Genomic DNA, 71,430 nt, shown 5'->3' with positions numbered 1-71,430 from the left:
ACCTCTCTGCTGCCCAAGGCTCCCCACACAGTTGCTCCTACCATGGCAGACACCTGTTTTTCTGGACCCTGTATTCCCACAGCTTCGGATGTCTCTGTCTGCTCCAGTGACAGGAGTTGTGGCAGCAATGTCTGCTTGCCCAGTTCTTGCACAGGCTCCTCCTGGCAGCTGGATGACTGCCCAGAGAGCTGCTGTGAGCCCAGCTGCTGCCCAGCCCCATGCTGCCCACCAGCCTGCCCCCTGACCTTGCTGTGCCGCCCAGTCTGCTGCATGCCTGCCACCTGCCAGCCAGCCTGTGAACCCAGCCCCTGCCAACCCATCTGCACCTCTTCCTGTTCACCATCCTCCTGCCAGACATCCAGTTGCCAGGCCCCAAGCTGTGGTGCACCTCCCTGCATGGTGCACTCCTGTTGCTGCATCCCTGTGTGCTACAAGGCCAGCTGCTGTGTGACCACACCCTGTTGTACAACCTCCTCCTGTTGTCAGCCCAGCTGCTGCCGCCCTGTGTACCGTGTGTCCCTCCTCTGTCAGCCCGTGTGCAGCCCACCCAACTGCTGTGTGCCTCTCTCCTGCACACCCTCCTGCTGCACCACCACATCCTCCTCCTCTTGCTGCTGTGCACCCTCCTGCTGTCCAGCCCCCACCTGCTGCCGCCCATCCTCCTCTGTGTCCCTCATCTGCCGGCCGACCTGCTGCAAACCTGCCTGCTGCCCTACTACCTGTGGCCAAAACCCTTGCTGTTGACCACAGGGTGCTCTCTCTCCCTCTCTCTCTCTTTCTGATGCTGACACTCCACCCCTGACCAACTTCTGCAGGCCTCCTGGATCCATTTCCAAACATCAGCCTGAACAAGTGGGCAGCATCACCCCCAAAGGCACTGAGATCACCAGACCACACACAACCAGCTGCACCAAGTACCTGACCAACACCAGGACCATGACAGGCCCCCTCCAAACCATGGCTGACCCCAGCCATGGCTCCTGCTTTGCCATGTACCTAACACAGTGTTTATCAATCTGTCACTGTCTGCAGCTCTCAGGCTATCTCTAGGCTCAAAGTGTGAGGGGATGGCTCTATCCATGGGCTCTTCTGGCAATAAACCACATCAACTCACCTTGTGACCTCTTACTTGTCTTTTGTCTTTATACTTGGTTAATACAGTACAGCCTACAGAGCCAACCAGGCCACAGCAGACAGTACACAGACAAACCAGCATGCCAAGCACATACCTTCCCGAGGTCTTGCAGAGCCGTGCCCTAACACATCCTCTCCAACCCACACTGTGTCCTGTGCTCTTATCCACCCACCCTGCCCACCACAACACTATCCTCTTGGCTTCAACCCTTCCCCTGCATTCACCAACACAACACTTGGCAAGAGGCCAGCTCTGACCCAGAAGTCATTTCCATGTGCTCATAGAAAGGCTATTATCCAACTGGATGGACACATTTCTTTTGCCTGTCCCAGGGATATAGCAGGTGTTGGGCTGCAGGGACCAGCCTGGCATCAGGTGGACTGGTAGGGGCTGTCTCCATAGCAAGAGGGGGAGAAACTGCCGGCTCCACAGACTACCTGGCAGCTGGTCACCACAGGGCATGCTGAGAGGCACAGCAGGCCACACAGGAGGCTGGGGTGAAGCAAGGACAGATACAGCCCACAGGCTTGCAGCAGATGGGCACAGAGCAGTTTGTGGCACAGCTGGTGTGACCCACAACGTCTGGAATGGGCAGGACTTTTAGGAGCAGAGCCAAGGAAGGACTTCCATTTGGACAACTCCATCCATTCTGAGGCTTCTATAAGCCTTGACACATGGATAAAAGCAACATACAAATACTTCAGCCATCTTTCTGTTGTTTTCATTTTTGTCATCAATTCTCCTTCTAGAGCCTTGCTATATAGGCTTTTTTCAGTAACACTTTCTTGTAATGTTTTCTCTCATCAGTTGATTACAAACAGTTCGTGATTTCAAGTTAATTTTGTACCTTTCTGTGAAGTACATCAGGAAAACCAGATTTTGCATTTAGAGTATAAAGAGATTCTGTTCTTTTCTTCCCCACAGCCACACTTCCCAAGACTTAGATCTAAAGACAATAACACTTCATAAATGCTATGGGTTTGCAAAGGAGGGAAAGATCACTCACTTCAGGAAAGATTTTGGATGGTGGACACTGTGCCACAGCTGCACACCCATGCAGGAAGCCACACCCTCAGGTACCTTAACTTCCACTGCCTAACCTTTACAGCATATTGAGAGCAGATTCTGTCTCACTCCTAGTTTGAGCTGACATCTTATCTCACTTCCAGCTGAAAAGCTCAGTTACTCCTGCATACATCTTGATGGAAGAAGGCAGAACCATTTAATGGAAAGGAGACTGGATTTCAGAAAACCAGGGTTCAAAGTCCAGCTCTGTGAAAAGATGTATGTGTTTTTATGCCCAAAAAACAACCAAATTGTGCATAACCTTTGACCCAGCAATGCCACTACTATATTTGTATCCCAGAGGAACCAAAAAAAAGGGAAAAGGACCTACAGGTGCAATCATATTTATAGTAGCCCTTTTCAGGCTGGCAAAATATTGGAAATTGAGGACATGCCCATCAGTTGGGGAATTACTGAACAAGTTGTGCTATATGTAAGTAATGGAATACTACTGTGCAATAAGAAACGATAAGCAGGAAGACTTCAGAAAAACCTAGAAAGACTTGCACAAACTGATGCAAACTGAAATGAGCAAAGCAGGAAAACACTATCAGGAATATTGTGTGATGAACAGCTATGAATGATTCACTTCTGCTCAGCAGTGCAATGATCCAAGACAGACCTAAAAACTTCATAATGGAAAATGCTATCCACATCCAGAGAAAGAAGTGATGGACTCTGAATGCAGACTGAAGCATACTTTTTTCCACTTATTTTTTAATATTTTTTTCCCTTTTGACGTGTTTCTTCTCTCACAGCTATGACTGATATGGAAATATGTTTTAAATAATTGCACATATACAACCTATATCATATTGTCTACCATTTGTGGAAGAAATGGAGAGGAGGAAGGGAAAACTTTGGAACTCAAAATCTCAAGAAAATGAATGCTAAAAATTGTCTTGGGGGAAAACAGTATAAAAAAGAAAATAGTATAAAAAAGAAATATTTGCACCTCAAAGAGAGGCATATGTGATTTGTTTCTAATACAAAAAATATCCAGGTGATGTGTGGCCTGGAGAATATGATCTGGGATCTATTCCACCTTTGCAAAGTAGGAAGAGGGCCCTTCTACCATGCTGTGAAGACTAGTGAAAGGCAGGGTAGGCACAATCAAGGACTTCTGAAGGCGGGAGATCTCTTCTTTCTCCAGAAGGGCATTAAGCTACACATGTTGATATGCCACACCTCAAATATCTTTAGTTTAGGAAAATCTGTTTTTCCTATTACTGTCCAGGTAGCTCTAAAGAGAAGAAATCCAGATTATCTGTAGCCATACTTTTTTATAAGTTTCTTTATTGATTTTTAGTTTTCAACATTCATTTCCACAATATTTTGAGTTACAAATTTTCTCCCCATCTCTATCCCTCCCCATACCCAAAGACACAATCCATTCTGATTTCCCCTTCCCCCAATCTTCCCTCCCTTCTATCACACCCCTCACTTCCTTTATCCTCATCTTCTCTCTTTTCTTGTAGGGCAAGATTGATTTCTATACCCCATTACCTGTATTTCTTATTACCCAGTGGCAAGCAAAAACAATTCTCAACATTCGTTTCTAAAACTTTGAGTTCCAATTTCTCTCCCTTCCTCTCTCCCCACAGATCCCAACTGTGAAGGCAAGCAATTCAATATAGGTTATATATGTGTAGTTATGCAAGACTTCCATAATAGTCATGTTGTGAAAGAATAAGCATACTTTCCTCCATCCTATCCTGCACTCCATTTATTCTATTCTCTCTTTTGACCTTGTCCCTCCCCAAAAGTGTTTACTTCTAATTAATCCTTCCTCCCATTTGCCCTCCCTTCTATCATCCCCCCACTACTTATCCCCTTCTCCCCTACTTTTCTGTAGTGTAAGATAGGTTTTCATAGCACATTGAGTGTGGATGCTATTCCCTCCTTAAGCCAAATGTGATGAGAGCAAGCTTCACTTTTTCCCTCTTACCTCCCTCCTTTTCCCCTCCACTGAAAGAGCTTTTTCTTGCCTTGTTTATGAGAGATAATTTGCCACATTACATTTTTCAGTTTCACTCATTAATTTTATTTTTAAATAACATCCCTTACTATTCAACTCACCCTGTACCCTCTGTCTACATATATATGTATGTATGTACATAATCCCTCCGACTACCCAAATACTGAGAAAAGTTTCAAGAGTTACAAATATTATCTTTCCATGTAGGAATGTAAACAATTCAACTTTTGGAGGTTTTGGATGCGGAAGCCTTGACTTTTATGTCTTCCTCTGATGGTATGCTTTCTTCATCCTCATCTGAAAGGATGTAAGAAAATACCTATTCAACAAGAAAGCAACTTTGTATAGTCTTATTTTCTCTCCCTTTTTTGGGCATTATCCCAGCCTGTTACTTGACTTTTGAGTCCTTTGTCAAGTAGAGGGTATAATTTAGTGACCTGTAAGTTCTCACTTACTCCAAGGTGAAACAATCAAGAGCAAACTCCTCTTCTGGCCTGAACTCTGGTTTGGAAGTAACCACAAGCTTTCATGCCCAGTATCTGGGAGTAAGGTTAACTCTCTAGTGTCTCTCCCAGCTCCACCACATCAACATTCTTTCTCACCCAGGGCTGCCAATCAGGGCTGAGATCCAGATCAGCTGCTCAATTCCCCAATAGTCTTTAGGTGAAGGGCTCTAAAAATGGAAGGAGCTGTTGCAGCAGTGGCTGCTGCCGCCCTGGACCAGGGGCTAGTGGAGAACCCTACTCCCTTCTCACCCAGGTGAAAGAGCTTTCTCACTGACCTTTGAAGCTGTCTTTGGCATTTGTAGGTTGAGAAATCTGGGAACTGCAGCTGCTACTCATGATTCCACACCCTGAAGCCTGCTCCAATCCTGTCCAAGCCACAGAGCAAGACCAAGGCTGGGTTGTACTTCAGTCTGAGCCTTGTGTGATAGATCTTTCTTGTCAGCCCTGCAGGATGTTCTGGACTGGAAATTTCTTTTACTCTGTCATTTTGTGGCTTCGGCTTCTCTAGAATTTCTTTAGAGTCATTTTTTCAGCGATTTTATGGGCTATGGGAGTAGAGATAGTGTAGCTCCATACGACTACTCCTCCATATTGGCTCTGTCCCTGAAGCCATTTTTAAATGTGCTCCAAATTACTAATTAGTAGAAAATGGATAATGAAAGCAACTCTGAGGTTCCACCTTATATTCATCAGTTTTGATAGAAATGACAAAGAAAAAGAAATTGACAAGTGCTGGTGGGGCTGTGGGGAAATAGGAACACTGATGGCGGGCATGGTGGAACTCTGAATGGATACAAGCAATCTGGGAAGCAATTTAGAACTCTGCTATCAAAGTAACAAACCTATGCCTGCCCCTTGACCTAGTGATATCACTGCTAGGCCTATGCCCCAAAGAGATCAAAGAAAAAGGAAAAGGTCCTGCATGTTAAAAATATGTATACTCGTTCTGTTGTGGCAGAAAAGATTAGGGAATTAAAGGGGCACTTTCACTTGGGGAATGACTGAACTGACTGTACCATATGATGTGGAGGAACACTATTTTGCTGGAAGAAAAAAAGAGAGTTTCAGAGAGACTTGGGCAGACTGCTCTGAAGTGATAGAGAGGAAGGCTAGCCAAACCAGGAGCATAGCTTATCCCACAGCATCAATATTATGAATAAAAACATTTAAGGAAAATGTAAGACTTATTATCAACAACATCAACAAACATCATCCAAGAGGGCTCATGAGGAACAATGAGAGAGAGAATGGATTAGAGCATAGCATGGGGAACACGTTGTCATCCCTGAACACCATGGGAATTTGTTATCTTTGGCTATAAATGTATGACAGAGGGGTTCCTCTTCCTTCCTTCCTTCTTTACTTTCCTGTTCTCATGGACAAGAAGGAGATAGGAGGGAAGGAGAAAAATAAACATTTGGTGACTGAAAAAACAAACAAAATGAAGGAGTTGAATTGTTTGAAAAAAAGAGGACTAGGGGCAGTGTGACAGTGGATAGGGGACATGTTGAAACCATGATCATTCAGTCTGACCAAGGATTGTCTTTGGATTCTTTCAGATAGTGGAGATTTCATTTTAAAAAAGAGAGTTCACCCAGTTCATACCAGCAGTGTACAAACATGTGGGAGGTCCTGAAACCTAGATAAGCTTTCCCCAGGAAATGAAGGCTGAAAATGGAGGCACCAATTATCCTCAAAAGCCCAAGTTGGTGAACTGAGTCAACTTTCATAGGAAGGCATAAGTCAGGTTAATAAGAGGGAACATGGAGAAAACAAAGAAAACAAGAAGAAGGAAGAAAAGCCACTGTGTGGATATGACACTATGTAGAGTATAAAAGCCTGGTCAGGGGGGAAGGAGCTGTCCAAATTCATAGCTCCTCCTCTGCTCCTTTCTCAAGATCCTCCCAAGCCAGACACTATGTGCCACACCAGCTGCTTCTCTGGCTGCCAGCCGACCTGCTCCGTGCCTGTGTGCTGTGTCCATCCCTGCTGCCGCCCACTCTCCTGTGTGGTCCTGTTGTGCCGCCCAGTCTGCCCTGCAGTGACCAGCTGCCAGGCAGTCTGTGGAACTGGCAGCTGCTCCCCCTCATGCTGTGGAGGCAGCCCCTGCCAATCCTCTTGCTGGCAGGCTAGTCCCTGCAGCCTAGCCTGCTATGTGTCCAGTCCCTGTCAGTCTGCCTGCTGCAAACCCTCTGTGTGCGTGCCCATGTGCTGTAAACCTGTGGCCTGTGGGATCCCCTCCTGTCAGACCTCCTGCTGCAAGCCAGCTTCCTACACTACTTTGGTCTGCAGACCGACCTCTGCCCCCTCTTGCTGCTGCTGAACAGGCCATCTACTCAGAGTTTAATGAGTTGAGACAGGAAACATCCTGCCTGGGGTCATGGTAACCACAGCTCTGCTGATCCCCTGGAACACTGGATGCCATCACTGGCTACACAATGCAGAGCCATTGATCAGAGCAAAGACCCTCATGGAGCAAAGACCCTTATGGGCAGCCACTTTGGCTCTGCTCATCATCCACTTCATCTGAGGAAGGTCTCATCTCTGGATGTTTGCTCTTATTCCATATTTACTGTTGGAGTCTGCCTTGGCAAGAAGCAATATCAAGCTAATAAATTAATTTGACCTGCTATATAGACAAGTATTTCTAATTCTTTTGTTTCACATCTACAAGTTTCAAAGCTCTTCCTTTAAGGGCTATAACACCTTCCAGTTTCTTTCTTCACATGCTGGGAACTTCAGGGGTCCCAAAGGGATTAAAAGCCACAGGGCGAGAGTAGGAGGCCCTAGGTATCCTCCAAGAGTCCCATGCTCTCTTTCAGTGTTGAGTAGGGCAGGAGATGAGTGCAAGGTAATGCTGTGTATATACTTCCTCTAAAGTTTAGAGTTGAAACCATCCTTTCTCAGTGCAGAGAGATACTATCCCTGGCCCACTAGATCAGCTTTGCCTATTCAATTCTGAGGCTTTTCTGGACACACAAAAGAGGCACATTGTTCTAGTGGCTCATTTCCATAAATGACTTCCTTGAAACCTATAGAGAGACAACACTCACTGTCAAAAGTTTCAGTCCTCTTAATACTTCCCACTTAAGAACAGCTCCCCTCTCCCACAGAAAGCTTTCCTTTGGCTAAGGCAGGATGCAAAAACTGATATTCACTTCCTAATAAATATATGTGACCTGATGGTTGTAATACATCTCCTCTCATCTTATCTTTCATTGGAATGCATTCTAAATTTCTTTTCATAATAACGTCTATACCCCTCTATGGTGAGGAGGTAATAATGTGGTCAAGAGGTTTATGATCAATCAATACAAAAGCATTGATTAAGCCCCTATGGGGTCAGGTCCTATGCTGAGGACAAGCTTTGCAAAGACCAAAGTGGTTCAACAGGCCCTGTCCTTAGGGAGGTCCCATTTCTTCAAGGGAGATGACACATGTAAGTAGACACAAAATTAATACAAGGCCAAGTCTTGCATTGGGAAGGGGGAGGAGTTAAACTTTACAGGGAATGAAGGGAAGTAGAGCCAAGATGGCAGGGGATAAACAGGAACTGAGGTGAATTCTTTAAAAAATTTATCTCCAACTTTAAAAAAAATCCTAAATCAAATTTTGGAATGGCAAAGTCAACAAAAGTTGAGTTTAACATTTTTCCAGTCCAAAACAACTGAGGACATCAGTAGAAGAGATCTGTGATACCAGGGTTGGGGCTTGTAGATAGTGCAAGCTGAGGCTGCACCAGCAGTAGGCCTCAGAGGACACCAGCGCAGCCCCAGGAGCTCTCAGCCCACAGACAGTGAGTAGGACAATTGATCAGGAAGAGATTACAGGGAACCCTTTACTGGCACTGGGTGTAGCTCACACTGACTGGCAACTCTATTTCCCATACACAGTTCTGGGTGGAAGGAAGAGACAAATGCTGAAGGGGATGAGGGAAAATAGTTACACCAATACGTTACTGGTGGAGTCGTGAACTGAACCAACCATTCTGGAGAGCAATTTGGAACTATGACCAAAGGGTTATAAAACTGTGCATACTCTTTGACCTGGAGCAGCTAGGTGGTATAGTGGATAGAGCACCAGTGCAGGAGTCAGCAGGACCTGAGTTCAAATCTCCCCTCAGATACTTGACACTCCCTGGCTGTGTGACCTTGAGCAAGTCACTTAACCCCAATTGCCTCATCCTGGGGCATCTCCAGTCATTCTGATGAATATCTGGTCACTGGATTCAGATGGCTCTGGAGGAGAAGTGAGGCTGGTGACCTGCACAGCCCTCCCTCACTCAAAACAAAGTCAAGCGCAAGTCATGTCATCATTTCTCTGATGGCATGGTCTTCTTCGGCAACAAAGAACGAACACACACATACCCTTTGACCTAGCAATAATACTTCTAGGTCCATACCCCAAAGAGATTAAGAAAAAGGAAGAAATTAGTAAGAGGGTGAAGCCAGATTTGAACTCAGGGAGAGTTTTTCTGACTCTAAGTCTACCACTCTCTGCACTATGCACTAGCTGCCCAAAGCAAAAATGGACCTAATTAAAAAAGATAATCAGGGAAACAACATTTGTCTAAAAGACACCAGAGACGTATATAAATATGTATTTTATATAAAAATAATATAAAAAATTTACAGCAAGTTTCTCAGATATATACTGAGTATAAAACTGAGTCAAATTTATAAAAAATAAGAACAACTCAACTGGCAAATAGGGAAAGGACAGAAAGAGGCACTCTTCAGAAGGAATTAAAGCTATTTATATTCACATAAAAACGCTCTAAATCACTATTGATTAGAAAAAGGCAAATTAAAGCAATTCTGAGGTACCACCTCACACCTATCAGAAATGACAAATGCTGGAGGAGAGGAGGGGGAAATAGGTACACTAATGAAATGTTGCTGGAGTAGTGACCTGATCCAATGACACTGGAGAACAAGTCGGAACTAGACACAAAGATCTATAGACCTGGGCATAACCTCTGATCCAGTAAGACTACAATTTGGGGGTGGGGAATGGGTGGGAAGGAAGGAGAATTTGGAACTTAATTTTTTAAAAGGATGACAAAAATAAAAAACATAATGAATTCGCAAAATTCTTTTTTAAAAAGGAAATCTGGGTTTCAAAAGCGAGATAAGAGGCCCAGGTGGTCCAGTTCCTGGCATATAGTAGGTGTCTGGTGCATGCTTGCTGACTGATCCAGATTGACATTTGGTGGGACTGCAGAGCAGTGCAAAGGCAAGGTAAGTCTAGAAAGGTATAAGCACACCTGTACCTGCAAGTGTGATGATAGGAGAGGAAACCTGGAGAGAAGGACAGAGGGGGACAGTATGAGAAGCAGGGGAAAGACGGTGAAAGGTAGGGGAGGGAGAGGGGGAGGGGGAGGGGAGAAGGGAAGTGGGGAGAAGGAGGAAAGGGAGAAGAGAAGGGGGAGAAAGAGAGGTAGGGGAAAGAGGAGGGGAGGCCACATGCATCTGTACAATGGGAGGAGGGATGATGTCAGAAGTCCTTTGGGGCTCTGGATGTTGGAAGTTTCATTGGACACTTTGTGATTGCTGTAGACTCAGGTGACTCTTGGAAGGGCCAGGAAAAAGGAGATGGAGATAGAATAAAGCATCCTGATTCAGGAGGAAATGGGCCTCTGGAAGGACTCAGATCCCAGGGACAATTTTGTTGCTCAGAGAAGGAAACTCAAAAGCTTTTGATGAGATGCTAGGAGAGAAAACAAGGGTAGCACCTGCCTTAGTGTTGTGTCACACACACAAACACATACACATACACACAAACAGATACACACACACACACAATGCAGAGGGCTATAAAAGCCTGGTCAGGTGTAAGGGGCTGTCCAAATTCATAACTTCTCCTCTGTTCCTCTCTCAAGATCCCAGACACCATGTGCCACATCAGTTGCTCCCCTGGCTGCCAGCCGACCTGCTCTGTGCCCATCTGCAGCAAGCCTGCCTACTCTGTCCATCCCTGCTGCCCCCCAGCCTCCTATGTGGCCCTGCTGTGCCGCCCAACCTGCCCTGCGGTGACCAGCTACCTGGCAGTCTGTGGAGCTGGCAGCTACTCCCCCTCATGCTGTGGAGGCAACCCCTGCCAATCCCCCTGCTGCCAGGATAATCCCTGCACCCCTGCCTGTAGTGTGCCCAGCCCCTGCCAAGCCACGTGCTGTGTGCCTGGCCCCTGCCAGTCTGTCTGCTGTGTGCCTGTCTGCTACAAACCTGCTCTGTGTGTGCATGTATGCTGCAAGCCTGTGACCTGTGGGGTCCCCTCCTGCCAGGCCTTCTGTTGCCAACCCGCTTCCTGCACCTCCCTGCTCTGTGGACCCTCCTGCACTCCCTCCTGCTCCTGAGCACCTGTTGCCCCAGTTCACTTGAGAGGAGCCTGGAGCATCCACTCCTTAGATCACTGTGGGCACAGTCTTACACATTGTAAGAGGCCTTTCCTGGGCACTCAAAGCTGACCTCTTAACCCAGGATCTTCAGTGTTTCAGTCATTCTCTCCTCCTGACCTCTGGAGCATCAATATCCTCTGAGTCCCACAAATCTGGTCTTCCCCTGTGCGGTCCATCTCTCAGGGGAAAGGCTTTACAATATGCTGTGTCATAAAAGTCAAGTTATCTTCTAATGTCTTAAATCTTACTCCATTTCTTTCATTTCCCTGTCATGAAATACTTTACTTAAGAAAGTTTAAGTAATTGAATATTTCTCAGGAATACGAAAGAATTCACCTAGAATGTGGCCTTGAGGAATGGTGTGTATGTCTGTGTGTGTGTGTGCTTATCTGTATCTGTGAGAAAAAAATGGCCTGAAAGATGATGAAGGCAGCATGAGGGAACAAATATACATGCATAAATACATGCGTATACACACATGGAACTACTTTGTTACCTCTAAGAAAAGTTTATGAGAACGCTATGAATCTGTCATCCTAACAACAATCGCTTTGACGTAAGAAGTAAAATAAGAGGTATCTTCAAGAATGGCTACAAAACCCATGAAAATAATCAAGGCTAACATTTATACAACCCTTGTGTGCCGGGCACATTATCGCCTTTGATCTACCCTGGGAGGTAGGTTCAATATTGTTCCACGATTGAAAATGGAAGAAAGCAGATTAAGGGAAATTTCAAGAATCCCAGAGTTACTGAATGTCTGAAGTGAAATTTAAACAGAAACCTTTGTGACCATGAGCCTCGTGATCTATCTGCTGAAACACTTGCCTACCAAGGACATCAACAAACAAGTCTCTCCTGTTCACAGACATATGGATGACCCCACTTCTATGTTTGATATGATCAGTGGCCATGAAAGAGTTATAAACACGGAGGGAAAATGGGAAGGGGAGTCTTGAGGTGAAGCAACGTCATGTTGACTCTGTGTATTAAACCCTCAGAGTATCGAAATGATCCACAAGAACACAGAAAGTACCAGGAAATGAATGGAGTTATTTCAGGCAACATTTCCAACATTTCTCTGATATAGACTTTCAAGAAAACTAGTGAGGTCGTTGAATGCTGCCTAAGGACCAAACTACACTTTCCTGAAGGAATGGGTACATGGCATCAATGGTCCAAATCATGGACATGCAGCCTCTGGGCATGACCCACCTGAGATCCTAGGGCCAATGCCCCATGTCAACAGAGTCTCACTGGCAGCCATGACCAACACAAAGAATTCAGTCTGACTACTGACTCTCTGAGTCCTATTGTCCCTCCCCTCCCCCATAGGTCCTCTTAGATTCTCAGTGTCAGAAAGTCACCTCAGCCACAATGGAAAGGGACTGAAGTAGGGAGGGCTCAGGGGACCATGGCAGGGAGGGGAATGACTGTCTGAAAAGGGACTCTCCCTGCACCCTGACCAGGGACCACGCTGTCACAGGAGACCCCTGGGAAAGGTCAGGGCCAGAATGCTCCAGACAGCATTCTGCCACAGCCCAAGAGGGCCTGCCAGGCAAGTGACAGGACAGCCTGACTTCCATCCCTCATAGATTACGTTCACCAAAAGGCTCCAGGTATGAACTTTGGCAGGTCCCTCTGTGGCTCCTGGTATCCTCCAGATTGGAACCCAAAACCTGCCATGAAAGCTGACACCCTTCCCCACAAACACACATAAACTGCCCTCTCCATTTTGAATGACAGATTCTCTCCAAGGAGGCATCTGATTATCTGACCCTTACGGGAACAAGCCCCACTTTCCACAGCCTCTCTGGTCCCCAGTTGTCGTCATGGCCACATGAGGACCTCTTGGCAAAATGATTATGAATCAGAACTGTTGGAAGGTTTGCTGCAGAGGACCTCAAGTCACAGAGACAAGCCTGTTCACTTGAAGACGACTCAAAACGTCCTTCCTGTCTGCTCCCTTGGGATCCTCCAAAGAGGTGTGTCCAGGAAAGCACCTTAGGTAGCCCCATTGTCCTTTGCCTAGGACAGAAGGTGCATCTTCTACACCATCCTTGTCTCCCCTGTATTACCTGCCTCCCTGAGGGTATGTCTTCCCCTGACTGAAAAGTGTTGAGCACTCCGTCGATGGTCCCACTACAACCCACATGGCAAAGGCTGGTGTCAAAGCACTCACAGATGTGCCAACATCCATGCAAGAAAGCTCTGAACAGTCCAGACAGGATATCTGAACTCTGGTTCCCTCCCCCATCAATACTGCTTTCTCTACAGGGTTTCTTCTGGGACATGTGCCTTAGAATGCCCATCCCTGAGATGCTCCCACCAGTCCAATGTTGGAGCACACCATGACTCCCTCTATGGGTTCTGAAAACACCCACAGAGACTCACTGCCACAGGAACCAGCTCACTCAGGCAACAGCAGCCAACCACTCCAGAGAGAACACTTTGGCCACTGGTCCTGCAGCCTCATGCCACAGAGCCCAAGCACCTGCCAGTGTACACTTTGTGGTACACTTTCAGGCAAGTGGCACCCTCTGTCATTCATTATGCCTCCTGGCCTCTCCTTCCACTCAAAGGAGGCCAAACCTATTGACTTACTTTCAGCCACAGAGCTGGCTTCAAGGACACTATCACCTCAACGCACTAGCACGCCCAGACACGTGTGTGCTACAAACACACACAGGCACACAGGCACACGCACACGTATGCACACACATACACAGGCATGCCAACATACACACACAAGCACAAGCATGCTGGGAGAGATGCTGATGGGCTGCTGGTCATCTCCTGCACAACGTCACCATCACCTAATGATGGGCTCTGGGGGAAGCAGCCAGCCATAAACAACAACAAGGAAGTAGAATCTGCCCCCTGGGCACATCCTCTTGCAGGAGGGATATAAAAGCCCACCAGGCTACACCACCTTCACACACAGCACCCAGCTGCACCCACACACACAAACACAAGTCCAAGTGAGGCTCCAGCTCCTACTTGCAGCAGCCCCTCCCTCACAGCCCTTTGCCCCTCTCTGCTGCCCAACGCTCCCCCACGCAGCTGCTCCCACCATGGCAAACACCTGCTTTTCTGGGTCCTGTGTTCCCACAAACTCGGCTGTCTCCGTCTGCTCCAGTGACAGGAGCTGTGGCAGCAACGTCTGCTTGCCCAGTTCTTGCACAGGCTCCTCCTGGCAGCTGGATGACTGCCCAGAGAGCTGCTGTGAGCCCAGCTGCTGCAGCCCCTGCTGCTGCAGCCCCTGCTGCTGCCCACCAGCCTGCCCCCTGACCCTGCTGTGCCGTCCAGTCTGCTGTGTGCCTGCCACCTGCCAAACAGCCTGTGAACCCAGCCCCTGCCAGCCTGTCTGCACCTCCTCCTGCTCCCCATCCTGCTGCCACACATCCAGCTGCCAAGCCCCTCCCTGCTGCGTGCCTGTCTGTGCACTGCAGTCCTGCTTCCGCGTCCCTGTGTGCTACAAGCTCAGCTGTTGTGGGACCACAACCTCTTGTCCAGTGTCCTCCTGCTGCCAGCCCAGCTGCTGCCGCCCTCCCTGCTGTGTGTCCCTCGTCTGCCGGCCTGTGTGCAGCCCACCCACCACCTCCTGTGTGCCTCTCTCCTGCACACCCTCCTGCTGCACCAACACATCCTCCTCCTCTTGCTGCTGTGCACCCTCCTGCTGTCCCGCCCCCACCTGCTGCCGTCCTTCCTCCTCTGTGTCCTTCATCTGCCGCCCCACCTGCGGCAAACCTGCCTGCTGCCCTACCACCTGTGGACTGAAACCTTGCTGTTGACCACAGGGTGCTCTCCCTTTCTCTCTCTCTCTGCTGCTAAGCCTCCACCCCTGCCCAACTTCTGCAGGCCTCCTGGATCCATCCTCAAACATCAGCCTGAACAACTGGCAGCATCAATCTGAAAGGCGATGAAATCACCAGGCCACAGACACCCAGTTGTACCAAGTACCTCCTCCACTCCAGGCCCATGCCAAGCCCCCTCCAAACCATGGCTGACCCCAGCCATGGCTCCTGCTTTGCCATGCTCCTAACTCAGTGTCTATCAACCTGGCACTGCCTGCAGCTCTCAGGCTCTCTCTAGGGTCAAAATGTGTGGGCATAGCCCCATCCATGAGCCCACCTAGAAATAAACCACATCAGCTCACCTGTCTGCCTCTCGTGTACCCATTTTTCCTTAACTTCAGCCCACTGGGGGATGGCGGAGCATCAGTCCTGCACAAGACAATTTGCAGAGCCCAGCAGGGCATAGAAGACAGTGCACAAAATGACGCCTGTGACATGCACACACCTCAATGTGGTCATGCAGAGCCGTATCCTGACTCATCCCTCCCCAACCCACACTGTCGTGTGCACTTCCATTCACGTGGCCCACCAGGTCACTGTCCTCTTGGATTAAACTCTGCTCTTACATCCACCAACACAGCACTGGCCAAGAGGCAAGGTCCTGCCCAGAAGATACCTCCTCATGCACTTAGCATGGATATCACCTTCTCTTACCCACACATCTCTTTGAAATGACCTCCCTGTTCTTCAACACAAGACTTTCTAGGGTTCAGCTATCAATGAATAGGCCTGTGTGGTTGAGGGGACCCTTGAGGAAACACTCTGTGTACAGAAACAGAGAGTGAAATGAGAAGGGGAAAGAAAGTACTGTGGTCCATCAGGATAAGTCCCCTTGGTTTCAGTCTACAGGACCAAGGACACCTCCACATGAACACACATGTACTCATACACACAGACATGCCCCTCCATCCCTCTCTTCATGGTGACTCCCACTTTTCCTACCAGGGAAGAGAACTCTCTCTTCAGAAAGGGACAGTATCCCCAACAAGGGCACAGACAGGGCTCCTGACACCTGGCCCAACGAGGGGACAACAGAAAGCTTTATTCATGGACACATTGTCAATGGGGCTGCAAAGCTTCTGTTCCCCAGAGGAGGGAGAGAGACCCAAAGTGGGAGGAAGCCTGACCTCAGGAGGAAGATTTTTCCAGACTGTTTTTAGGGAGAAATTGACAACTGTGCCCAGGGATGTGGAAGGATATCAGACAGGAGAGAAAGGAGGCTTGTTCACACCAAGAGTGTGAGCACACAGAAATGGGAGAGATGCAGATGCTGGTGTTTAAGGAGATCCTGACAAAGTGATTGGAGCCACCATCCAAGGGGACATGGGAAACCCTGTGACCTGAGGGACATCTGGGAAGCCCGGGGCCCATGGAGCCCATGGGTATATGGAGAGGGGACCGCCACAAGCATGAAGAAATCTCATTGTCTGCCAGGGAACATGCCAGGACTCAGGTGCTAAGGACAAAAGTGAGACAGTGATTGCCCTCAGGTCAAGCATCCTACCAGAGACACAGGATGAAGATGGACAAGCACATTCCAGGTAATTTCAGGGGGACAGAGGGTGTTGGGATCTCTAGGGATCAGGAGAGGCTTCACATGGAGATGACATGGGAGCTGAGAGGCAGAGGGGAGGAGAGAGAGCAATCCAGGCATGGAGGACAGTATGGGCAAAGGCATGGAGGGGGTAGATGGCATGTTGTGCAGCCCCTGGAGCTGAGATGTAACCAAGCAGGGATCAATTCTCGGCTGCTTGGGCTAACTTTGGCCTGACAATCAACACCAAGAAAACATAGGCTCTCCACCAGCCAATGCCACAGCAGCCATACATGCAAACATCAGTTACAGCCAATGGAGAAGTTTTGAGTACGATCGAGAGTTCACTTAACTCGGCAGGATACTTTCCAGGGATATTCAGATAGCTGATAAAGTTGATGCATGTATAGTCAGAGCTAGTTGAGTGTTCATGAGGCTCCCAAAGAAAGTGTGGGGAGAAGGGGTATTAGACTGATTATCCAACAGAAGGTCTACAGAGCTGAGCCATTGTGCTGACCTCATTGCTGGGTGCCTGGGAAACCTGGACAATCAACCAGTGTCATGCCAGGAAACTGAATCACTTCCATTTCAATTGTCTTAGGAAGATCCTGAAGATCACCTGGCAAGATCCAGTACTAGACACTGAGGTCCTTAATTAAGCTAAACTGCCAGGCATTCAGACGCTACTGTAGGGAGCACAACCCCAACGGGCTGGCCACGTTGCTTGATTGTCAAACGTACATTGCCTTAAAAGACATTTTTCTGGAAACCTCCCACAAGGAAGGCACTCACTTGGTGGCCAGAAGAAGTAATAGAAGGACACTCTTAAGGTCTCTCTGAAGAAATTGGGAATCAACATCACGACATGGGAGATACTGGGATGGTGTCTGCTGTCAAACAGAATACAAACTACTATGTTGTTGGCCATTCACAGTCCTACCAATGTCTCCCATTGATCTTCACACAGCCTGGACAATATAATTCAGGGCTGATGGTACATTTGGCCAGATGGGCCTCCTGGTCTCCCAGCACAAAGTCTGCGTCCCCAAGCTGCTGGGAAGGCTCAGAATGCCCCTCCCCCACCTTCCCTTCCACTTCCAAGAATTCTCAGCTTGGGTCTTATATAGGAAGCCTCACTGATCCTGCCTGTCAGGGTTCCCCCCTCCTCACTTAGCACCCCAAGTGCTTGTGTCTGCTCAGGGGATCCACAGCCCACCAACTTTTCCTTCTGTCACTGGACACTCAGGACTTAGTCCTGTGTCAGACCAGGAGTAGAGGATTCATAGATGTTTACTAAAGAGTGGAATGGAAATCAAACGGAGGGTGTTTATGGGCTACTGGTCATCTCCTGGACAATGTCACCATCACCTAATGATGGTCCTTGAGGGAAGTATTTAGCTATAAACAACAAAAGGGAAGTAGAATATGCACCCTGGGCACATCCTCCTGCAGGAGGGATATAAAAGCCCACCAGGCTACACCACCTTCACACACAGCACCCAGCTACACTCAGACACACACATACACACACACACACACACACACACACACACATCCAAGTGAGACTCCAGTCTCGCCCTGCATCTGCCCCTCTCTCACAGTCCTTTCCCTCTCTCTGCTGCCCAAGGCTCCCCACACAGCTGCTCCCACTATGGCAGATACTGGTTTTTCTGGGCCCTGTGTTCCCACAGCTTCAGCTGTCTCTGTCTGCTCCAGTGACAAGAGTTGTGGCAGCAATGTCTGCTTGCCCAGTTCTTGCACAGGCTCCTCCTGGCAGCTGAATGACTGCCCAGAGAGCTGCTGTGAGCCCAGCTGCTGCCCAGCCCCATGCTGCCCACCAGCCTGCCCCCTGACCTTGCTGTGCCGCCCAGTCTGCTGTATGCCTGCCACCTGCCAGCCAGCCTGTGAACCCAGCCCCTGCCAGTCTGTCTGCACCTCCTCCTGTTCACCATCCTCCTGCCAGACATCCAGTTGCCAGGCCCCAAGCTGTGGTGCACCTCCCTGCATGGTACACTCCTGCTGCTGCATCCCTGTGTGCTACAAGCCCAGCTGCTGTGTGACCACACCCTGTTGTACAACCTCCTCCTGCTGCCAGCCCAGCTGCTGCTGCCCTGTGTACCGTGTGTCCCTCCTCTGTCAGCCTGTGTGCAGCCCAACCACCTGCTGCCTGCCTTTCTCCTGCACACCCTCCTGCTGCACCAACACATCCTCCTCCTCTTGCTGCTGTGCACCCTCCTGCTGTCCAGCCCCCACCTGCTGCCGCCCATCCTCCTCTGTGTCCCTCATCTGCCGGCCCACCTGCTGCAAACCTGCCTGCTGCCCTACCACCTGTGGCCAAAACCCTTGCTGTTGACCACAGGGTGCTCTCTCTCCCTCTCTCTCTCTTTCTGATGATGACACTCCACCCCTGACCAACTTCTGCAGGCCTCCTGGATCCATCCATCAGCCTGAACAAGTGGCAGCATCAGCCTCAAAGGTAATGAGATCACCAGGCCATAAACAACCAGCTGCACCAAATACCTGACCAACAACAGGACCATGCCGAGCCCCCTCCATGGCTGACCCCAGCCATGGCTCCTGTTTTGCCATGTACCTAACACAGTGTCTATCAATCTGGCACTGTCTGCAGCTCTCAGGCTCTCTCTAGGTTCAAAGTGAGAGGGGATAGCCCCGTCCATGAGCCTTCCTGGCAATAAACCACATCAACTCACCTTCCTGCCTCTCATGTGCCTTTTTTGCCTTATCCTCAGTCAACAAAGAACAAGCTTCTGAGCCCACCAGGGCACGGCAGACAGTGCCCAGACCAACCACCATGCCAAGTACAAACTTTCCCATGGTCCTGCAGAGCCATGCCCTGACACATCCTCTCCAACCCACACTGTGTCCTGTGCACTCTTATCCACCTACCCTGCCCACCACAACACTATCCTCTTGGCTTAAAATCTTCCCCTCCATTCACCAACACAGCACTGGACAAGAGACTAGCTCCCACCCAGAAGTCACTTCCACATGCTCATAGAAGGGCTGTTATGCCTCTAGATGGATACATTTATTTTGCCCAGCTCAGGCTTATGGCAAGAAGAGATGTAGGAGGTTGGGCTGCAGGGACCAGTCTGGCAGCAGGTGCACTGTTAGGGGCTGGGTACACAGCAGCCAAGGCTACAGGGACAAGCCTGGCAGCAGGGGGTCTGATAGGGGCTGCCTCCACAGTGGGAGGGGGAGCACTTGCCAGCTTCATAGACTGCCTGGAAGCTGGTCAGCACAGGGCATGCTGAGAGGCACAGCAGGCCACACAGGCGGTCAGGAGGCAGCAGGGACAAATACAGCACACAGGCTTGCAGCAGATGGGCACAGAGCAGTTTGTGGCACAGCTGGTGTGACCCAGGGTGTCTGGAGTTGGCAGAACTTTCAGGAGCAGAGCCAAGGAAGGACTTCCATTTGGACAACTCCATCCATTCTGAGGCTTTTATAAGCCTTGACACATGGATAAAAGCAACACACAAATACTTCAGCCATCTTTCTGCTGCTTTCATTTATATCACCAGTTCTCCTTCTAGAGCCTTGCTGTAGGCTTTTTTCAGTAACACTTTCTTGTATGTTTTCTCTCAGCTGATTAAAAACTTTTCGTAGTTTCAAGCTAATTTTGGACCTTTTGGCATCTTCCATCAGGAAAACCAGATTTTGCATTTAGAGTATAAAGAGATTCTGTTCTTTTCTTCCCCACAGCCACACTTCCCAAGACTTAGATCTAAAGACAATAACACTTCATAAATGCTATGGGTTTGCAAAGGAGGGAAAGATCACTCACTTCAGGAAAGATTTTGGATGGTGGACACTGTGCCACAGCTGCACACCCATGCAGGAAGCCACACCCTCAGGTACCTTAACTTCCACTGCCTAACCTTTACAGCATATTGAGAGCAGATTCTGTCTCACTCCTAGTTTGAGCTGACATCTTATCTCACTTCCAGCTGAAAAGCTCAGTTACTCCTGCATACATCTTGATGGAAGAAGGCAGAACCATTTAATGGAAAGGAGACTGGATTTCAGAAAACCAGGGTTCAAAGTCCAGCTCTGTGAAAAGATGTATGTGTTTTTATGCCCAAAAAACAACCAAATTGTGCATAACCTTTGACCCAGCAATGCCACTACTATATTTGTATCCCAGAGGAACCAAAAAAAAGGGAAAAGGACCTACAGGTGCAATCATATTTGTAGTAGTCCTTTTCAGGCTGGCAAAATATTGGAAATTGAGGACATGCCCATCAGTTGGGGAATTACTGAACAAGTTGTGCTATATGTAAGTAATGGAATACTACTGTGCAATAAGAAACGATAAGCAGGAAGACTTCAGAAAAACCTAGAAAGACTTGCACAAACTGATGCAAACTGAAATGAGCAAAGCAGGAAAACACTATCAGGAACATTGTGTGATGAACAGCTATGAATGATTCACTTCTTCTCAGCAGTGCAATGATCCAAGACAGACCCAAAAACTTCATAATGGAAAATGCTATCCACATCCAGAGAAAGAAGTGATGGACTCTGAATGCAGACTGAAGCATACTTTTTTCCACTTATTTTTTAATATTTTTTTCCCTTTTGACGTGTTTCTTCTCTCACAGCTATGACTGATATGGAAATATGTTTTAAATAATTGCATATATGCAACCTATATCATATTGTCTACCATTTGTGGAAGAAATGGAGAGGAAGGGAAAACTTTGGAACTCAAAATCTCAAGAAAATGAATGCTAAAAATTGTCTTGGGGGAAAATAGTATAAAAAAGAAATAAAAAAGGATTTGCACCTCAAAGAGAGGCATGTGTGATTTGTTTCTAATATAAAAAATATCCAGGTGATGTGTGGCCTGGAGAATGTGATCTGGGGTCTATTCCATCTTTGCAATGCAGGAAGCATGCCATTCTACCATGCCCTAAAGACTAGTGAAGGGCAGGGTAGGCATGATCAAGTAATTCTGAAGGTAGGAGATCTCTTCTCTCTCCAGAAGCGTATTAAGACAGACACCCCAAATTTCTCTAGTCTGGGACAACAATCTCTTTTTCCAATTACTGTCCAGGTAGCTGTCAAGAGAAGAAACCCAGGCTATTTGTAGCCATATTTTTTAATTAATTTATTTATTTTTAGTTTGCAACATTCGTTTCCACAAGATTTTGAGTTACAAATTTTCACTTGATCTCTCCCCTCCCCCCACTGCAAGAGACTGTGCATTCTGATTACCCCTTCCCCCAATCTGCCCTCCCCCCAATCTGCCCTCCCTTCTATCACACCCCTCCCTTCCCTTATCCCCATCTTCTCTCTTTTCTTGTAGGGCAAGATAGATTTCTATTCCCCATTACCTCTATTTCTTATTACCCAGTGACATGCAGAAACAATTCTCAACATTCGTTTCTAAAACTTTGAGTTCCAACTTCTCTCCCTTCCTCTCTCCCCACAGATCCCCACTGAGAAGGCAAACAATTCAATATAGGCTATACATGTGCAGTTATGCAAAAGACTTCCATAATAGTCATGTTGTGAAAGATTAACTATATTTTCCTCCATTCTATCCTGCCCCCCATTTATTCTATTCCGTCTTTTGACCTTGTCCCTCCCCAAAAATGTTTATTTCTAATTATTCCCTCCTCTCATTTGCCCTCCCTTCTATCCTCCCCCCACACCCCACTTATCCCCTTCTCCCTTACTTTCCTGTAGTGTAAGATAGATTTTCATACCAAATTGAGTGTGCATGTTATTCCCTCCTTAAGTCAAATATGATCAGAGTAAGTTTCAGTTTTTCCCTTCACCTCCCCCTTTTTCCCATCCATTGCCTCATTTATGAAAGATAATTTGCTCCTTTCCATTTTTCCTTTTCTCCTTGCAACATATTTCTCTCTCACCTCTTAATTTTATTTTTTAGACATCAACCCTTCCTATTCAACTCACCCTGTGCCCTCTGTCTATATGTACATAATCCCTCCAAATACCCAAATACTGAGAAAAGTTTCAAGAGTTACAAATACTTTCTTTCCATGTAGGAATGTAAACACGTCAACTTTAATAAGTCACTTATGATTTCTATTTCCTGTTTACCTTTCAAGCTTTTCTTGCTTCTTGTGTTTGAAAGTCAAATTTTCTATTCAGCTCTGGACTTTTCATCAAGAATGCTTCAAAGTCCTCCATTTCATTGAATGACCACTTTTCCCATTGAAGTATTATTGGTGATTTTTCATTTTAATCCTAGTTCCTTTGACTTCTGGAATATCATATTCCAAGTGCTTTGATCCCTTAATATAAATGCTGCTAAATCTTCTGTTAACCTAATTGTATTTCCACAACACTCAAATTGTTTCTTTCTGGCTGCTTACAATATTTTCTCCTTAACCTGGGAACTCTAGAATTTGGCTATAATATTTCTAGGAGTTTTTCTTTTCAGATCTCTTTCACGAAGTGATCAATGGATTCTTTCAATATGTAATTTACCCTCTGGTTCTAGAATATCAGGGTAATTTTCATTGATAATTTCATGAAAGATAATGTCTAGGGCCTTTTTTTGATCATGGCTTTCAGGCAATTTTTAAATTGCCTCTTCTAGATCTACTTTCCAGGGCAGTAGTTTTTCCACTGAGATATTTCATATTGTCTTCTATTTTTTCATTTTCTTGGTTTTGCTTTGTAATTTCTTGTTTTCTCATAAAGTCATTACCTTCCAACTAATTTTTAATTTTTAAATTCTAATTTTTAAAGAACTATTTTCTTCAACAAGCTTTTGAACCTACTTTTCCATTTGGCTAATTCTGCTTTTAAAAGTATTATTCTCCTCATTGGTTTTTTTGGACCTCTTTTGCCATTTGTGTTAGTCTATTTTTAAAGGTGTTATTTTCTTCAGGATTTTTTGTGTCTCCTTTAGCAAGTTGTTGTCTTACTTTTCATGATTTCCTTGCATTGCTATCATTTCTTTTCCCAATTTTTCCTCCACCTCTCTTACTTGATTTTCAAAATCCTTTTTTGAGCTCTTCCATGGCCTGAGCCCATTGAACATTTTTTGGAGGTTTTGGATGCAGAAGCCTTGACTTTTATGTCTTCCTCTGATGGTAAGCTTTGTTCTTCCTCATCTGAAAGCATGGAAGAAAGTACCTGTTCACCAAGAAAGTAAAATTCTATAGTCTTATTTTTTCTCTCTTTTTTGGGCATTGTCCCAGCCTGTTACTTGACTTTTGAGTCTTTTGTCAAGTGGAGAGTATCTTCAGGGATCTCTAAGTTCTCAGTTCCTCCAAGGTGGCACAATCAAGGAAGAGGAGTTTATTCCTCTCCTGACCTGTGCTCTGGTCTGCAAACAACCACAAGTTTTCTGCCCAGGATCTGCGATAAGGGTTCCATCTCTAGAGCCGATGCCAGCTCAATCACATCAGCGCTCTTTCTTACCCCAGGGCTGCCACTCAGGACTGAGACGCAGATCAGCTGCACAATTCCCCCAGGGACTTTAGACAGAGGGTTCCCAAAATGGAAACTGCTGTAGCAGTGGCTGCCACCAACCTGGGCCTAGGGCTAGGGCCAGACCCTGCTTCCTCCTCACCCAGGTGAAAGAGCTTTCTCACTGATCTTTGAAGCTGTCTTTGGCATTTGTGGGTTGAGAAATCTAGAAACCACAGCTACTGCTCACGATTCTGAAGCCTGGTCCAGTCCTGTCCAAGCTGTGGAGCATGACCAAGGCTGGGCTGTGCTTTGTTCCAAGCCAAGTGTGACAGACCCTTCCTGTCAGCCCTCCAGATAGTCTTGGGCTGGAAATCTCTTTCACTCTGTCATTTTGTGACTTCTGTTCTCTAGAATTTGTCTAGAGTCATTTTTTGCAGGTATGTTATGGGCTATGGGAGTAGAGATAATGCAGGTCCATACGACTACTCTGCCATCTTGGCTCTGCCTCTGTAGCCATATTTTTAAAAGTGTTCCAGATTATGAATTAGTAGAGAACAGATAATTAAAGCAACTCTGAGGTTCCACCTCATATTCATCAGTTTTGGTAGATGTGATAAAAAAAGGAAAATGACAAGTGGTAGTGGGGATGTGGGGAAATAGGAATACTGATGGCATGCTTGGAGGAGCTGTGAATGGATACAAGCATTCTGGGAAGCAATTTGGAACACTATCCTCAAAGTTACTAACCTGTGCATGCCCCTTGACCTAGTTATATCACTGCTAGGCCTATACCCCAAAGAGTTCAAAGAAAGAGGAAAAGGTCCTGCACATTAAAAACATGTATACTAGTTCTTTTGTGGCAGAAAATATTTGTGAATTAAGGGGGCACCTTCACTTGGGGAATGACTGGACTGACTATACCATACGATGTGGAGGAACACTATTGTGTTGGAAGAAAAAAAGAGAGAGTTTCAAAGAGACTCGGGCAGACTGCTCTGAAGTGATAGTGAGGGAGGCTAGCCAAATCAGGAGCACAGCTTATCCCAGAGCATCAATATTATGAATAAAAACATTTAAGGAAAATGTAAGACTTATTATCAACTACATCAACAAACATCATCCAAGAGGGCTCATGAGGAACAATGAGAGAGAGAATGGATTAGAGCATAGCATGGGGAACACGTTGTCATACCTGAACACCATGGGAATTTGTTATCTTTGGCTATAAATGTATGACAGAGGGGTTCCTCTTGACAGCCTGACTTATTCTTTCTTTCTTCCTTTCTTCCCTTTTTCTCATGGGCAAGAGGGAGGTAGGAGGGAAGGAGAAAAAAATAAACATTTGGTGACCAAAAAACAAACGAAATGAAGGAATTGAATTGTTTGAAAAAATGAGGACTAGGGGCAGTGTGACAGTGGATAGGGGACGTATTGAACCATGGCCATTCAGTCTGACCAAGGATTGTCTTTGGATTCTTTTAGATAGTGGAGACTTCATTTTAAAAAAAAGAGTTCGCACAATTCTTACCAGCAGTGTACAAATATACAAGAGGTCCTGGAACCTAGATAGCCTTTCCCCAGGAAATGAAGGCTGATAAATGGAGGTGCAAATTATCTTCAACAGTCAATTTTGGTGAAATGAGTCACCTCTCACAGGATGGTACATGTCAGGTTAATAAGGTGTTGGGAGGGAACATGGAGAAAACAAGAAGAAGGAAGAAAAGCTACTATGTGGCTGTGACACTCTGCAGAGTATAAAAGCCTGGTCAGCGGGGGAAGAAGTTGTCCAAAGCCAAACCTCCTCCTCTGCTCCTCTCCCACAATCCCACTCACCTCAGATACCATGTGTCACATCAGCTGCTCCCCTGGCTGCCAGGCAACCTGCGCCATGCCCATCTGTGCCCGTCCCTGCTGCCACCTGCCCTCATGTGTGGTCCTCCTATGCCGCCCAGCCTGTCCTGTGGTGACCAGCTGCCAGGCAGTCTGTGGAGCTGGTAGCTGCTCTCCCTCATGCTGTGGAGGCAGCCCCTGCCAATCTCCTTGCTGCCAGGTTAATCCCTGTAGCACGGCCTGCTATGTCCTCAGACCTTGCCAGTCTGCCTGCTGTGTGCGCAGTCCATGTCAGTCTGCCTGCTGCAAACCCTCTGTGTGTGTGCCCATGTGCTGCAAACTTGTGGCCTGTGGGGTCCCCTCCTGCTACAAGCCAGCTTCCTATACAACTTTGGTCTGCAGACCCACCTGTGCCCTCTCCTGCTCCTGCTGAACAGGCCATCCACTTAGAGATTAATGAGATGAGACAGGAAACATCCTGCCTGGAGTCATGGTGACCACAGCTCTGCCAATCCCCTGGAACACTGGATGTCTTGAGTGGCAACACAAAGCAGGAGCAAATATCCTTATGGGCAGCCACTTTGGCACTGCTCATTATCCACCTCATCTGAGGGTGGGTCTCATCTCTGGATGGTTGGTCGTATTGCACATTTACTGTTGGAGTCTGCCTTGGCAAGAAGCAATATCAAGCTAATAAATTAATTTATTCTGTTACATAGATATGTATTTCTAAATCTTTTCTTTCACTTCCACAAGTTTCAAAGCTTTTCCTTTAAGAGCTATACTACTTTCCAGTTTCTTTCTTCACATGCTGGGAATTTCAAGGGTACCAAAGGGTTTAGAACCACAAGGAGGGAGTAGGAGACTACGTATCCTCGAAGAGTGCCATGTTTCCTTTCAGTATTGAGCAGGGCAGGAGGTGAGTGCAAGGCACTGCTGTGCATACTTCCTTTAAAATTTAGAGTTGAAACCATCCTTTTTCAGTACAAAGAGTTGCTATCCCTGGCCCACTAGATCAGCTTTACCAATCCAATTCTGAGGCTTTTTTGGACACACAAAAGAGACACATCATTCTAGTGGCTCATTTCCATAAATGACTTCCTTGAAATATTTAGAGAGATAACCCTCACTGTCAAAAACTTCAGTCCTCATAATGGCTCCTCACTTAAGAACAGCTCTCCTCTCTCACAGAAAGCTTTCCTTTGACTAAGGCAGGATGCAAAAACTGATATTCACTTCCTGATAAATATATATGACCTCTTGGTTGTAATATATCTCCTCTCATCTTTCACTGGAATGCACTCTAAATTTCTTTTCATAAAAATGCCTGTACCCCTCCAGGGTGAGGAGGTAATAATGTGGTCAAGAGGTATATAGTCAATCAATACACAAGCACTGATTAAGACCCTCCTATGGGTCAGGTCCTATCTTGGAGACAAGTCTTGAAAAGACCAAAGTGGTTCAGCAGGCCCTGCCCTTATAGAGGTTCCATTTCTTCAAGGGAGATGACAAATGTAAGTAGACATAAGATTAATACAAAGTCAAGTCTTGCACTGGGAAGTGGAAGGAGTTACACTTTACAGGGAATGAGGGGAGGTGGATCCAAGGTGGCAGAGGATAAACAGTAACTGCTGAATTCTTATAACATTTCTCTCCAAACAACATTAAGACAAACCCCAAGTAAAATTTTGGAGTGGCAAAGCCAACAAAAGGTCAGAGTTTGACATTCTTCCAGTCCAAGACAACCGAGGACATCAATGGAAGAGATCTGTGATACCACGGTTGGGGCTGGTCCAGAATGCAAGCAGAGGCAGGACCAGCAGGGGGCCTCAGAGGACACCAGCAGCAGCAACCTCAGAAGCTCTCAGACCAGAGACAGTAAGACAATTGGTCAGGAAGAGATTACAGGGGACCCTTTACTGGCACTCAGTGCAGCTGGCACTGATGTCAACTCAATTGCCCATACACAGTTCTGGGTGGAAGGAAGTACTGCAAGTCATTCACAAGGGAGCAGGTGCCCTGGTCCCAGTTGCAAGCAAAGCAGGCACTAGTTCTTAAAGCTCAGGAAATCAGGGGCCCTTCCTGAGTAAAGACCAGAGCATAAAGCAGAAGAGCAGTGACCACACCTTTTCCTAGACCACACCAGCTTGGAAGCAACAAAAATTTGCAGACCCCCAAGAACTAGTTCTGAAAAGAACAGCATGAAAAAGCTTGACACTTGAGACAGTGCCACCACACCCCCAGCTGAGCAGAACCCAACATTTACATAAAGTTCAAAGTCGAGAAGTAGGCTGGAAAAAATGAGTAAAAAAAAAAACCAAACAATCATAAAAACTAAGGCTGTGGCAGGCAAGACCAAAACACAAACACAAAAGGCAACCTAACAATAGGTACAAGCAAAGTATCCAAGAAAACTGCTAAAAGGATACAAGCTTGATAAGAATTCTTAGAAGAGTTCAAGAACAAGATAGGAGTGGTAGAGGAAAAATTGGGAAAAGAAATGAGAATGATGCAAAAAATTATGAAAAAAGAATTAACAGCTAGGTAAAAGAGGGGGACAAAAAATACTGAAGGAAATAATACCTTAAAAAAAAGGAATTGGCCTAATGGTAAAAGAAGTAAAAAAATTCACTGAAGAAAAGAATTCCTTTGGAAGAAAAAGTGTTCAAATGGAAAAAAGGGGTACAAAAGCACAATAAAGAAAATAATTCTGTAAAAATTAGAATTGGGCAAGTGGATGGTAATGGTTCCATGAGACAATAAGAAACAATAAAATAAAGTCAAAAAATGAAAAAAAATCTCATAAGAAAAACAACTGATATTGAAAATAAATCTAGGAGAAATAATTTAAGGATTATTGGACTACCTGAAAGCGATGACAAAAATAGAGAGAGAACCAAGACATCATATTTCAAGATATTTTCAAGAAAATCTTCCCCAGTATTTAAATCCAAGAGCAAAATAGAAATTGAAAAAACCCACCAGTCATCTCCTGAAAGAGACCTCCAAATGAAAACTTCAAGGAATATTATTATCAAATTTCAGAGCTTCTAGGTCAAGGAGAAGATATTGTAAAAATCCAGAAGGAAACAATTTAGATATTAGAAAGTAACAGTTGGGCTCATACAAGATTTAACCGTCTGCACCTTAAAGGAGTAGAGGGCTTGGAATATGATATTCCAGAAGTCAAAGGAGCTAGAATTACAACCAAGAATCATCTACTCAAAAGGGAATAAACCTTCAGGAGAGAAAAAAATGGATATTTAATGAGAGAACATTCAAGCATTCATAATGAAAAAAGCTACAGTTGAATAGAAAAGTTTACATTCAAACACAAGACAATTCTCATTTATTTTTCAGTCATGTCCAACTCTTTGTGACCCCACTTGGAGTTATCTTGGCAATAAAACAGAAGTGGTTTGCCATTTCCTTCTCTAGTTCATTTTACAGATGACAACACTGAGGCAAACTGGATTAAGTGACACACTTAGTAAGTTTCTGAGGGTGGATTTGTTCTCAAGTTCTCTTGACTCTGTTCACTGACCATGTCTGATTAATAACCATTGTTGATTGGTTTGTTTATACCCTCCACTCCTTTCAAGTGCAAACTGCTAAATCTTGTGTGATCCTGAATGACACTCTAGAATATCTAAATTCTTTCTTTCTGGCTACTTGTAATATCTTTTCCTTGACCTAGAAGCTCTAAAATTTGACCATAATATTCCTGGAAATTTTCATTTGAAGGTCTCCTTCAGGAAATGATTGTAGATTTTTTTCTTGAAATATTATGTCTAGGCTCTAAATTAAATCCTTAAATTTTAGTGTTTAACTTTTCAAACTTCTATTGAGTCTTATGGCAATTAGGTGATATAGTGGACTTAAAGTTAGAAAGACCCAAGTTCAAATCTGACCTCAGACACTTACTTGCTGCGTGACCTTTGGCAAGTCACAATTTCTATTTTGCCCTTGGATCTCAATACTGGGGAAGTTTTTCATTAAAATATCTTGAAATAAGCCAAACCTCCAGAGACAGAACTAATGCACTCTGGGTGAAAACTGAATCAAACTTTTTTACTTTCTTTGCTTTTTATGGAAATGTGGCTTATAGAAAATGAGAACAACCCCTCAATTGACAAATAGTGAATGGATAGAAACAGACACTTTTCAGAAGGAATCAAAGCTATTTATATTTATATAAAAATGCTCTAAATCACTACTGATTAGAAAAAGGCAAATTAAAACAGTTCTGAGGTACCACCTCACATCTATCAGAAATGACAAATGCTGGAGGAGAGGAGGGGAAAAGTGGGACAATAATGAAATGTTGCTGGAGAGTGATCTGGTTCAATGATACTGGAGAACGATTTGGAACCAGACACGAAGATCTATAAAACTGGGCATAGCCTCTGATCCAGTGAGACCACTGCTTGGGGGTAAGGGAGGGGTGGGAAGGAAGGAGAATTTGGACTATTTGGAACTTAATTTTTTTAAAGGATGATATAAATAAATCATGCAATTCTTTTTTAGAAAAGGAAATCTGGGGGTCTAAGAGGAGAAAAGAGGAGCCCATTCTTCACATGGGGGACAGATAGCCTTCCTAAAGCGTAATTGAGTCCATCCTCCCTTCACACATAAACTATTATTACAAACCTTCTTCTTTCTCCTCAATTCTCTAATGCCTCGCCCTCCTGTCTCTATCAACTGAGGACCTTCTCTAAGGAAAAATGTTCTATATCTGTCATCCCTCCATCTCTGACAAAGAGATGATATTCTCTCCATGACTAGCCTCTCTGCCTTGTAGAGGGCTTGATCCCATCCCTTCCTGTTTACTCTAGCATGTTGGATCATCTCTGATCGTCAACTCCTCCGTGTATCTACTAAGACCTTCCACACTGAATTCACACATGTCTAACTATTCCTATTCCTCAAAATTTTTTTTAAAAAAACCTCTCACTATATTCTACCATCCTCCCCTAGTTACTCTCCTTCCTTTCTTAGTCAAATTCCTCTAACAGGCCATCTACACTCTCTTCCTCCACTCTCTTTTCTCTCTTTCCTCTCACTCACTTCTCAGTCCTTTGCAATTTGCCTTCCAGCCTCATCATCATCATTCAACGAAGCTGCCCTCTCTAAAGTTATTAATGACCTTTTAATCGCTAACTCTGATGGTATTTGGTCAGTCCTCATTCTCCTTGACCTGTTGGCTCCATTTGATCTCAGTGGTCTTCCTTTCCTCTTGGATAATCTCATCTCAGGATTTTGTGACCCTGTTTTAGGACACTCTCCTCCTACCTGTCAGCCCACTCCTCAGTCTCCTTTGCTAATTCATCATTGATATCACACTATCTTACCACTCAAGCTCCTGAGCTGGGCCCTCTTCTCTTTTCCCTTTATAGTCTCTCTCTCTCAGCAACCTCCCTGAAAAACATGTATGTGTCCCAATTTCTCCTCTGCATCCCCAATAGCCTATTGGAGACTTCAAACTAGATGTCCCAGAGACATCTCAAACTCAATGGGTCACTCCCTAGCTTTTCCCAAACTCTCCTCTATGTCTGCCAAAGGAGCTGCCTTCCTTCCAGCATTCCAGGTTTATAATCCCAACTCCTTCCCTCACCCAAAAGATCCAACACTCCCCAACCTTTTCACTTTCTACTTTCACAACATCTCTCATCAACTCCTCTCCCCTTGACAGACTCTGAGTGGTTCTTTGTTGTTTCAGCTGGTCCAAATTGGGGACTTCCTTGGCAAAGATACTTAAGTGGTTTGCCATATTCTTTCTCCAACTTATTTTACAGATGGGAAAACTGAGGCAACCAGGGTGAAGTGGCTTGCCTAGGATCACAAAACCAGTAAGAGTCTCAGGATTTGAATTCAGGTCTTCCTGACTCCAGGCCTGGCACACTGGGCATTGTGGTGCCACCTGGATGTCCAGGTTGGTAGTAGCTGCCAATTTCCAAGGTGTCACTGCCCATGCTGAAAACTGGGAAGTGTGGTTTGAGCTGGCTCTTGTACACTCTTCCTTCTATACATTTTTTATCTCCTCCAGGGGAAGATGAGCTTCATGCGAAGAGAGACTGTTTGAGTCTTGTACTTGTGTCAGCAGGACATGACCCAGTTCCTGGCAGGGAGTAGGTGTCCAGTACATGCTTGCTGACTGATCTAGACTGACATTTGGTGGGTATGTGCAGAACAGTGCAAAGGCAAGGTAAGTCTAGAAAGTCATAAGCACATCTTTACCTGCAATGTGATGATAGGAGAGGAAACCTGGAAAGAAGAGCAGAGGGGGAAGGAGGCAGGGGAAGGAGGCAGAAGGGGAGGGAAGAGGAAGGAGGGCAGGGAAGGAAAGAAGGAAGGGGAAAGGGAGAAGAGAAGGGGGAAAGAGAGGTAGGGGAAAGAGGAGGGGAGGCCATGTGCATCTGTACAGTGGGAGGAGGGATGATGGCAGAGGTCCTTGGGGCTCTGGATTTTGGAAGTTTCATTGGACACTTGGTGATTGCTGTAGACTCAGGTGACTCTTGAAGGGGCCAGGAAAAAGGAGATGGAGATAGAATGAAGCATCCTGATTCAGGAGGAAATGGGCCTCTGGAAGGACACAGATGAGCCTCAGACCCAAGGGACAATTTTGTTGCTCAGAGAAGGAAACCCAAAAGCTTGTGATGAGATGCTAGGAGAGAAAACACAGGCAGCATCAGCCTTTGTGTTGTGTCACAGGCAAAAACACACAAACACACACACATACACACAAGCAGATACACACACACTGCAGAGGGCTATAAAAGCCTGGTCAGGTGTAAGGAGCCTTTCCTGGGTCCTCAAAGCTGACCTCTTAACCCAGGATCTTCAGTGTTTCAGTCATCCTCTCCCCCGTGACCTCTGGGGCAGCAATGTCCTCTGGGTCTCAAGAACCTGATCCTTCCCCTGTGCGGTCCATCTCTCAGGGGAACGGCTTTGCAATGTATTTAGTCATAAAAGTGAAGTTGTCTTGTCATGTCTTATATCTTGCTCCATTTTCTTTCATTTCCCTGTCAGAAAATACATTACTTAAGAAAGTTTAAATGATTGAATATTTCTTAGGAATATGAAAGAATTCATCTCCAATGTAGCCTTGAGGAATGGTGTGTGTGTGTGTGTGTGTGTGTGAGTGTGTGTTTATCTGTATCTGTGAGAAAAAACAAAATGGCCTGAAAGATGATGAAGCCTGCATCAGTAACCAACTATACAGACCATACATACATACATACATACATACATACATACATACATACACACGGAACTACTTTGCTGCCTCTAAGAAAAGTTTAGAAGAATGCTATGAATCTCTATCATCTTAACAATTGTTTTGAAGTAATAAGTAAAATAAGAGATATCTTCAAGGAATGACGTAGAAAAATCCATGAAAATAATAATGGCTAACATTTATGCAGGCCTTGTGTTCTGGGCACATTATCATCTTCTTTGATCATGAAAGGCACCCTGGGAGGCAGGTTCAATATTGTTCCACGATTGATAATGGAAGAAAACAGGTTAAGAGAAATTTCAAGAATCCCAAAGCTATTGAATGTCTCAAGTGAAATTTGAAAAGAAACTTTTGTGACCATGAGCCTCGTGATCTGTCTGCTGAAACGCTTAGGACATCAACAAACCTGTTCACAGATATACGTTTGATGTGATCAGTGGCCATGAAAGAATTATAAACATGAAGGGAAAAGGGGAAGGGGAGTCTTGATGTGAAGCAATGTCATGTTGACTTGGTGTATTAAACCCTCAGAGTATCAACATGATCCACAAGAACACAAAAAGTACCAGGAAATGAATGGAGGCATTTGAGGCAACATTTCCAACATTTCTCTGATATAGATTATCAAGAAAACTAGTGAGGTCACTGAATGCTGCCTAAGGATCAAACTATACTTTCCTGAAGGAATGGGCGCATGGCATCAATGGCCCAAATCATGGACATGCAGCCTCCGGGTATGACCTGCTTGAGGTCCAAGGAAGGGGGGCCAACACCCCATGCCAGCAGTCTCACTGGCAGCCATGACCAACACAAAGAATTCCGCCTGACTACTGACTCCCTGAGCCTTGTTGTCTCTCCCCTCCCCCATAGGTTCTCTTGGATTGTGAAAGTCACCTCAGCCACAATGGAAAGGGACTGAAGTGGGGAGGGCTCAGGGGACCATGGCAGGGAGGGGAATGACTGTCTGAAAAGGGACTCTCCCTGCACTCTGACGAGGGACCATACTGTCAAAGGAGACTGCTGGGAAAGATGAGGGCCAAAAAATGCTCCAGCCAGCATTCTGCCACAGCCCAAGAGGGCCTGCCGGGCAAGTGACAGGACAGCCTGACTTCCATCCCTCATAGATTACGTTCACCAAAAGGCTCCAGGTATGAACTCTGGCAGGTCCCTCTGTGGTTCCTGGTGTCCTCCAGACTGGAGCCCAAAACCTGCCATGAAAGCTGACACCCTTCCCCACAAACACACATAAACTGCCCTCTCCACTTTGAATGGCAGATTCTCTCCAAGGAGGCATCTGATTATCTGACCTTTACTAGAATGAGACCCCATTACACAACCTCTCTGGTCCCCAGCTGCCCATCATGACCACATGCGGACCTCTTGGCAGAATGGTTGTGAATTATGACTGTTGGCAGGTTTGCTGCAGAGGACCCCAAGTCACAGAGACAAGACATCTCAGAATGTCCTTCCTGCCTACTCCCTTGGGATCCTCCAAAGGGGTGGGTACAGGAACATGCCTTAGGTAGCCCACTGCTCTTTGCCTGGGATAGAAGGTGCATCCTCCACACCATCCATGCCTCCCCTGCATTACCTGACTGCTTGAGGGTTTGTCTTCCCTTGACTGAGAAGAGTTGGGCATTCTGTCAATTGCCCTTCTACAACCTACATGGCAAACGCTGGTGTCCCAGCACTCACAGGCATGCCAGCATCCATGCAAGAAAGCTCTGAAGAGTCCATACAGGATATCTGCACTCTGATTCTCTCCCATATCAATGCTGCTTCCTCTGCCAGGCTTCTCCTGGGACATGTGCCTTAGAATGCCCATCCCAGAGACGCTCCCACCAGTTTGACATTGGAACAAGCAATGCCTCCCCTCCATGGTCTCTGAAAAGATCTACAGGTCCTCTTTGCATGCGATCCAGCTCATTCAGAAAAGAGTACCCGACCACACAAGGGGGAACACCTTAGTCACCAGTCTTGCTGCCTCATGTCACAGAACCCCAGTATGTGCCAGTGTGACCACCTTATGGGCCACTTTCAGGCAAGTGCCCCCCATTCATTCTGTCCTTGGCCATTCCTTCCATTCAAATGAAGCCAAACCACTGACTTCCTTTCAACCTCAGCTTTGGCTGCAGAAACCCAAGAGAATTCGAGTCAGGACACCATTACCTCAGAGTACTAGCATGCCTAGATACGTGTATGCTCACAAGCAACACACACATGCATGCACAAACACATGGACATGCAAGCATGCAGGTAGAGATGGTGATGGGCTGCTAGTCATCTCCTACACAATGTCACCATCACCTAATGATGGGCTCTGAGGGAAGCAGCCAGCCATAAACAACAACAGGGAAGCAGGATCTTTTCCCCTGGGCACATCCTCTTGCAGGAGGGATATAAAAGCCCACCGGGCTACACCACCTTCACACACAGCCCCCAGCTGCCTCACACACACACAGACCCACAAGCACAATCCCAGTGAGGCTCCAGATCCTACCTGCAGCAGCCCCTCCCTCACAGCCCTTTGCCCCTCTCTGCTGCCCAACGCTCCCCCACGCAGCTGCTCCCACCATGGCAAACACCTGCTTCTCTGGGTCCTGTGTTCCCACAAACTCAGCTGTCTCTGTCTGCTCCAGTGACAGGAGCTGTGGCAGCAACGTCTGCTTGCCCAGTTCTTGCACAGGCTCCTCCTGGCAGCTGGATGACTGCCCAGAGAGCTGCTGTGAGCCCAGCTGCTGCAGCCCCTGCTGCTGCCCAGCCCCATGCTGCCCACCGACCTGCCCCCTGACCCTGCTGTGCCGTCCAGTCTGCTGCGTGCCCGCCACCTGCCAAACAGCCTGTGAACCCAGCCCCTGTCAGCCTGTCTGCACCTCCTCCTGCTCCCCATCCTGCTGCCACACATCTAGCTGCCAAGCCCCTCCCTGCTGTGTGCCTGTCTGTGCACTGCAGTCCTGCTTCCGCGTCCCTGTGTGCTACAAGCTCAGCTGTTGTGGGACCACAACCTCTTGTCCAGTGTCCTCCTGCTGCCAGCCCAGCTGCTGCCGCCCTCCCTGCTGTGTGTCCCTAGTCTGCCGGCCTGTGTGCAGCCCACCCAACACCTCCTGTGCGCCTCTCTCCTGCACACCCTCCTGCTGCACCAACACATCTTCCTCCTCTTGCTGCTGTGTACCCTCCTGCTGTCCAACCTCCACCTGCTGCCGCCCTTCCTCCTCTGTGTCCCTCATCTGCCGCCCCACCTGCTGCAAACCTGCCTGCTGCCCTACCACCTGTGGCCAAAACCCTTGCTGTTGACCACAAGGTACTCTCTCTTCCTCTCCCTCTGGTGCTGAGCCTCCACCTCTGCCCAACTTCTGCAGGCCTCCTGGATCCCTCTCCAAACATCAGCCTGAACAACTGGCAGCATCAACCCCAAAGGCACTGAGATAACCAGGCCACAAATAACCAGCTGCACCAAGTACCGCACCCTCCCCAGGCCCATGCCAGGCCCCCTCCAAACCATGGCTGACCCCAGCCATGGCTCCTGCTTTGCCATGCACCTGACTCAGTGTCTGTCATTCTGGCACTGCCTGCAGCTCTCAGGCTCTCTCTAGGTTCAAAATGTGTGGGCATGGCCCAGGCCATGAGCCCTCCTGGCAATAAACCACATCAACTCACCTTCTGGCCTCTCATGTGCCTTTTGTCTTTATCCTCAGTCCACACAGGACAGGCTTCAGAGCCAACCAGGCCACAGGAGACAGTGTCCAGACAGATCACCATACCATGCACACATTTCCCATGGTCCTGCCAAGCCGTGCCCTGACACATCCTCTCCAACCCACACTGTGTCCTGTACACTCCCATTCACCTGCCCTGCCCATCAGGCCACTATTCTCTTGGCTTAAAATTCACCAACACAGCACTGAACAAGAAGCCATCTCCCAACCAGAAGTGACTTCCACATACTCATAGAAAGGTTATTACGCATCTGGATGGATGCATTTCGTTGTCGAGCCCAGGATTATGGGAAACAGGGATGTAGCAGGTTTGGCTGCAGGGAACAGCCTGGCAGTAGGTGGATTGGCAAGGGCTCGCTCTACAGTAGAAGGGGGAAGAGCTGCCACCAGCTATGTGCCTGGCCCCTGCCAGTCTGTCTGCTGTGTGCCTGTCTGCTACAAACCTGCTCTGTGCGTGCATGTATGCTGCAAGCCTGTGACCTGTGGGATCCTCTCCTGCCAGGCCTCCTGCTGCCAACTTGCTTCCTGCACCTCCCTGCTCTGTGGACCCTCCTGCACTCCCTCCTGCTCCTGAGCACCTGTTGCCCCAGTTCACTAGAGAGGAACCTGGAGCATCCACTTCTCAGGTCACTGTGGGCACAGTCTTGCTCACACATTGTAAAGGGCCTTTCCTGGGTCCTCAAAGCTGACCTCTTAACCCAGGATCTTCAGTGTTTCAGTCATTCCCTCCTCCTGACCTCTGGGGCAGCAATGTCCTCTGGGTCTCAAGAACCTGATCCTTCCCCTGTGCGGTCCATCTCTCAGGGGAACAGCTTTGCAATGTATTTAGTCATAAAAGTGAAGTTGTCTTGTCATGTCTTATATCTTGCTCCATTTTCTTTCATTTCCCTGTCAGAAAATACATTACTTAAGAAAGTTTAAATAATTGAATATTTCTTAGGAATATGAAAGAATTCATCTCCAATGTAGCCTTGAGGAATGGTGTGTGTGTGTGTGTGTGTGTGTGTGAGTGTGTGTTTATCTGTATCTGTGAGAAAAAACAAAATGGCCTGAAAGATGATGAAGCCAGCATCAGTAATCAACTATACAGACATACAGACATACAGACAGAAAGACATACACATGGAACTACTTTGCTGCCTCTAAGAAAAGTTTAGAAGAATGCTATGAATCTCTATCATCTTAACAACAATTGTTTTGAAGTAATAAGTAAAATAAGAGATATCTTTAAGGACTGGAATGACTAGAAAAACCCATGAAAATAATAAAGGCTAACATTTATACAACCCTTGTGTGCTGGGCACATTATCACCTTTGATCTGCCCTGGGAGGTAGGTTCAATATTGTTCCACGATTGAAAATGGAAGAAAGCAGGTTAAGGGAAATTTCAAAAATCCCAGAGTTACTGAATGTCTGAAGTGAAATTTAAACAGAAACCTTTGTGACCATGAGCCTCGTGATCTATCTGCTGAAACACTTGCCTACCAAGGACATCAACAAACAAGTCTCTCCTGTTCACAGACATATGGATGACCCCACTTCTATGTTTGATATGATCAGTGGCCATGAAAGAATTATAAACACGGCGGGAAAAGGGGAAGGGGAGTCTTGATGTGAAGCAATGTCATGTTAACTCTGTGTATTAAACCCTCAGAGCATCGAAATGATCCATAAGAACACAGAAAGTACCAGGAAATGAGTGGAGGTATTTGAGGCAACATTTCCAACATTACTCTAATATAGACTATTGAGAAAACTAGTGAGGTCACTGAATGTTGACTAAGAACCAAACTACACTTTCCAGAAGGAATGGGCACATGGCACCAATGACCCAAGTCACCGACATGCAGCCTCTGGGTATCACCCGCCTGAGGTCCAAGGAAGTGGGGCCAACACCCCATGCCAGCAGTCTTACTGGCAGCCATGACCAACACGAAGACTTCAGCCTGACTACTGACTCCCTGAGCCCTGCTGTCTCCCCCTTCCCCCATAGGTCTTCTTGGATTCCAGGTGTCAGAAAACCACCTCAGCCACAATGGAAAGGGACTGAAGTGGGAAGGGCTCAGGGGACGTTCACCACGGCAGGGAGGGGAATGACCATCTGACTAGGAACTCTCCCTGCACTCTAACCAGGGGCAATGCTGTCACAGGAGACTGCTGGGAAAGATGAGGGCCAAAAAATGCTCCAGCCAGCAGTCTGCCACAGCCCAAGACGGCCTGCCTGGCAAGTGACAAGACAGCTTGACTTCCATCCCTCATAGACTACGTTCACCAAAAGGCTCAGGGTATGGACTTTGGCAGGTGTCTCTGTGCTTCCTGGTGTCCTCCCACCTGGAGGTCATAACCTTCCATAAAAGCTGGCACCCTCCTCCACACACACGCGCACACACGGCATGCACACACACACACACACACACACACACACACACACACACACACACACACACACACTGACTGCCCTCTCCACTTTGAATGACTGATTCTCCCCAAGGAGGCATCTAATTATCTGACCCTTACTGGAATGAGCCCTGCTTTCCATGGCCTCCCTGGTCCCCAGCTGCCCCCATGGCTACATGAGGATCTCTTGGCAGAATGGTTGTGAATCAGGACTATTGGCAGGTTTGCTGCAGAGGACCCCAAGTCACAAAAACAAGACATCTCAGAATGTCTTTTCTGCCTGCTCCCTTGGGATCCTCCAAAGGGGTGGGTCCAGGAAAGCATCTTAGGTAGCCCACTACCCTTTGCCTGGTATGGGAGGCGCATCCTCCACACCATTCTTGTCTGCCCTATGTTACCTGCCTCTGCAGGCATGCACATTTTGCCACTTGTACACTTATTTTCTCACCTCATCAAAAATGTTTTTCCTTTTTGGTCTGTTGGGGATTTTTAAAGGGGTAGGTCCATATGGCAGGACTTTGCACTCCCATGCCCACAGACATCCCAATCCATCCAGCACTGGCATAGATGCCTGCTTCAAAAAATCTAGGCAGCCCTCTGCCCTCAGTTCCCTCACTCATATCCATCAGGAATACAAGCAGGGCTTTGCATCACCTTATTATCCACCCTCCTTTGCTCGTGACCCCTGGACATCTAGTTCTTTGATCATCAATTAATTTTTCTATTCTCTTAGTTTCAGCCATTTTCATCTGCTCATTTGATGTGATCAAAAGGCAGAACATAGTCTTTGTTTTCTAGGACATTCAAATGAAGAGATGACATGCAAACCAGTATGTACATAGTTATCTATGTAATAGATAAATAGGAAATAATGAATAGCGCGAAATCATAAGAATTAAGAGATTTTTGGAAAGGCTTTTAGAAGATTTGGTTTTAATTTTCTTCTAAAGGGAGCCCAAGAACCCAGGCCCTAGAGATGAAGAGGGAACCAGACCTGAGCGATGGAGTTTCTTTTCTAGGGACAAGCCAGAAAAAGTTACTGTGTTAAATAACATATTTTAGTAAGTGAGGTATAACATGGCTGGAAGGGTAGATAGAGGTAAGATTGTAAGGGACTTTGAAGGTCAGAATATTTTATGTTTTTTATTAGAGACATTAGGAAGCCCCTGAAGTTTATTGAATCAGAAGTGATATGATTAGACCCGCACTTGTGAAAAATCACTTTAAGATTTGAATGAAGGTTGGATTGAAGTGGGACAAGACATAAGATAAGCAGACCAATCAGGAGGCATGTATGTCTCCAGATAAAAGTCATGGTAATATCAGAAGAGACTAGGTGGCATAATTGAAGATGTTGTGAAGAAATTGACTGGCCTTGGTATTATGTTGGATTTGTGAAATGAGAGAGAGTGAGGAGTCTGGGATGACTCTTCGGGAGGGACGAGGGACTAGGAGGGTGGTGTTATCCTCTATAATAACAGGAAAAATAGGAGGGAGGAAAGTTTTATGTGGAAACATAATGAATGAATTCAGTTTTGAACTGATGATGAACTGTTGAATTTAAAATGTCTTCTGAACATCCTGTTCAAGATAACTGAACTTAACAATAAATTTGTTCCAGTATTGTGGGTCTCTTTCCTCATTGAAACTCATAGTCTGATAACATTGTTTTTGAAATACTCTGGAGCCTCAATGGTTCACTGAACATGTGCCTTCTCTCTCGACTGCCATCCCGACCATGAGCGAGGAGTTTCCTCAGAACCTCATGTATCCCTGTGTCATTCTGACTCCTCTAGCCATGTTCCCTTTCATTCTCCTCCGCTCCTACTGGGTTCTCTTTTGCCTCTCAGTCCTGCTTTCCCATTGGAGACTCATAATCAAATCACTTCCCCATTTTTCCTACAAGAGTTGTGGTGATCTACTCCTCTCTGACGTCATTTACCACCCAGGATCTTTCCCAGCCACAATCCCCTTGCTGGCTACTGCTCCTTGCTATTTCAAGTGAATTCAAGATGTATTCACTAGTAGCTTTTTCTTTGCCAGGAGGTCTGCTATGCCCTGTAATTGCAAATGCTGTCAGAAAGAAAGACAGGTGGCACCCTCAAGGAGCACACATTGACATGGGAGAAAGCAACAAAGAAATGAAGCCAAGGAGGGAGTGGAGAATGTTCCTTCTATTATCATGGTGGAGAAAGGAGTCAGTATTGGAGCTTCAAGAGGAAGGCAGTGTGCATAGTCAGCCTTGGCCCTTTCTTCGAGTGGAACTTCCAGAAACAACTGACCAATCTGCAGAAGGTCCAACCCCAGGAGTGGAGAGACTTTCTGGGGTAAGAAAGCGGCTACTGGTGAACAAAGGGCAGAAGCAAGTCTGGACACTTTGGAGGTTGGCCCAGAGAGGAGGTGTCAGTAGATTCTGTGTTGTCCACCCTCACAGAAGACATACTCCTAAAGGGTAGAGCCCAGTTCTCCTGAGGCTGCTGTATCTGTGGTACCCTACCACCATCATTCTGTGTGTCCCTGGCTGGGGCCTGGTACACAGGAAGCACTTGATATTCCTAGTTATGTGGACTTCATTCCATCCCTGAGAGACTTTTCCATTCCATTCAGTTCCACAAGTAATTCTTAAGCCTCTGAAGGTTCCATGGTAGATGCAAAGAAAATCCCCAAAGAGGATGCAAGTAGCTTCTGTCCTGTGAGGGCCTGGGGGATGTTCCTCCCCGTTCTGGAGCTCATTTCCTCATCTGTAAAGTGAAGGACTAAGCCAGATGAGCTCTGCTTTCAGTTCCATGATCTTAGTCCTAGGGGATGGGAGTGAGGAGTAGGAGACAGGCTACAGTAAGAAAGAGTCTTTAATTTGCCTGTTCGACCACGAGGGGGCAGCAGTGTCCTGTCTCCAATTCCCCATGCCCACCCATACCCCAAGAAAGAGTTGAGTCTAGAGATCTTTCCTGCCTTTTCCTCCTGTCTCAGGACAGCCCGTAGGTTTCGATGGCTCTGGTTCTGACTTTCTGGCTCTCTGCAGAGAGCTCTTGGCATCAGGCTCTGGATTTAGACAGACTAGGTCCGTCCTAGAGGCTAGCTCTCTCAACTAATTGATTGGCACATTAGGCTCCCACCTGGAATTTACTCTAGGACCATGTCCTAACACAGCTTAAGTGTAGCTCATGTAACCAAATGTGGGTAACAAGGTCTCCAGGTTCCACACGAGTAGTTAAGGTTGTAAATAGAGCTGACATTTCTACAGCACCTCGCATATGCAAGGCACTGTGGTCCTCACAACAACCCTCGGGAGGTAAGTGTAGATACTATCCCTATTTGATAGATAAGGAAACTGAAGCTGAGAGAGGTTTTAGTGACTTGATTTGGGTCATACGGCTAGTAAGTGTCTGAAGCCATATTTGAACTCAAGTCCCCTTATCTGTTGTGCCACACAGCTGCTGAATATGGAGTAAGCTAGAATTCTATCACACAGAAAACTTGGGAAACTCACAGAATTCACATGAGGTTTTAATTAGGTACAGAAAACAGAAGGCATTTGAGGGTCTCCCAGAAGTGGGATGTGACAGGGTTCCAGTCCCTTCCTTCCCCATGGCCTGGGTACCTTTCATTGCTTCTCTAGCCATGGGAGCCCCAGGAGGGTCCCCCAGGAGGCCATCTCCAAGACTGGAGCTGTCCAGGGCATCTTCTCTGGCTAAAAGACAAGATTTAGGTGCCCCTTCAAGTTAGGGGGACGAGTTTTTTCCATGACTTTTCCTTAGGTGCCCTCTGTTCATGGGTTTCTTCAGGAGTTCATGTTACCATTTCCCTCTTGGCATGCTGCCTCAGGTTACCTGTGTGCCCCCTATGATCTGTCTCCATGATGAGTTTCTGCTGCAAAATAATCATCAATAAATCCGGAAAGGAGGAGAGGGAGAAACCCTTTCCCCCACCCCCAGAAAAGAGGGAAGAGATGGCCAAAGTGAAGCCAAGAAGTCGTCTGCTGCCCTCCTTCCTAGGCACAACCCCTGGTACATGAGGCCATTCTTCTGAGTCCCAGCCAACTCATCTGGAGGTAGCCTCCTGGAGGAGGTCCTGGAGACCAAGGAGAAACAGGCCGTGTCCTCTAGACAAATTGTCAGAGACCTGGTTCTGGTCTATGTAGGGGTAGCTGGGCTCCAACTGACCAGGGGAAGACTCTCCCCAACCTTACATACACTGGAGAGCATAAAGCTGTCCTGGTACTGCCCTAAGGAATTAGGCTTAGTCCTTACGCCACAACCCAGCACTGTGAGAACAAAAATCTCTCAGCAACATCTTGTTAAACAAGATAGATGTCATCTACCACTAAGTGTTCTGAACTAAGCCACTCCCCTCAAAACCTTCCTCCTCAAGCTGATGACAGATCTTCAAGGAAGCCCAGCTTGGGTGGCCCTGATCTCCTCAACTTCAAGGCTCCCCAACTAAGGACTCCCCTTGACACTCCATCTGCTGCTCTGAAGAGCGTCTCTCTTGGTCAGTCCAAGTTGTGACGATCTGGGAGAAAGGTATCTGTGATGCCCCAGAAGGAGTCCTAGAATGGCAGGGGAATTTTTTTTTTCAGGAGAGACAGAAGATCAAAGTGATCAAGAGCTGGCCCTGAAGTCAGGAAGACCTGGGTTCAGGACTTGCCTCAGACATGAGTTGGTTCTGTGGCCCTGGAAAATCACCTCAGCTCTCCTGGCCCCAAAGAACTCCCCCAACACTCCATCCACAATGAAATCACAGACCTAGTGTGAAAATCAATTAACAGAGATCATCTAACTCAACTGCTGTATTTTAGAGGTAAAGAAACTGAGCCCCAGAGAGGGTGGTAACTTGCCTAGGGTCATAGAACAAGTTAATGGCAAAGCTGAAGACTAGACAGATCACCTGACAGACACCTGGACAAGTCCTGTGGTCTTTCACCATTAACCTCCAAAGAAGGATGGAAGAGACCTAAGCTCTCATTCCTGGTCCGCCATGAGCCCTGGGATGCTGGCACCATAGTGGAGAGAGCCCTGAGACTTGGAGAGAAGAAGACTTGAGTTAGAACCATAGCTTGACACTTTCTAACTGTGTGGCTCTGGTAAGTCATTGAACTTGTCTGTCTCAGTTTCCTCATGTGTAAAATGGGGATCATAATAGCTTCTTCTTCTTTTCAGGGTTGTTTTGAGGATGCCATGTGTTGACATTATGTACAGTGCTTCACAAACCTTGAAGGGCAATGTCAGTGCCAGGTATTATTATGAACTGGCTATCTGACCCCGGGCAAGGTACTCCATCTGCATGTTCTATTGGGCAATAATTCCCTGGCTATTCTACTGCTCTTACAATTATTCTGGTTTCAGACAAGATGGTGAGAGCACTGAATCAGGAATCAGGCCCTGGGCTCTAGGCCTCCCCCTTTATTTCCTCAAAGCATTTCTTCCCCTCCCTGGCCCTAAGAGGGCCCTGCCAACTTGAGAGCTTAGGTGTTCAGTAAGTGCATGGGAATTCACTGATTCTGGCTCTCTACTCCTGTATCCCACATCTTGCCAGTCCTTCACTGCTACTCTGCACTCTATGGGGCTTTGAGGATGGGCCCAAGAGAGGATGGAGACCAAGAGTTATTATTACTGTCCTTGTTATTGTTGCTAATGATAGCCATCCCCAAGGGAGGAGTATTCTCACAACAACCCTATAAGGTAGCTGCTCCTTCTGTACAGATGAGGAGACTGAGGGCATCTCAGTCCCAGAGCCACTAAGATCTCACAGCTTCTGCCTAGGTTTCTGCCTAAAACCTTGTCCAGACTGTGGTCATGGGTCTGTTCTCCCAAAGCATGTGCATTTAGAACTATTCAGTATGGTGTAGACATGGGTTAAGAGCCTGCGTGGTGCCACCGATGGAAGCTGACTTGTGTTTGAATCCCACCTCAGACACTGACTGGTCATGAGCAGCCCAGCTCTCAGAACCTCAGTTTCTCCAGCTCTATAGTGCCTCCTTCATAGAGCTGGGGCTTTTTTCTTATTATCTTTTTCCAATTACATGTAAAAATAATTTGCAACATTCATATTTGTAAAATTTTGAGTTCCAATTTTTCTCCCTCTCCTCCTCCCTTCCCAAGACAGCAAGCAATCTGATATAGGCTATACATGTACAATCATGTTAAACATATTTCCACATTAATCATATTGTGAAAGACAAATCAGTACAAAAAGGAAAAACCATGAGAAAGAAAAAGCAAAAAAAAAGTGATCTGCCTTCAGACACCATAGTTCTTTCTCTAGATGTGGTTAGCATTTTCCCATCGTGAGTCTTTTGGAATTGTCTTGGATCGTTGCGTTGCTGAGAAGCGCTAGGTTTATCATAATTAATCATTGCACAATGCTGCTGCTTATGTACAATGTTCTCCTGGTTCTGCTCACTTCACTCAGCATCAGTTCATGTAAGTCTTTCCAGGTTTTTCTAAAATCTTCCTGTTCATCATTTCTTATAGCACAATAGTATTCCATTACATTCATATATCACAACTTGTTCAGCCGTTCCCCAACTGATGGGCATCCCCTCGATTTCCAGTTCTTGGCCACCACAAAAAGAGCTGCTATAAATATTTTTGTACATGTGGGTCCTTTGCCCTTTTCCACGATCTCTTTGGCATACAGACCCAGTAGTGGCATTGCTAGGTCAAAGGTATGCACAGTTTGATTGTCCTTTGGACATAGTCCCAAATTGCTCTCCAGAATGGTTAGATCAGTTCATAACTCCACCAATAATGCTTTAGTGTACCAGTTTTCCCACATCTTCTCCAACATTTACCGTTTTCCTTTTCTGTCATATTAGCCAATCTGATAGGTGTGATGTGGTACCTCAGAATTGTTTTGGTTTGCATTTCTCTAATCAATAGTGACTTAGAGCATTGTTCATGCGACTATAGATAGTTTTAATTTCTTCATCTGAAAACTGCCTGTTCATATCCTTTGACCATTTATCAATTGGAAAATGACTTATAAATTTGGAGTATTCTTATAAATTTGACTCAGTTCTCTATATATTTGAGAAATGAGGCCTTTATCAGAAACCCTTGCTGTAAAGATTGTTTCCCAGCTTTCTGCTCTCCTTCTAATCTTGGTTGCACTGGTTTTGTTTGGGCAAAATCTTTTTAATTTAATGTAATTCATTTTGCATTTGATAATATTCTCTATCTCTATAAATTCTTCCCTTCTCCATAGATCTGAAAGGTAAACTATTACTTGATCTCCTAATGTGCTAATCATATCATCCCTTATGTCTAAATCAAGTACCCATTTCCCTCAAGGGGAACACTTGTCAAGGAAGCACCTCATAAATCTAAACGTGCATTAGTATAGTCATAAACAGCTTTGCTACCATTACCAGCCCCCAGGGTCAGCTCCACTCAGTCATGGTCATGGCCATTCACAGCGCAGTTTGATCATCTTCACAGTTTGTCTGGGGCTACATACCAAAGGACCTGTTTTTCGGTCAGAATCAACTAAAGCGAGGCTAAGCCCTGCCAAACTAGGCACTTTCATACAAGATATTGGAACAAAAACCCTGGGACAGTGCCAAAGTAAGGCTATGCTGTGCACTATAAGGTCTAGGGCTAAACTGTGAAGCCCTGCAGGGCATGGAGCCAAGGTGTGTTTTCCCAACGTACCCAGAACAAACGAGGCCCGCCAGCCCTGACAGAGTGGGATGATGAAACCTCCTTGGCATCTTTCCAGATGGAAGCAAGAGCCGCCGCTCAGTACCACTTGCCTTGTGTCTTTCTTTCACAGTCTTTGCAGCTGGGTCATCATTTCACGATTTGCTAAGTGCCCTAGGGAAGGGGGACAGACTTTTTTAAATAACACTTTTTATTGTTGTATGAATGGTTCGTTCCCTTCCCAGCCCTAGTAGAAACATGAAAATACAAGTTCGTGACTCATCTCCCAACAGAAGAGGACTTGACTTGCTTCTTTGATATCATGGGGACAGGGACAGTAGGGTTCCACTGATGGGATCCATTGATGGGCTTCAAGGGGCCATCATGTGCTCTTTGTGGACACTCTCTCCACCAGCACAGAAGGCAACTCCTCATTGATTTGGCTGACAGTATTCATGACTTGCTATGGTCGAATGACCCCCAGCCAACCAACCAAGCCTCTCTGAATATAGCTAGACTGCCCTTTCAGAAAGAAATGGTTGGTTGCTGTCCTTCATTCTCGGAGAGGAACAAAATGACATCACTATGTCAAGGTCCAACGTAACTAACTGTGGCAGACCAGTACAAGTTTGGAATGTTCTACCACAGGCCGGGCACAAATAATCTGCATCAGTGAACATTTGGGGTGAGTTCTCTAAATTTGTGCATCCTGTATTTCCTTTGAGTCGTTTCAATTCTGTTTTGTTCATAGGGCACAGCACCTTCTCTGGTGTGTGTATGCCATGCTAGGCAATCCTGTGCCAGTGTCTTCCATGTCACACAACCAATTCCAACGTTCTTAAGAGACCTTGAGAATGTTCTTGTATCGCTTCTTCTGACGACCATGTGATCACCTGGCCCATGTGAGTTCTCCATAAAATAGTCTTTTTGGCAAGCATACATTTTTGGATTCGAACAACGTGGTCAGTCCACCAGAGTTGTGCTCTCTGAGGCAGAGTTTGAATGCTTTGCAATTTTGTTTGAGTAAGGACTTCAGTGTCTGGTACCTTATCCTGCTAGATGATCTATAGAATCTTTCTAAAGTTCAAATGGAAGCGATTCAGTTTCCTGGCTTGGTGCTGGTAGACTGCCCATGTTTCACAGGCATACAACAATGATTGTCAGCACAACAATTCTGTAGGCCTTCAGTCTGATAGTCAGTCTAATATCTCTACTCTCCCACACTTTCCTTGGAAGACTCCTAAACCCTGAGCCAGCTCTGGAAATGCACAGCAGCACAAACCCTCTTAAAGCTCACACCTTCCCTTTGATGACCATCCATGATTTAATTTGTCTATAACTTACTTGTACACAGTTGTTTGCTTGTCTCTCAGTTAGACTGTGAACTCCTTCAGGGCAGGGATTGTCTTTTGCCTCTTCCTGTGTTCATTGTGCCATAGTGCACAGAGCACTGGGCTTGGAATCAGGAAAACTGACTCATCTTCCTGAGTTCAAATTTGGCCTCATACACGTACTAGCTGTGTGACCCTAGGCAAGTCACTTCACCACGTTTGCCTCAGTCCCTCAATTGTAAAATGAGCTGGAGAAGGAAATTGAAAATCGCTCCAGCATGGAGTCACAAAGAGTCAGATACAACTGAAAAAAAAAAATGAAAGCACAGGCTTAGTAACAATGCCTAGCACCTAGTAGGCACTTAACTGCTTACTGCGTGGTTAATTTGGGGTTTATTCTCAAACCCCTGCAGCCTGGTATGATGTGTCCAAGCCTTCTTGATCCTGAGTCACCAGCATACGACAAGGAGGCATTGAAGAAAGTCTGTAAAAAAAAGTGGGGAGGAAGCTTCTTGTATACCTGAAATATCTCTATGGGTGAGCTTCTTTCTACAAGTATCTCTGAATACTCCCATCATTTTGGTATATTTTGATTCCCTATAGCTCATTGAATTTTTTTTGATTTTCTTTTTATAGAGCTTGCTGACCACAAGTTTCAAAAGGTCTAGGAACAAGGTAGGTCACGCTCTTCTGATCCCAAGAGCACTGACCCTGCAGGCAACGTACCTCTCATTTACTAGACCTCGACCAAACCCCTCCCCTTCTCTTCCAAACACTGTGACTACTAATGTCTCTTCAAGCTCCAGGTCAGTGGCCCATCCTCTCTTCAGTGCAGGTGCATCTTCCCTGGGCCCAGGTCCCAATTATTGTTCTAGATGGCCTCTTGCATGGCCACCACCTGAGAGGCCTCCCCCAGCCCATCTCCTAGTCTGAGACTCCCTTATTTATGAATCTGTGTCTGTCAAATGAGGCTAAGTGAGGGCCCAAGTCACTTCAGTCCTTTTCTAATCAGATATGTTCTCTTGTGTATTAACTTTTGACCCACCATGCCTCTCTGCCTAGTCTCTGGTCATTCACAATTTCACTTCTTCTGATTCCATGGTGTTCCAGGAGTTGTAGCCACACAGAGCCTTTGAGGGAGTATTTTTGTCAAGAAGGTAAATTGTGTATCAAAGAGCAGTTTGGGATCATCAAAGGAACTAGGTAAACTAGGTGGGCCCAAAGGCCACCCAGCCTATTCTCTATTCGGTGGTGGTTCTAGATCACATCCAATCTGCAATGACCATCCAAAAATTGTGTGTTGATGACTAAATCAATGGACTGCTCATACACTTGCATGCCATAATCTGAACAATGGGCATTCTTCATCCAATTTGTTTTTACTATGTGAATTGTCAGACCTGTCACTTTGGAATGACTATGTTCTCTCTGAGATTATGTAGATCTTGATAATTAGTAACAGCAATGTGGAAATGGATACTGAAGAGGAATGAATCAAATGTTAGGAAATATGGTTTGAGAATAAGAAGTGAAAGACATTAGAAGCTCATAGACTGTCATGAAAAGTGTTGAAGAAAACATTTGAAACTGAGAATAACAAGCACCAAAATACATACATGCACATGCGTGCACACACACACACACACACACACACTCAGGCAAACTATCTTAACAGACCAAAACAACTGGTTGACAATGAGGCAGTCATTTCTATGAATTAGTTATATGCAGACCACAGACTAGTTAGAATAAAGATAACAAAAATAACAAGTAAAATGAAAGAATGAGAAGGTGCTATGTAAAATTACAGAAGTCCTAAGCTCACCTTTGCAAACAAACTGTTAACTTTGGAAAATGAATAAATGGAGAGTCATCGTCTCTTATGATCACTGTATCTTAAAGATGGCTAACCAGTGTAAATCCATGTCTAAAATGGGGAAGCTGAAAGAACCCAGAAAGAACGTCAGTCAGTAAAGCCTTGAAGTGAAGAGATCTGGTGGCCAAGAGCAAAAATGGTTTAGGATATAAACTCGTTTCAGACCATTGTGAAAGCGGAGAGCAGATTACAAGCATCAGTATCTTTCAAAACAGCAAAGTGTGTTGAAATGAGAAAGAAATGCTCTTGACATGAAGCCAGCCAAGTCAGAATCTCACCAGGACACTTAGAGAAGAGATGGGAAGTAGAACCACAATGCAGACAGAAAAAGGAAGAGATCTGCTAGCACCACCGGAGCCATCCACCCTGACCAACAAAGGAGCCATCACATTTCACAGGATCCACTGAGTCTAAGGTCAGCAGCCAGGGCACTTGATGAGCAAGCCGATGGAAAGGATGAAGACAAAGTGGGAAGAGCACATACAGAGGAATTCCATGCTGGAGGTCATACGATTTTGAAAGTACCAATCAAGAGAGCTCAATGAGGGGAAAACACCAGATGAATCGGAAAAAAAATCAGTCTACAATCAAATGTAATGGACAGGCACTGAGCAACTACCAAGCCACAAACATAGGGGGTTTTATGTCTACTAAATCTGTTTGAGAATAATATATGTGTGTCACACACACACACACACATGCACACACATGCACATACACACACACTAATTCAGGGTTCCCTTGATGAAAATATAAGAAGAGAGCAGGGACTTTCCAACTGTCCACATCTTCACAGCCATACAACTGACTAAAGGGTAAGAAAATACAAGATCCAACTCTAGTGATTAAAACAAATTCCTCAGTAGAACCAACCCTAGATTTTCAAGTTTTCCTCTGACAAGATGTCCCCCGTCTGCATATTAAGTCATGAAAGACTAATTAGTAAATGAGCCCCAGGAGACCTAGTGCTCAGTGACTCCCTGAAGTATTGGCATCAAACCTGGCATCGAACAAGGAGACGCAGAATCACCAGGGTCATTTGTTACTATCACAGAAAATGTCCTGCACAAGAATCCAAAGGGGAAAAGGAATCCCTGCTTGATAAACTCAAAGATCTCAGCTACTGGGGTGAGAATTCAGTATTCAACAAAAACTGTTGGAATATCAGTTTGTTAAAAACAAGGAACAACAAGTAGAATGACGACAACAGTTAATAGTTAATGTTTCCAGAGCACCTGACCATGTGCCAGGCACTGTGCTAAGCCCTTTACAAATATTGTCTCAGTTGATCCTCACAAGCAACCTAGGAGGTAGGTACTGTTATTATCCTCATTTTACAGATGAGGAAACTGAGGCAAACAAAGTGACTTGCCCAAAGTCATACAGCTAGGAAGTGTCTGAGTTTAGATTTCAACTCAGGGCTTCCTAGTTCCAGACCCAGTGTTCTATCTACTGCACCACCTAGCTACTGGGATAGACCAATGTCTCATATCTTATATTAAGATAATAGACATAAAGGGAGGCATCATAAACAAATTAGAGAAGCAAGAAAGAAATGATCTTTCAGATCTATGGATAGGGGGAAAGTTTATGACCAAAAAATGGATAGAGATGATCACATAAAATGGACAATTTTGAATACATAAAATTAAAGTTTTTACAGAAAGAAAACCAATACAGCTAAAATGGAAGCAAGTAACTGGGGAAAATATACTAGCAGTGAGTGTCTCTGAAAAAGGATTCATTTCCAGTATTTATAAGGAACTGATTCCATTTATAACACTAAGAGCCATCTCCAAATTAATAAATAGTCAAAGACATGAAGCACAGTTTTCTAAGAAATGAATCCAATCTATCAATTTGTTAAGTTATCCAACTCGCCCTGACCCCATTTGGGGTTTTCTTAGCAGAGTGGTTGGCCATTTCTTTCTCTAGCTCATTTTACAATTGAGGAAACTGAAGCAAACAAGATTGAGTGACTTGCCCATGATCACACAGCTAGTAAGTGTCTGAGGTCAAATTTGAACTCAGGACCTCTTGAATCCATGTCTGGTGCTCTATCCACTGAGTCACTAAGCTGTCCAAGCTATCAATAGCCCTATGGGGGAAAATACTTATTCGGAAAATGCAAATTAAAGAAATTCTGAGGTGCCACTTCATATCCATCAAAATGGCAAAGTTGGCCAAAAAGTGAAAAGACAAAAGTTAGAGAGGCTATGGGAGAAGGGCACACCATTTATGGAGCCAGGAACTGGTCCAGTCATTCAGGAAAGCAACTAGAATTACAGCCATCCCTTCCACATCGTTAGTTTCCCCATGGCGGTTTCCATATATCACAATTAGCATAATAAATTAAATGGGAATTTCGGGGAGTTTTGTGATAATACGTGAAGGAGCAGCAGACAACGCAGAAAAAGTTTAGAAACTCAAAACATAAAATATATGTACAGTATTATATAATATCAACCTATTTTATCTTTTACCACCATAATCATTCAGACTTCTTCTTGGTATGAATGCAGGGCCATAAAACTTTCAGTGAATTTCCCAGATCATGGGGTGCTGTGTCCCTATCCCCGTGGTGTGGAAGAGATAACCATATATCCTCAAAAGCCATATAGCTAAGTAGCAATTGTGCATGCCCCTGGCAGTGCCACTGCTAGGACCGTAGCCCTAAAGAGATCAAGGAAATGGGAAAAGGACTTGGGGGAAATCCTGATAGCAGCTCTTTTTGTGGTGCCAAAGAACTAACTAGAAAATACAAGTGTTCTTCGATTGGGGAACAGCATATGAATGGAACGGTATGCTACAGTTAACATAAGAAATGGTGAAAGCAGCCATTTCAAAGAAACCTGAGATTTGCAGCAACTAAAGCAAAGTGAGTGACATGTATGTAACAACAATGCTGTAAAGACCAAAGCTTTGGAAGATTTCATAACTGGTCAGTAATCCATCCCACTGAAACTGACTGATTAAATAGAAGAATGAAACCCCAGGGAAGGCAGAGCAGTTTCCCAGGACACACAGGGAACATCAAGATTTTTATTCTGTAGTCAAATAATTTTTGCAATAAAAGGAGAAGGGGCTTTCCAGAAGTGAGCAGAAGCACCTGCCATCCAGCATGGCCCTAGAGGCCCTGCTGCGGTTTGAGTCTCCTCTTTATCCTTCCAGCCCTTGGTGATTCAGAAGCTGGTCAGCTGGATCTAGAGTCAAAGAACCAAAAGCGCTGACCTGACAATTTCCTCCTGCAAGACCCTGGACAAGTCCCTTGAATTCTATGCTCCTCAGGCTCCTCCCCCATACAATGAGAAGATGGGCTCAGTGCCCTCCTGGTTTCCCTTCAGCTCTAAATTGCACAGCCTCATGATAAAGGTGTCTTTTGACTCCAAGAGGCAAGTGACTGAGGACCCCTGTTGTCCCCCTGGCCCCACCTCATCCTCATGATACAGTGATCAGGTCGGTGGAGCTCCTACAAGTCAAAGTCTGGGTAGATTCCACCTAAACTGAGGCACCCAGGCAGCTTCTCTTTGGGTGACACGTTTGTACTCACACTGGCCTTCACGTGAGAATGTTTCCTCACTTCAAAATTTGGGTTGTTGATTTTTCCCCAGCAACAGAGCATTATAGAAGTGCAGCCTCTTAATACAAATGAATGAGTACCTTATCAATGAAGTTTAAGCAAAGGCCCAAGCTGTTCTTCCCTAAGATCCAAGGGGAGTATTTATGTCCTGAGAACCTAAAAGTCAGCCCGTGTTCTCCCACCTTTAATGGAGTCATTTCTTGCCATCCTCCCCTTCCCAGGCTCAATGCTTGGGGTTTTCTGTTTCCATAATTATAGGTCTGATAAATAAAATCTCTTGGCACCAGTTGGAAAAAGGTAATAAAATGTCAGAACTGTTAGCAATTAAGGTTTTTGTTGTGGTTTTTTTTTTTTTAATACATTCTCCGAAGTTGTGAGGGGATCTCCTCTTTTTTGCTGGGTTTTGGATTTTGGTTTTGGATTTTGCCTTCTCCTGTCTCGACTCACCTCTAAACTAGGAGTTTCACCGAGCCTTTGGCTCTCGCCTGGTTGGCAGGTTTGGCCTAGCTTGGGCCCCAGTCCACGGGAGGAGCTATCTGGGTCGGAGGAGCGGACCGGCGCCTGCCAGAGCATTGAGCAGTCCCTCCCTGATCGCCCGCACCCGGGGCCGTGAGGGAGTGGAAGGAGGGGAGAGGAGAGGCGGAGCGGCTCCCTGCGGCTGCACTAATTACAGACTGGTTTTCACCTGGCGTCTGGCATTAATGACCACCTGTGCTGCTTTCTATCCAGGGGAGGAAATACACCATTTCCCCAGCGTGCTTGCAGGGAGCCTCGCTCATTCCTGAGGGGCAGGTGGCAGCCTCTGGGGACCAGGCTGACCCTGGGCACACCACGCGGCTCCTCCGCCCCAGCTCTGGCTCTGCCTCCAGACTCCTCAGTCGAGACCCGCCCGAAGAACGTAGACCTGAGACTGTTGGGCAGCCTGGTCTCATTCGGGTCCAGCCCCATTCTGCCTCCGACGCCACTGCCACCTGCGGACCCTTGGGCCCTGGCGTGGTTTCTCGGGTCACGGTGCCTCTCCCCCAGGTGGCATTCTGTGACCGCCTTGGGAGCTGCCCGGCCCATCCATCCCAACCCTGGGGCGCTCCTACCTGTGCAATGCTCCCAGGACCTCCATCCTCGGGTGGTGCAGCTCAGGGGGCCAGCCTGCAGCAGCAGCAACAACAACAGCAGGGCAGGAGCCATCAGGGAGACAGCGAGGCAGCTCCGCGTCTGGGGATGGCTTCCCTGGCCTCTCCTGTCCTGGACTCAAGTGGCCTGGCCGCCGGATGGGGGCAGCTCCTCATGCCCTGCCCTGGGGGAGCCGCCAAGCTCCCACCCCTGGCACCCTCGAGGCACACATTATGGACAAGCACAGCCGCCTCCGCCTCTTCTCCGGCCTCTGTGGCTCCTGCTAAGGGTCGGGGGCTGAGCCCGACCCTGAGCGGGTCCTTTCCTGGCTCCCGGGTGACAGCTAGCCAGCCAGCCGACCGGTCACCTTCCCTGCCGTTCCGCCACCTCCCTCCCCGAGAGGAGGCTAGGAGGGTGCGACAGCGCGGAGCTGAGGACTCCTGCTCGAAGGCCAGCTGGAGGCTGCGACCGCTCCCCTGTCTTTCCGAGCCCCCTGGGAGCCGCCTTCTTGCTCGTCCTCACCAAGGACTCCAAGCTCACGCCCCGCAATGGGGCAGGGGGGCGGGGAAGGGGGGGGCAGACATTTAAATGAGAAAGCAGTCAGTTGTCAGGGAGGAGAAGGAGGAGGATCTAGGTCCCTCGGGGATCGTTTCATCTTTTGCCCAGCCCTGGGGGCGGGGGGGTGGGGGGAGGAATTTCCCTCTGCAGTGAAGTCAGCCCTCAAAGAGAGTGCGGGAGGATGAGAAGGCGGGTGCGGGGCGCTCTGGGCCGGGCCCTGCCTGGGGGCCGCCCGTGCGGCCTCTCCAGCCTCTCACCCTCCCCAACCGTCCGCCCAAGGTTCAGCTCTCACTGTGTATGTAGCTCCGTCCCCCGAATCTTTCCAAAACAATTTGAGACAGAGACTGGCTTTGGACCCTCTTTTGGGGGTCATCCCCCTCCCCACCTCAAGAACACTCGTGGGACCTACGAAAGCCTCGTTTCCCTGAGCCCGTTTCTTCGTCTGTAAAAATGGACTCAAGAGGCTCCTGGGTTCTCTTCCAACGGTAGATCTCAGATCCTCATGAGGTTCAACCTCAGATGGTCTTTGAGGTCTCTTCCAGCTTGGGGGGGAGGGGGAGATCTCTACTCCTATGTTCCAAAAGAGGTCTACAAGGCAGCCAGGATTGGTGTCAGCCATCTGTGTGCAAGGACAGGCTATCCAGAGGGAAAAGTGCCTACTCTGTGCTAAGCTTGAAGACACGTGAAGAACGCTAAAGGTCATCCCTGTCCTTCTGGCCAACAGCATGGGGACAAAAAGTAACAAAAGAAACCAGTACTCAGAGGAGACCAAAATCGTCCCCTATGTTTCAGGAGGATCTCCCCATCTCCAAGGAAACAAGACTTTCTCATCCTGCACATGGCTTTGGTGTCTGGCGGCCAAGGAGTAGCTCTAGTGGACAGCTCTTGGCTCCCAGTTCCCAGCTCCAGCAGCTCCCCAAAGAGCACAAACACTGTCAGCAGGCACTTAGTGGGTCCCCATAGTGGCCCAGAGCATCTCTAGCAACCACTGACTTCAACCCCAGTGTAGTCACCTTAGTAACTGAGGCTTCCACTTAGCCCAGGCTACTGCGAAAATTAACCAACCAGGGGGCTCTTGTTCACCAATGGGTAGGCCCCTTCCACTCATTCTCCATCTCTTTAGAGCAAAGACCTCCACTCAGAAGGACATCCAAAAGGGAAGGTGAGTCCTAGTCTGTGGTCACAGCCCAGGAAACAGGAGTCAGGCACCTTAGCACTAGCCTGGCACAGGCATTCCCTGCAATGACCACCTAAGCTGACCTCCTTTATTCCCCTATTTTCCCAGAGATTTCTATCTGGCTAGTTCAAAGGCAGAGATCCATGTAATTTTTAAACCACCTGCCTCATTGTATTAAAATGAGGCAGCTTCTAAATATTTCACCTTCCCATGAACAGTTTCCATGCATTAGATGGGATCATGTAATCAATGTTATTGGATTAATTTGGCCCATCCCCAAGTTGCAAGATGGGAGTCACGATGCCCTGGCCAATGATCATCTGGTTTACTGGTTTTCTTCCCTTGAGCGTGCAGATTGTGTGGGCAGACCCACTGGCCAAATTCTTGATCTTCCTCACATGTACCCATGGAGGGAGAACTCCAAGGAGACTTGAATCACATCACAGTGATTTGTATAGCCTTGGCCACAAGTAATACTGTCACCCAGCCTGGGAAGGAAGCCACTTTCTATCCATGAAAGCCACTCAGCCTGCCCTAGGTTTGTCTAGAACTCTAGGCAGGGAATTCCAGGTCAGAAGTATAAAGCCATGAGGGTATAACTTGTCCTGAGTAGACAGAGCCTGTTCTTCCATTGGAGATTCCCTTGGACACCTGTGTGGGAGAGTAATACAGGTGTCCCTCATACATCTCCCCCCCCCCCCCCATTCTGGAATTCCAGGCTACCAGCCTGGACATGCCTCTAATTTCAGTCTATCAGCTCCTCTGCTTTCCAATGAGGGGAGGAGAGCCACAAAGGTAGAAATGTGAACATTCAGCCTAAGTCCAACAGGACGTTTAGGTTTTATTTAATTACAAGACACTTTAATTTACATAAGAGCAACAGCAGATTTCAGTTTCACACACGTTTCTTGGTGTTTGATGACAAATCACGAATCCTGGCTAAGAGTGTCTCAAAACCAAATCTCTTTTCTCATACTGTCCCCATTCCATTTGTAATATGGATGCCGGGCCCCTATTCTCTCAGGGCCAGGTTATCTGGCAGGGCTCCAGGATACCCTGAGGTGTTTGTGAACTATCTCTTTTCTCTGCCATCAACTCAAGTGCTCACCAACTGTGTTCACCCCAATTGTTAGGGGCCAGGGATTAGCAATCCTAATTCCATTTAATTACTTAACATCAATTAACCTTTTTAAAAGAGGAATATTTACTTCACAGAGAGCACAAAAATAAACATTCAAACTTTCCCTCTCTGTATCTGGGCTTACTCTCCCCTGTTCCACCACAGTCTTTCATCCTATCAGCCTTGATCCCACCAGGTTCATGTCCAGAAGCCACATCACTGCCAGAGGTCATTCCTCAAGATCTTTCCTTGCTCCTTGGGGAGATGTGCTGACTGACAAACATGGCATGAATGCTGAATACCAAATTCCTGTGACTCTGGTTCCCAGCCGAAGTCAGGGACTCAACTTCCTTCAGCTAGAATATAGAAAAAAAATGAAAAAGCCAACAAGGTCCCATTGCCAGGAAGCCATGTGGCTTCAGTAAGGGCAAGAAGAATTTGGTAAACTGAGTCCATGAAATGATGAGCCTGGCCTCCCAAAGGCCAAGAATGAAGGCTGTCTCCTCGAGATGCAGGAGACAGCGCCCCTCTCACCTCCACCCTCTGCCACTGACATGACTAACACGATTTTCCTTGACTCTGTTACCGGTGTGAGAAGGGAGAAATGGAGGGAATGGCAGGAGGTAGTGATAGTGACATGGGGGGAAGGGAAAAGAATGTCAATATGTCATTGAAACAGAAAGAGAGACCAGGCCAGAAGGGGCCATGAACAAGCTGAGCTGTTTTGTTCCCGTTGTGTTCAATCTAATAGATGCTTTCCAAGAATAAGCCATCCTACTGCAGAATCACAACACCAGAGCGCCCCTCTTTTTCAGGTCTTTGTGGAGAGAAATGCTCACAGTTGTTCGTGTTTCTCAAGTTTACAATTTTTAAAAAGACTTTTTTTTATTTCAGGAGGAACAACAGAAAGGAAAGGGCAGACTGAGGGTCCCACCCCCGTTCCACCAATAAGAGACTCTGCTTCTGAGCGCAGTGATGGCTGCCTCGCCAGGAGATGGAATGCTCAGGGTTACAGAACAAAAAAACCCACTCAGCACAAACAATATTAGCTCCATTTTATGGATGAAAGAATAAGTAGCCCTGCCTATGCCACAGATGCCCACAGGTGGCATCACTGGGCCTCAGAGTCCCCGAGGTCTCTTGCAGACCTAACAGTTGAGAAGTTTGTGGAGTATGGACTATAAAATGACTGACCTCCCTCGCAAGCTGTCTCCACTCTGTGCTGCCTGGAGCAAGGGATTGTTTCTCTTTCAGGTGACCCAATGAATTCTGTTCAATTATTTTCTTAAAAAGTAAAGTTCCAGCTCATTTAAAGTTGCCAGAAATGTTCAGTATGGAATGAAATGCCCACCTTTGGGAGGTGACCCCATCTCTGCCCCTCATTGCCTGAGTGGCCTCGAGGGCATGCCTTCCCTTCCTTGGGCCTCGGTTTCGTTATCCATCAATGGAGTTGGACCCAATGACCTCTGAGGTCTCTTACAGCTCTGGATCTTATTTTTTATGATAGGTTTGTTACACAGAAAGATTCAGCTTCCTTCGGACCGTGTCTCACTAGGAGAGCGGCAACCTGTGCTGGACCAGCAGGAGAGAAAGTTGGTTTTCTTCATCTTCCTGTCACTCATTTGAAAGGGGACATGCTGATGCATCATTGTTGGGGCAAGAAGATCAACCGGGAAAACTTCGGAAAGTAATTCATAGGGATGAAGGCAGTGGCAGAGGGTCAGCCTTGGAGTCAGGAATGATGCCCATGCCTGATGGGAACTGAGGCCCTGATCCCAGGAAGTTTTCTAACCTCTCAGGAACTTGGCCAATGCTCTAAGACTCTTGCATTACAGAAGAGGGATTGGTCAGCAACGGTGGAGGCCATTTCTGTACTGGAAGTTCCCCCACACCAATGCAATCACAGACGCATGACAAGCAAGGAATATAGCTAGGATTCAGCTTCATTTTACAAGCATTTATTGAACACCCATAGTATACAAAGCCTTGTCTCTGGGGCTGGGGATGCAAAGGCATAGTTTACAAGTATACCTGCTGTTGGGCTTTGTCTCATCTTTTCCAGGAGACTTTTCATATATCCTTGAAAAGGGGTGAGAATGTCATTAAAAAAAAACTTTTAAAATTCTGAACTTAAAACCAAAAGAGAACCTTTACATATATATAGGAGAACACAGAGACTTCTCCATGAGACTGTGAAGCTCCATGTCACACTGCTCATTTTTTAAAAAGTATAGAATCAGTTCTTCATGTTCCTTTCAAGTCTGTTCTGCTTGTCTTAGCTTCTTTCTGAGCTTTTGTCTGCTCTTGTCCGTGTATTAAAAAAAAAACATTTGGATTGCTCTCTTTCAAATCCCCCAATTAAAACCCGAGAGAAAGGAAGAAAGGGGAAAAGGAAGGAAAGGAGAAAGAAGGAAGGAAGGAAGGAAGGAAGGAAGGAAGGAAGGAAGGAAGGAAAGAAGGAAGGAAGGAAGGAAAGAAGAAAGGAAAGGAGAAAGGAAGAAAGAAAGGAAGGGTGGATGAAAGGAGAAAGGGAGGAAAGGAAGGAGGGAGGGAGGGAAGGAAGAAGATTTTGTAGTAAATACGGCAAAGCAAAATAAATCCCCCGGTGGCCACGTCCCAGCAGATCTACTGCTTCTGCCTCTGTCTCAGAAAGTGTGGATCAAGCATGCTTCCTCCTCAGTCCTCTGGAGTCATAGTTGGCTATTGCCTTGACCAGAGTTCTGAAGTCATTCAGAGCTGCCACCCTGGTCTACAACATTCTCCTGATTCTGCTCCCTTTGTTCAGCATCAGTAAATATGACACTTCAGGATTCTCTAAAATTGTCTCTTTCATCATTTCTTGTGGCACATTAAGTCCCCATTACATCCACAGACCAAGATTTCTTCAGCCAGGAAATGTCATTTCTAGCCACCAAGATTAGAGTCATGGGTCAAGAAGTTGACTTGCCAGGACCATCATCTCCACCTGCCTTTGAAATAGGTTTGTGGAACATGTGATGTTGAAATGAATCCCTTGTGGACGATGTTTTCCTTTTCAGTTGGTCACCAGTCATTTGAAGAGAACTTAGGATGGGTGGTGAGCTCTGGTTCCCTTCACAGTTAGGTGTCAGGCCAGTTCCTGCATGAATGCAACAATATTTTGTAATTAATTATCCTCCCGTCCTATTGGTTACAAATTAAGCTGAGGACATGTGACTGAATCAGACATCAAACAAATCATGTCAGGATTTTCAAATCACTTTGCTCCCTTTGGGGGACAAAAGAGGTGGATTATGAAAAGGGAAGCTGATGTCAGTACCTGAAGAGAACCCTTGCCAAAAGAGCAGTTGTTTATAACGAGCATCTGTCCTTCAAGGAGCAGTAACAGTGGTATTTTCTAGCAACCATGGCCTCGAGAAAGTGGAGGGCATTCAAAGCTAGAGCTGCCCATGCTCCAGTCCCATCAATCCACCCTGCCCAGAGCCTTCAGACAAGCACAATGTCCACACTGGAGCAAGAATCAGGGACAAGGAGTCTGAGTGGGAGGGAGAGGATGCAAGGAGGAGCTCCCCAGAAGTGGGACCTACAGGCATCTAGCACGCTGTTCTCTGCTGCCCCTAAGCTTCCATGTTCTCTCAGAACCTCTTGCACACACAGAAAGACACAGTAATGCAAAAGGACATTAACCAAAAATAGAACTGTGGGGGTCAATCACAAAAAATTAACATTGGGCAACAGTTACTTGGTCCCCCAGGGCTCCAGATGCTCTCCATACCACCTCTGCCCAGGTGCCTCCCTGTCTATATCTGAAGAAGCAGCATTGGCTTTTGGGGCTCAGTGGCATCCTGCTGCATCCTCTGGATTGACGGAGGGGCCTGGAACCCCCTACCACTTGCTCCCTGCTTTTCCTTTTCTACGAAGTTCTCTGGCAGTTTGGCTTCCAAACTTCTAGCTCCTCATTGCAGGCATCCAGGTTTCCCACCAAAGAGTCATCCTCAATTCCTCCCTCTCCCTCACCCCATAAATTCAACACCTGCCAGACCTCAGCGATTGTCCTTTCCCAGCATCTCCCTACCCATGGAGCCCCCACCCTGGTACAGGCCCTCATCACCTCACACCTGCACTATTGCAGGAGCTACTGGAGGAGGAGTCCTCACCCCACTTAGCTGCCAATGTGATGCTCCTAAAGCACAGATCTGGCCATGCCACTCCCTGCTTTGGGAGTTTCAGGGCTTCCTGTTAACAGGATCAACTCCAACATTAGACCTTGAAAGGTTCTCAGCCTTTCTCCAGCCCACCTCTCCAGACTGGTCACACACCACATGCTCCTGCCAAATGAGTCTTCTTGTTCCGGTACCTGGAATCTCTCCCTTCTCACTTTTGCCTCTTGGAGCTTCTCCTTCCTTTCAAGGTTCAATTGGAGGATTCTTCCCTACCCCCCCCCCACCCCCCCCCACCCCCCCCGCCACGATCACCCTGTAGCACTAGCTCCTCAATCTGTTCACGCGACTCCAGCCGCTGCCCTCCAGAAGTTGACAGGAACACAGCACAGCATGTCACTGGATTAATTGTCCAACAAGGAAGTACAATATTGGAGTCATCCACCAGAAGGTACTTTGTTTAAGTGACAAGCCTGGTGGCCTCATGGCTGCGGTGCCCCTACTGGCCTCTAGAGGGCACTCAGCCTTTAGACAGCCCAAGGATTCCTCCAGCTTCCAAACCCATAGTATCAGTGGCCCATCTCCACCCCGTCTCTGACTACCAGCCACATCTGGAGATGAGATGTAATATTACTTAGAATACTTCAGCATAAACCTGTTACCTGTACACAGTTCACAAGCTCCAAGCCCATGTCTGGGCATCTCTCAGTTTACAAACCCCCACACTCATGGACTCAAGGACTTGGTACTCAGTTGTTATCCAATCTTCATGACCCCTTTTGAGGCTTTCGAGGTAAAAATACAGGAGAGGTTTGCTGTTTCCTTCTCCAGTGGATTAAGGGAAACGGAGGTGAAATGACTCACCCAAAGTCACACAGCTAAGTGACTGTCTGAGGCCAGATTTGAACTCAGGGCTTCTTGACTCCAGGAACAGTGCTGGTTCCACTAAGCCACTTAGCTGCTTCCACTAACATACTGTGATTACATAGTTGGCTTAACAGAGCATGAAGCAGAAGAAAATTAATTGAGGCATTTGCTTCCAGCCATCTCTTAGACCTCCTCCCACTTGCCCTTCCAGATCCATGGATATAATCAAGGGAATTCCCACACCACAAAGACCTTCAGCTTAAAGTAAAGGAATAATGAAAGGAAGCTTCCCCACCCCATCCCTTAGTTTGTGGACTATAAATAAAGAAAAGAACAGGATATAAGGTTGGAAAATAGTTTCCCCCTCCCAGCTCACCAGCCCCAATGGAGTCTCAACACTCAAGATCCTCTCTCCTTGTGACTCCTCTTTCCAACTCTGTCCCAGGATCTGGCTCTCTCCTGTCCAGAGTTGCCTCACTCCTTTCTTTCTGCTGACCTTGGATTTGGACTTCCAGGTTAACTTGAAGGCAGTGGGGGTGAGTAGTTGCTGCCATTGGATGCAGACTGCCAGGCTTCCGCAAAGGATATGGGAGTGGCTGACCCTGGCCCATTGATGCTGTGGCCAGAGATGTGAGCAGGGGTGGGTAAGCTGGGAAGGGGCCAGCATAGACCCAACCCTTTAGTCTTTTCACATGGCTTCTTTTCCAGAGGGTGAGTGGCACAGGCAGTTTCCACTGTCTTCCTGCTCTCCAATAGAGGTCTGGGGCAGTCTCACTTCCAGTGGGGGGGATCATGCAGTTCACCTGTGGAAACATCCTTGTTCTTTATTTAACTCCCCACAGGATGAAAAGGCAAGACAGAAATACAGATTACATTTACGTATTTCTCTATTTACTTACCTGTAGCACCTTACCCCAGCCCTGATGGTGAACTCCCTGGAGGACACTTAAGCCACCAGACTTCTCCCAGAATTCTTCAGATTCTATTCAGTTTTACTGTCTAAAACTCTATCCCCTACCTGTGGCTATTGAAGTTGACCTTGCATATCATTAAATAAACGGTTAATGAACATTTGGAGGGTTGTGAATGCTTAGACCTCTAAAGAAGGCATCATCCAAGTGAAGGATACAATGGAGGGAAACAGGTTTCTATGCTTGCTCCCATGCTTTTTAGCACGATATTTTCAGCCATGTTATCAAATGCTTTCAATGAGGATGAACATAGCCTCAAGGTCAACTATCATACTGATGGTAAATTATTCAATTTGAAAAGGCTACAAGCCAAGACCAAAATGGAGGGAGGGTTGGTACATGATTTTCTGTTTACAGTTGATTGTGTACTCAATGTAGCCTTTGAAACTGAGATGCAACAAAGTATGGATCATTTCTCTGCTGCCTGTGCTAATTTTGGCCTAATAATTAACACCAAGAAAACACAGGTGTTCTGTCAGTCACCACCACATCAATCATACATGGAACCATCGGTTACAACAAATGGAGAAGTTCTGAATGTTGTGGATAAGTTCACTTAGCTTGGTAGTGTACTTTCAGAAAGGGTACTGTGCTCTATGAGCACAACAGGATTGAGATAGCACAAAGGAAATGTAGGTTGCGCAAACTTGGAGTAACCACTCCAAATGTTCACATGGACTATCTGTGCCCAATCTGTGGTAGAGCATTCCAAGTTCATCTAGGTCTAATCAGTGACAGTCGTACACACTGAAACTTCATTTTATCATGGTAAAGTCATTTTGGTCCTCTTTGAGAATGAAGGACAACAACAAACCAACCAACCAGCTGGGGATATGCTTTGGGGAGCCTGGAACATGCATGGACATTCTGCTTTGAACATGTGGTTGGGAGCAATCCAGAACTGGCTGTCTTTAAAACTGTCTGACTCAGAAATGATGGGGCTTTTATGCGATTTGAGTCTGAAGGTGAAGGACTTTACTTCCATCATGTACTGAGGAGAGCAGGCTGAGGGCTGTATCCACCGCTCCTCCACATCCTTTAGGCCATGTGGTCCTCCAAAATGGGCCTGAGTGCTTGGCTTTTTCCTTCATTCTTTTCTGTTCTAGGTTCAGGAATTAGAGGCCCTGGGAACTTGAGCCATGGGGTTCTAGGAGTTCAGGAATTTAGGCCTGATGAGATATAGCCAGCCCAGCAACAAAACCCTGAGGACCAAGGGTTCGGTGATACTAGCCCAGATGGACATTGAATTTGAACTTGGTGGGCTCTGACGCTTTGTGGAGATTGAGATAAGGTATCAGCTTAATCATCTTCACCACCATGGAGACTGAAGTAATGTGGATGGTGGAATTATGGATCAAGGTATTAGGGGTAAATGTTTGTATGTTTGTCCTTGCTATGCCTTTGAAGTCATGTCACTGGACCTTTAAAAATAAGGGGACATAACTGGTGGGGGCCCAAACCAATGGTGGAGAAAAGACCCTCCAAACTCTTTAGGATCCTGGAGACCCTGTCAGGGTAAAATGTCACAGGCCTGGCCCTAAGAGAAGTGGGACCAGAAAGAACTAGGTCACAGAAGGGAGTTATGCTCATGTAGTAGACTCAGAGAAGCTGCAATCAAGAACAGATTATGCCTCAATAAAACGAAACTGAACACCGCCTGATAGGCAAAGCCATGCTTCACCTTCATGGCAAAGGTGGGTGACTGTGGGTGTGGAATATTGTATATGCTGGCAGAAACTGCTAAGGAGCTGGTTGGTTTTCATGATCTATTTTTTAATAGTTTCTTTTAAAAAGTCTTTGTCACCTAATGCACTGTTGATGGAGTTGCAAACTGTTCCAATCATTCTGTAGAACAATTTGGAATTACGCCCAAAGGGCTATAAAACTGTGTGTACCCTTTGACTCAGTAATACCACTACCAGGTCTGTATCTCAAAGATATCCAAAAAAGGGAAAGGACCGATTTATACAAAAATATCTATAGCAGCTCTTTTTGTGGTGGTTAAGAACTGGAAATCAAGGGATGCCCATCAGCTGGGCAATGGCTAAACAAGCAGTGGTATATGATTGTGACAGAATATTATTGTGCTATGAAAATGACAAGCAGGATGATTAAAGGAAAACCTGGAAAGACTCACATGAACTGATGCAAAGTGAAATGAACAGAACCTGGAGAACATTGTACACAGTAACAGGAACATTGTTTAATGAAGAACTGTGAATGACTCAGCCATTCTCAATATTACAATGACCCAAGACAATCCCAAACGACAATGATGAGACCTCCTATCCATCTCCAGAGAAAGAACTGATATTGCTTGAATACAAACTGAAGCAGCTATTTTTTCACTTTCATTCTGTTTTTGAATTTGAGTTTTCTTGTACAAAATGACTAATATAGAAATGTTTTACAAGACTGCACATGTATAACTTACATCTGACTGCTTACCATCTCAGGGAAGGGGGAGAGTGGAGGAGGGGAGGGACAGAATTTGAAAATCAAAACTTAAAAAAAAGGCAAATTTTAAAAAATTATTCTAGCATGTAATTGGGGGGAATAAAATATACATTTTTAAAGGCTTCATCACAAGGGAGGGATATATTTGGAAATAGAAGTAAAGTAAAAAAATTTTTAAAGGCATCAACTAAACTTTTTTAAAGCAAACAGGCTGTGCCTGACTCCCATTTCATTTTTTACTAAACCCTGAGGGATCAAGACAATACCATGGATGTGGATGGATGAAAGTCCAGCAAACATTTCAGCGTCTGTTGCTCTTCTTGTTGAAAATAGAGAGGTGGGAGCCAGATGATAACCTACGTAGGTAGAGTGAAGAATGAGCTTCAACGTCAGGAGTCTGCAATGAACTCAACTGGCTTTGGGTACACCCACATTTTAATCAATGACTCAGATAAAGTGTAGCAGCCATGCTCACCACTTGGTAGATGACACAAACAGGAGGAGAGATCTGACATTCTGGAAGCCAGAGCTGGGATCCAAAGTGCTCTTGACAGGACAGAATATTGGGACCAACTGAGTCAGTCACAGTAACCATCAAGTCTTACACCTGAGTCACAAACCCAAAATGGAGAAGGTACAGCTCGGTAGCAGATTTTCAGAAAGGATGCAGGGGCTTTGTGGTCTTGAGGACCACAGAATTGTCCTGAGAGCATGCTATGGAGACCAAAAAAACAAATAAAAGAGGCTGTATTCTTTGCCTGCATCAATCAGGAATATGTTCAGTAGTAAGGAGCTATCAGTCTGGCCCTGGTCAGATACTCCTCCTCATCTCCTACTGCAGGAGGGCTAGGTTCCATTCAGGACAAGTTGAGCTGGAAAGAGTCAAGAGGACAAGGTGAAGGACCTTGAGTGTCACCATGTGACCATCACTTGAAAGGTCTGGGGTCAGATGCTGTGCTAAGTGCTGAGAATACAAAAAAAAAGGCAAAGTAGAGACAGCCTTAAGCTCATAATCAGACTTTTCATGTCATTCCCTCGCTTTCTGGGATTGAACCATCTGACAGGCTTGAAGACTTGGGTGATGAGAATCCTCTTTTCTGGGTCTCCAGGAGCTGTGGCTGCAGCCCCTGTGGGAGCAGGGAGACTCCAGGCTTCATGGGTGGGGGGCAAGGTCTCCTCTCCCAGAGGCGACTCCAGGAGGGTATTAAGGGCTCTGGGCTGTCCCTTCGTGGTGCATCTGCCTCCTGGTCAGGCCAATTAACATCTCCACTAACTGTGTATTAGTGACCTGGCTTTTCCACAGTCCTTCCAACCCTGTTTTCATTTGGGTACTCATCAGGAATCTCATTATCCTGTAACATCAAGTCATCCTAGGTGAGTGGTCTCCACCCCCTGACCAAGGGCAAAGCAATAATGCCTGCACTGAAGGAAAGGCCCCCAACGCCTCCCTCAGACTTCCTCTTCAGAATCCCCTCCCCACTCCCTACTCAGCTCCCTTTTAGATTGGAAGCTCCTTGATGGCAGGGATTGTCTTTTCATGTTTGTATTTCCAGTGCCTGACACATTGACGAATGTTGACTAACTGACAGATCTCCACCCATTTTCAGGGCATGAGGTGAAACCTCAAAATTATGTGGCCCCCTCCCCACTGTGGGAGTCCAAGGTCTAATGAATCAATTAATACCCATTAGCTTTAACCAAAGGACAGAGAGAGAACAGAAGTAGAAACATTTCCCCACGTACACACGTAGGGAGTGTAATCTCAGACTTAATTCTGTTTCAGCAGATCACTGACCCCGCTGAGTTCATTTTCAAGTCTGGCCATGTAGATGGAACAGTCCTCATATCAGCAACCACTGGCCTGGGCCCTAAGATCTCTCTTTAGGGCCCTGATACTAAGCTGACTATAAAACTGAGGAGGGATTCAGTTCCCAGATTCCAGACTCCTGAAAGGCTCACTCTCCTGGCCTGGGGAAATGAAAAAGGTGGTAACTTGCAGAGGAATATCCTTCACCTAAAACTAAAGAGGAAGCGGCCTGGCAACCCCACTGTCCAGGGCCCGGTCAGGGCCTGAGGCCTCTCCCCCTTCCAGTGCTACCTCTCATATAGCAGGAAGAAGTCAGCCAAAGAGAAAGCAAACCTGGGACAGAGGTCTAACTCAGAGAGAACTCACAGACCTTCCAGAAACCTCGAGTTAGTTACCTAGCAGTAGTCAACCTGAGAGGCTGCTGGCCACCACCTGGTCAGCAAGCCAGAAACAATTACAGATGGTCTCCTCCTGCTCCTAGGTCTCTCCAACGCACGTCTGTCACATGACGATCTGGCTTTCCTGGAGGCAGATTCCTCAGCATCAGCCCCACATTGATGCACCTGCACAGCTCCAAAGAACCCAGGTTCTTGACCAGTCCCTCCTAACATTTGCAATACTGTGTATTTATTTCATACAGTTTTTAATATTTTATTTTTTTACCAATTATATATAAGCAATTTTAACATTCATCTAAAAAATGTTTGCATTCCAAATTCTCTCCCTCCCTCCCCTCCTCCTTCCTTGAGAAAGCAATTTGATATAGATGATACATGTGCAGTCATGCAAATCATATTTCCATATTAGTCATGTTGTGAATGAAAGCAGAGACCCAAAAAACAAAAATAAAAAAAGAAAGTGAAAAGGAAGTCTGTTTTGATCTGCATTCAGATGCCATCCATAATATGTTCAGTCACAAGAAATTCACGACCACCAAAACAGCCCAGAGTCTTCTTTAACACTCCAAGCCCATCTTGGAACCTAATCAACCTGTGGATTACCACACCCACTTAGAGAATGCTGAGTGAGGGGGAAGGAACCACGGGACCTTTATCTTTGTCATGGCAGTGCGTAACAGACAGTAGGTACTAAATATTTGCTTACTTCACTGGATTAAAATGAAGCCCATAGTGCTTTTCTGGTTCCTTCACCTCCATCCTCTGAGCTTTCAGGAGAGAGTCTCCCAGGTACCTGTATCTCTGGCTGCAAACTTTGCCAATTACTTGGAAAGGAAAGGATCTTGTCTGGGGTATTAAGGGAGAATAAGCACCCTAACACTAAATACTGCTCAGCCATCTTTGGTGTCCACCTGTCCCCCAACTCTACCTGTGACTCTAAGAAGCTGTCACATGAGCAGTGGTCACACTCCCGTAAAATGTTCTCAGTAGATGGGCTCAATGAGGTTGAGGTTAACTGAGGAGTCTTAAACCCACTGGCAAGTTAAGAGATGTCTACCCCAAGCATGTGAAGATTTGCATCAGCAGAATGGGTAGATGAGAACAATTTGTTCTCATGGCCATGAAGCAAGTGGAGTGCTTAAAGCTTGGGCAGACATTGAAGATGCCAAGGTCACCCCCTACCTCTCAGGCCATCACCAGTCATCCCGACTTTTGTTCTGCCACTGGACTTTGATGACTCTGGAAGAGAGAACTCTACCTCACTTTGATACAATTCATACACGAGCCAAGACTTCACCACAATGTTGAAGGACAAATGACAACAACATTTTGGGCTGAGCCAAATCCAGGCAGACATTTACTCTCCTCTGAGGAAAACACACTAAGTAGTCATCACAAGAAAAAGCTAGGAGCCTAATCAGCCCTGAGAGTAACAGTACCAGCTTCAAATCCCTAATATGTGCACATCCAAACATACTAAAGCTCTTGCCTGAGCAGAATTCTCACCTGACCCCAATACCCACCAGGGAAATGGATCCCTTTGGCCCACATGGAATTCAGAAGGTATCCCCATGGGATGGTGACAGACCTGGCCCCCAGACTGAGCAACCCCTGCCTCAGGGAGCACAGCTTACCCTGCCACGTCCACAGGAGGCACCTTGGGAAGGGAGACTTGAGGGCGCACTGGCCCATTTCCTCAGGCAGACATGGTTCTAAAAGTCTGCGTTGTAGGCCACACCCAGGCCAACTCTTTACAAGTTTCAATAGGATGTGGCATCCTGGCAGAGTCAAAGAGAAAGGCCTGAGGTCAAGCTTTGAAGGTTCTCCCAGCCAGGCTCCACCAACTCTGTCCTCCTTTACCTGCTGTCCCGGGAGCCAAGTCAACACTGAGTGGGGCCTCTAATGCCCCTGTGCCAGGCCCCCAGGTCACTGATTCTCTGCCATCCCTCTCTGTCCCCAGCCCAGCCCTAAGCCAGAAGCCCCAGCCCAACAGGAGGCTTCTCCTTGGGCCAAAACAAGAAGAAAAACAGGCCAAAACAGACTTCTGGGTGTCCTGGGTGGGGAGGGGAGGTGAGGAGGGTGAAAGTGATCATTCTACTTGCTGAGTTGTTCAAAGCCTAGATACTCCTCCTCTCAGTCAGCCTCCCCAGGAAGAAGACCCATGTGGAGCAGGGCCCAGAAATGTTGGCAGATGAGCAAGGTACAGCCCTGGACCACTGGTGGGGTCAAAGGGCAAACTTTTAGCCTTACCCCATGATGGCCCAGGGTGCTGGCCTGATCTTAACAGCTTTTAACAGCTCTGGGGGATCCCATTAGGAGAGCCAACAAAAGCCTGTCTGAGAGACACCCCCACACTCAACCACAGAGCTGGGCCCAACCTACTTCCCGACACTGGGCTCTGAAGGAGGTCTCTTTTCACAGAAACACACAGGTTGGGGCCAGTCCCCCAAGATAAGGTCTGGAGTAAGCCTTCTGGAATTCACTAGTGGCCTAGCTCATCCATTGCTTCCTGAACCTAGAACTGGAGGAACCTTAAGGACAAGGGAAATGGAGATCGAGGATTTGTTAAGCCTCTACTGTGTGACAGGCACACAACAACTCTGGGAGGTGGGTGTTATTAGTATGCCCATTTTACAGAAGAGGAAACCAAGGCAGACAGAAGTTACACAGCTAGGAAGTATCAGAGGCTGGATTTGAACCCAAGACTTCCAGACCTAGAGCTCTATCAACTGCATCATCTAGCTGCCTTGTACAGCTCAGACAGTCCCTGTCACAGGGGAGGAAACTGAGGCCTAGAGAGGTGAAAATATTTGCCCAAGGCTACACAGCTAATAATAGGATTTGAACCCAGGACCACTACCTCCAAAGCCTACATGGGCCGACTGGCTCCAGTTGTTAGAGCTGCTTCTAGTTCCAGCTCCGATGTCCCTAACTCACACTTGCACTCCCCTCTCCACTTCCCTCTGACTTTGGTTCCTTGTGAGCAAAGCCTCCTGCCAGACTCAAAGGTCTCCAGAAGAGGATTAAGACCTAGAAGGGTCTTGGGTTGGAAAGCCAACATTCATCCTGGAGAACTTTCAGGGAGACTCCAAGGTCTGACCCCAACGCGGCTGCTGCTGCCCCAAGGTCCCAGACTAGGGATCCCCTCTCTGCAATTAGCAGAGCCCAGTTCTAGGGGCTTCCAGCTTCAAAGCTCTTCCAAACCAGCCAGAGGGCAGGCATGTGGGGCCTGCCAGTGGAAGGGATATAATTAGAGCCCACAATGCCGGGCTCAGGGTGTGACCCAGCGCTTGCTCATCCCCAGCACACATCGTCCGGCCCCACAGGCTCT

The 71,430-nt window shown here is 46.5% G+C and overlaps 4 protein-coding genes and 1 long non-coding RNA gene across 5 annotated transcripts in view; 4 read left to right on the top strand and 1 right to left on the bottom strand.

Moving 5' to 3' along the window:
• Positions 1-744, top strand: part of LOC140522647 (uncharacterized) — a 7,853-nt gene extending 7,109 nt beyond the window's left edge. The window contains exon 3 of the mRNA XM_072637988.1: positions 1-744. This exon is cut by the window's left edge and continues 22 nt beyond it. Within this exon, the coding sequence (XP_072494089.1) occupies positions 1-744 (744 nt within the window).
• A 13,297-nt stretch (positions 745-14,041) lies between these two features.
• Positions 14,042-15,011, top strand: LOC140523513 (uncharacterized). Its single transcript, XM_072638345.1, has one exon. It carries the CDS (start codon positions 14,156-14,158, stop codon positions 14,873-14,875), a length of 720 nt encoding a protein of 239 aa, XP_072494446.1. The 5' UTR covers positions 14,042-14,155; the 3' UTR covers positions 14,876-15,011.
• Positions 15,012-18,123: 3,112 nt separating this feature from the next.
• On the top strand, positions 18,124-18,825 carry LOC140523512 (uncharacterized). Its single transcript, XM_072638344.1, has one exon. The coding sequence runs from the start codon at positions 18,124-18,126 to the stop codon at positions 18,823-18,825; it is 702 nt and encodes a 233-aa protein (XP_072494445.1).
• A 16,704-nt stretch (positions 18,826-35,529) lies between these two features.
• On the top strand, positions 35,530-36,615 carry LOC140523510 (uncharacterized). Its single transcript, XM_072638343.1, has one exon. The coding sequence runs from the start codon at positions 35,530-35,532 to the stop codon at positions 36,247-36,249; it is 720 nt and encodes a 239-aa protein (XP_072494444.1). The 3' UTR covers positions 36,250-36,615.
• A 22,787-nt stretch (positions 36,616-59,402) lies between these two features.
• On the bottom strand, positions 59,403-62,959 carry LOC140525431 (uncharacterized). The gene is made up of 2 exons (XR_011974039.1): positions 62,843-62,959; positions 59,403-60,578 (listed from the first exon to the last, which is right to left on the bottom strand). It is a non-coding gene; the product is annotated as an uncharacterized lncRNA (long non-coding RNA).
• Between the last annotated feature and the right edge of the window lie 8,471 nt (positions 62,960-71,430).

The sequence above is a fragment of the Notamacropus eugenii genome, chromosome 2 (genome assembly GCF_028372415.1).
Source record: "Notamacropus eugenii isolate mMacEug1 chromosome 2, mMacEug1.pri_v2, whole genome shotgun sequence".
NCBI classification, from domain to species: domain Eukaryota; kingdom Metazoa; phylum Chordata; class Mammalia; order Diprotodontia; family Macropodidae; genus Notamacropus; species Notamacropus eugenii.
Note: the sequence above shows the minus strand (reverse complement) of the source record. Positions and strands in the feature narration are given on the sequence as shown.

What these genes read in the sequence shown, in the direction of transcription:
- LOC140523512 (XM_072638344.1), top strand. Translation starts at nt 18,124, where the DNA reads ATGGCAGATACTGGTTTTTCTGGGCCCTGTGTTCCCACAGCTTCAGCT.
- LOC140523513 (XM_072638345.1), top strand. Translation starts at nt 14,156, where the DNA reads ATGGCAAACACCTGCTTTTCTGGGTCCTGTGTTCCCACAAACTCGGCT.
- LOC140523510 (XM_072638343.1), top strand. Translation starts at nt 35,530, where the DNA reads ATGGCAAACACCTGCTTCTCTGGGTCCTGTGTTCCCACAAACTCAGCT.